The sequence below is a fragment of the Phaseolus vulgaris genome, chromosome 2, assembly GCF_000499845.2.
Source record: "Phaseolus vulgaris cultivar G19833 chromosome 2, P. vulgaris v2.0, whole genome shotgun sequence".
Classification (NCBI taxonomy): domain Eukaryota; kingdom Viridiplantae; phylum Streptophyta; class Magnoliopsida; order Fabales; family Fabaceae; genus Phaseolus; species Phaseolus vulgaris.
In genome coordinates this window covers 19,483,581-19,555,669 of record NC_023758.2, presented here as the reverse complement: position 1 = coordinate 19,555,669, position 72,089 = coordinate 19,483,581, and the positions used below count along the sequence as shown (strand labels likewise).

At 36.2% G+C, this 72,089-nt stretch overlaps 3 protein-coding genes, 1 long non-coding RNA gene and 1 other non-coding gene across 5 annotated transcripts; 4 read left to right on the top strand and 1 right to left on the bottom strand.

Moving 5' to 3' along the window:
- Window positions 1-1,359: 1,359 nt before the first annotated feature.
- On the top strand, window positions 1,360-1,441 carry TRNAS-UGA (transfer RNA serine (anticodon UGA)). The gene has a single exon. It is a non-coding gene; the product is annotated as a tRNA-Ser (tRNA).
- Window positions 1,442-22,577: 21,136 nt separating this feature from the next.
- Window positions 22,578-23,476, top strand: LOC137809162 (uncharacterized). Its single transcript, XM_068610299.1, has 2 exons — window positions 22,578-23,326; window positions 23,419-23,476. Exons 1-2 carry the CDS (start codon window positions 22,578-22,580, stop codon window positions 23,474-23,476), a joined length of 807 nt encoding a protein of 268 aa, XP_068466400.1.
- A 13,347-nt stretch (window positions 23,477-36,823) lies between these two features.
- LOC137810855 (uncharacterized) lies at window positions 36,824-56,707 on the top strand. The gene is made up of 16 exons (XM_068612321.1): window positions 36,824-37,026; window positions 43,457-43,501; window positions 43,809-43,849; window positions 43,965-44,046; window positions 45,617-45,661; window positions 46,019-46,075; window positions 51,997-52,056; window positions 52,145-52,272; window positions 52,701-52,968; window positions 53,060-53,126; window positions 53,790-53,860; window positions 53,931-54,020; window positions 54,649-54,757; window positions 55,176-55,267; window positions 55,825-55,930; window positions 56,391-56,707. Exons 1-16 carry the CDS (start codon window positions 36,901-36,903, stop codon window positions 56,501-56,503), a joined length of 1,500 nt encoding a protein of 499 aa, XP_068468422.1. The 5' UTR covers window positions 36,824-36,900; the 3' UTR covers window positions 56,504-56,707.
- On the top strand, window positions 40,514-41,197 carry LOC137809641 (uncharacterized). Its single transcript, XR_011080793.1, has 3 exons — window positions 40,514-40,707; window positions 40,783-40,878; window positions 40,956-41,197. It is a non-coding gene; the product is annotated as an uncharacterized lncRNA (long non-coding RNA).
- A 4,080-nt stretch (window positions 56,708-60,787) lies between the features above and the next one.
- On the bottom strand, window positions 60,788-66,630 carry LOC137809161 (uncharacterized). Its single transcript, XM_068610298.1, has 7 exons — window positions 66,596-66,630; window positions 66,411-66,498; window positions 66,177-66,258; window positions 61,916-62,624; window positions 61,397-61,704; window positions 61,017-61,318; window positions 60,788-60,925 (listed from the first exon to the last, which is right to left on the bottom strand). The coding sequence occupies exons 1-7, from the start codon at window positions 66,628-66,630 to the stop codon at window positions 60,788-60,790; spliced, it is 1,662 nt and encodes a 553-aa protein (XP_068466399.1).
- Between the last annotated feature and the right edge of the window lie 5,459 nt (window positions 66,631-72,089).

The following is a 72,089-nucleotide window of genomic DNA, read 5'->3' as shown; positions in this document are numbered from 1 at the left end:
AAGTGTGACTGAATTGTGATTCCTTGTTAGGACTGTCGTCGATGACCATTGAACCTGTGCTGGAGAGCAATGTGTCTACAGTGGAAGAGAGAATTTAAGAGGATCGTTAGAGATGTTGGAAAATGGGTTGAAGGTAATTTCAAACGACAAGTCATTTAAATTTTGAAACTCATGGTATTTTACGGAGGTTCTTAAACCCATTGTATTTAACAGAGGTTTTTTAAACCCATGGTATTTTATAGAGGTTTTGAAACTCGTGATATTTTACGGAGGTTCTTAAACCCATGATATTTAACAGGAGTTCTGAAAGACTTTTCCTGAGGTTTAAAAAAACCTCGGGAACATGTTCTCCATAGATGGTTTAGTGAGAGAAACTGCAACCCTGAGTAAATAATTTAATAGAGGTTTTAACCCTAAATAATATAAAAATAAACTCCATTAAACTCATTTTTCTTGTAGTGGTATAATATTAATTGTTATTGTTATTATAACTATTATTAATATTATCATTATTATTAAGACTAATAATAATAATTTATAACAATATATAATGAAGATTCTTCTCATTATTTTTTTATATACATAATATTTTCTCAATTTTAGTTCTGAAGAAATAATAAATAGTTTAATATGTTAGTTTAATAAAAAAAAATTCTAATTTTATACTTGAAAAAATATCAGAGAGTTATCAATTTAATGACTTCTTTTATCAGTTTAATAATTTATATCACTTCCAACATTTTGTTCAATGACGTATCTCAAACATAATTCTCTTTTCTCACATTTTTTTCTCTTTTTTTCTAGACACACTCTCATTCTCATTCTTTCCTTTCTCTTTATGAATATGCACACTTTATCATCATTTCTCCTTTTCTTTTTATGTTTTATTAATCTCTACAAAAGTTATTTCTTTAGTGAATCTAAATTCAATTTTTTTTTCTGATTTTTTTCAAATTCTTTCATCTTATTTATATGCATGGTGTTTTTTACACATGTTAAAATATTCTAATATAAATTTATAATATTATTTAAAAAATATGAATATACACATTTATGATAAAATTAAAAAATATAGATACATAGACGTGATAAACACCAAACACCTGTATTTCCAATAATAATAATATTAATAATTTTATTTAATAATAATAATAATGTTAATAATATTAATAATAACAATAATATTATTAGTATTAAAAATATTAATAATAATTAACAATATTTATATCTTTATTTATATAAATAATGTTATTATTAATTATGTTACTAATCAAATTATTTAATTAATATTTCTGTTTTAATATATATTAATATAACATAAAATGATTATTAATATCATTTCCACTTACAAACACATCTGTCGATATGTCCGAGTGGTTAAGGAGACAGACTTGAAATCTGTTGGGCTTCGCCCGCGCAGGTTCGAACCCTGCTGTCGACGGTTTTTTTCATTTCAAAATTATTAATTTTTTTATAATTAAAATGTGTGTGATATGTAAATAGTATGATGAATCAATTTGATGTTTATTATTATTAATTGATGTTTATTATTGTTAGGATACTAGACGGTCTAATCATCTTTAAATGGTCTAGTGTCTTACTAGATGGTCTTGTGTATATAAGTAAGTTTATGAGATTTTGATGATAACAAACACTATAAGATGTTAAATAATTACTAACAAATTATTTTTCATGTGTAATATTAAAAAACAACAGTCTTGTGTTTACGTTCAACGTATTAGACAGTCTTGTAGTCTTCAACGCGTTAGACAATCCTACTTTTTTTTAATGTGTTAGATGATTTATATAGTCATATAAGCAAGAAACTGCTTATTATTATTAAAATGATTATTAAGCATTAACGAACTTCGTATCAATCATCTTTAATTATATAAAATCAAAGCTTTTTCTCAACGACCAAATTATATTTGGAATGTTTTCAAAATTAACATTCACAAAAGTTATCTCATAAATAAGTTTTTCAAACATATGATTTTGATTATTTCTGATTGATTTTGATTTTATTATAGTTTATTTCAAATACGTTTAAATTTTTTCCATAAGTAAATTAAAGTTCAAGATGTCAAAATATATCATATCAGGAAGTTTTCTTTTAAAGCTTTTATAACAATAACTAAGAAGATATGAGAAGAGAAATCTACGCAACATCTTGGTGAAAGTTTTATAAAGGATTCAAAGACGAAGATGAAACATAGCAACAATTTGAAAGTTTCAACACATATACAAGAGTTTCATATTTGTTGCTTTAAGCGTCTAGTGCTTTAAGGTGTGTGAGCAAACTCTGTAATTCTTCATTTTGTGAAGTATACGTTATGAACTTAAATTTGGCTCTCTTTGAGAGTGTTTCTTGTATCTTAAGAGGTCTAAGTCTCGGGGGGAGATTGGAACCGGTAACCTAGAGAGGTTTGTGTACTCAAGATAACCTCGAGAGGTTTGTTTACTCATTATAATCATTGTTTTGATTAATGGAACCTCTTTAGCAGTTTTCTTGAGAGAGAATTGGATGTAACTCAAGTGTTAGAGTGAACCAGCTAAATATTCGTTGTATTGTGTTCTTCGTGTTCGTGTTAGACATTATGTTTGATCGTTTTTATATGCTATGAATTGAGTCTTGATCCAATTCAACCCCCTTTATGGAGCCAATTGTTTCTACAATTCTTTGAATATAGAGTATCACATGAAGTTTATTACCTATGCAATAAATGGACAAGATTAATAACGGTAAATTATAATTAAACATTGCATAATTTTTATTTGTTCTATATGATATGGCTAAACAAGAATTGTAACATGATATGGAAGGTTATATGGATGACATTAATGAAATGCATTTGGAAACACAAAATAATTTGATCTTTAGGATGGCAAAAGTGGATGGGGAGAAATTTTTTGGGAATGCATAGTTAAAAGCCCAGACTTGGATTAAAAACAAAAATGCACAAGTGATAAGTGTCATAATTCAATAATATTACATATAAAAAGATAGACACATATGGATTTTAATTGATAAAATAGTTATAATTCAACTCCTAATTTAGGAATTTGAACTTTTTTACTTATAAGATGAATGTGAGTGATTTATTCTCAAATTTGTGTTAATTTTACGATTCTAGGGGGAAATGGAGATAAAATGACTAAAGGAGAATGAACAAGTTAAAGATAAAGACGAAAAGAAAAAGTTGGAACATTGGAAACTCGCGCAAACTCACCCAAGCAAGATCACTCTAGAGAAACTCGCTCAAGGCTCGCCCAAGCGAGTTCACTCTAGCGAAGTTGGACATTTTTTCATCATACTCGCTTAAGCGAGATGTCACTTAGCCCAAACCCAATTAGGTTAAAGAGAAGGCGTGATGCATAACCCTAGACATCATTGGGATCATTAGGAGGAACCAAAGGAAGGAAACCCTAGAGGAGGTCGTTGTCAAGGAGAAACATCCTGAATCTTCTTTTCTTACTTTCCATGCTTTTAATGGCTAACATGAGTGACTAATTCTTCCCTTTGGGATTGAGAGTAATCTGTTCAAACTTTTATGTATTGAGGTGATATTTATTTATAATATTTTGTTCTTGATTGATGACTGGTATTGTCATTTTATAATTAAAGTTTGAACTTGATTCATGATTTTGATCCTTAGATTTGACTAGAAAGTACTTCTAATCATCTGACCTAAATGATAATGTTTAACATATTTGAATGTTATGAATAGATTTGAGATGTTAATTGCTTTATAACATTTGTTCGAAATGATAAGGAGTTTTTATAAATATGCAAGGAATCGATATTTACGAGTTTATCTTAATAATTTTGTATGCAAGAAATTGATATAAATGATTCTTATATGTGCATCAATGTCAATTTAGATGAAATGTTATATGTTTCTATTAATACAAATGAGTGAGAAGGATGAACTCCAATCCTAATTGACTCATATAAATCATTTACTTTGCTTTTATTTAATTTCTTACAAATGCATTATACAAACAAACTTTCCAACAAACTTTTACTTCTTTCCATATTTAGTGAATATTATACTTGAGATTTTAGAATTGTTCCTTGTGGGTTTGATATCCGTCCTTGGGAACAATTTATTACTTCTGACTCGGTCCACTTGTCGTAAAATAGTCATCAACAAGCAAACTTTTCTTACTTTGACGGGTGTATGTGCCTAAAAAGTTGCATTAAAAGAATACAAAAATAACCCTTAACCTTTTAAGGTCTATCAAAGGAAATTTAAAACATTGGGGGGAATTAGGTAATATGGATTTGAAAATATAAAATGTAGAATAATTAAACACACACTTGTAGAATGTATGATCATATAGGTATTCATATTGAATAGCTAGATAAGAAATAAACAACTATGTTAGGTTGGGATATCGAAAATCAATGGGATGTGGTAAATTTTAGAAATAACAGGCTTAGATGATGACCCGTGACACAATTAAAAGTATCATATTAAAATGATTGATACATTCAGATGATACTATAATATGCTGAATGATAACTAATTTTGAAAGAGAAACCTATACATTAGAAATAAACAACAAAAGTTAATAGAAAATTAGCATTTGAACAATGTTTTAGGAAGCATTGAAAGTCATATGTTGTTTCAATCCTTGCCTTTGTTTCTTATGACTCTAATGATGAGATGTAAACAAGTAGTTACTGTTAGTCCCTCGTCTTTATTTTTTTATAGGCAACCACCTATTGCAACAACATAAAGACTAAAACCTTCAACATGAAGATATTTTCCATGAGGAATGAAAGGGTGCATATGAGTTTAATGACAAAGAGCTACAAAGGCAATTATGTCCATATACAAGTTGCAATACTACTTTGTGTTAGAAAGTCTCTTTAACACTACTTTGAGATAAAAGGGCTTCAAAGTTTCATACAAAGTTGTAGATGAAATATGGGTAGCAAATTACCCACTTAAAGATAATGCAATGGCCATTAAGAGTCATCATCATATGTTGTTACTTTTAGCTACCTAGGACATGAGGTTCACATCTTTGTACCTTGTGATTGACTAACTTATGATGTATGAAATGATCTAGAATGGGAAAACTTAGAACATGAGTTTAACATATTTCTTTTTGTGGAATAGAAGTATAGTACCTATTGTGAAGGGAGGATTTTTGTGGGGAGTACTCATGGAAAATACCACCAGATGTAATGGTGGAACCTTGGAGGTTTTCAGGATTCTTGTTTTTATTATTATTTAATTACCTTATTTATCCCTACATTTAGGGCCAATATTCAATTTAGTACAATGGTTTTAAAAAAAATCAATTTGTTCCCTATGTTTTTTAAAATGTATCCAAAATGTGTTAGAATTAATGGCTTAAACAAAAGAGGGGTTGAATTGTTTGTCAAAAGATTTTCTAGAAGATTGGATGAGAATGAAGTTTTAACAACAATCACAGAAGAAGTAATCAAGAAAGCCAATCAAACAATGTAATTGAAATTGTTTGCAGAATTTCAATCGGTTGAAACTTCGTTTTAACCGATTGTTTATGGCAACAACAAAAACAAAATCAAATAAAACAGTTTATAAGGAGTGAGAGAGAGAAAGATTACACATCCAATTTATACTGGTTCACTCAACCCTGAGCTACATCCAGTTCCCAGAACAACCACTGGGTTTCCACTAGTAATCAATCACAGATTACACACACTCAAAGCCACAAAGAGGTGATCTTGATACCACAAGAACCACTCACCCTTTTTGCCTTCACACAACCTTAGTTAGAACACCCTCTGACCTTACAAGTTTACACACTTCACAATTACAGAAAAAGAAACTTTTACAAGAATCAGAAAGGAACAGATTACACCTGAATTTACAGGAATCACAAAGCTCCTAAGATCAGACCTTGAACCAATAGACAACTACTTAGCAATCTTGCAAAACTTTGATTTGAATCTCTTCTAAAAACAGTTTCAATCTCACTTTCTTGTGTATACTTGTTGTTTTTGAAATTCAAAGAGAAGCCATATTTATAGCTCTTAAAACTAGTCGTTCTAGGCAGTCAATCATGAGCCAAAACAGATCCAATAGGTTTTTGAAAAGCTGTTATGAAATGTGACAATCAACCAGTTGAAATGTCGTTTTAACCGATTGAATTGGTTAGACAGTTAGTTAACCAAGTCAAAAATAGTTTTGCAAACCTTCATCCAAGCTAAGTGACAAACAACCGATTATATCGTGGTTTCAACCGGTTGTTTTTCTCTTTGCTTAGAAAAACACTTTTCTCTTTTAAAATATATTGAACCAGCTTCTGCAAAGGACTAGGAATAATCTTTACAAGAATTCTAAATACCCTAGACTAAGCTCTTAACCAAAAGCAACACAACATCAACCTTCAACACAAATTTGGATCATCAAAGCTTCCATGTTCTACAAAATGGTCCTTTCCGTTAAGTCGCACGAAACGACGTTAAGTGGAGCACCACGTGAATCGCTCAAACCCTAATGCGTCTCATCGTGAAGCTGTAGTTTTCAAATCCTTTGTCGATATCCAACTGGAATTGAACCTGCACGATCAAATAATGTTCTCCACGTTCTTTGAGCTCTCCTTCATTGTTCTCGAGCCTGAAGACCTTCTCCTCTACGGTGATCTCAAATATTACGATCGTTTGTATGATCGCATCACCCTAAAAAATGAATGTCGTCTCGAGTGTTTCAAGAATTGGAACTTCTTCAAAGTCACCACCACCGACGACCCTGTTATACGCAGACTCGCGAACAAGGACAAAGCCACGGTGAAGGAGAAGTGGAACCAATTATCGACGGCGGAGCGAGCTTGAAAGCAGGCATGGTTGAAAGAGAAAGAGAAACCCATATCTCTCTGTCACATAAGCCCTTCTCTCTGCCACATAAATCCCTCTCTTTGCCACATAACCAACACTTGACGTAAACTGGAACTTAACGGAAAGGACCATTTTGGATACATTTTAAAAAACATAGGAACCAAATTGATTTTTTTAAAAATCATTGTACTAAATTGAATATTGACCCTAAATGTAAGGACAAATAAAGTAATTAAATCTTTTTTTTTCTTCCTTTGCATAATCTACACGAATATATACAAGTTGGAACTATTTTAATATATTTTTTTTTCCGATAAAAAAAATTAGTTCTTCTTGCAAACTTATAAAAAAACTTTGTTATGCTTACAACTCACTCTACAAACATTAGTCCCTTACACATTTTGTTTGGACAAACTTAGAATTTTTCTTTTGTATTCTCACTACAAGAAAATCATCAAATAGAAATCAATTTTTAGATACCAAAATAATTTAGTTGCAATAGTGATGGAGATCAAGCTCAAGTGGACATGGAGGCCAATCAACAAGATCAAGAAGAGTTAGAGGCACAAATAGAAGACGCCCATGGAGGTCAAAGTCCACCTCAAAGGCTTACAAGAAGCATGTTCAAAGCTTTAGGAGCTAGGGGACAATTATTTTCTCTTTTTTTAATTTCTTTGGTTGAAGGTGCTTAGAGGGAAACATTAGAAACCTCTATTGTTATAACATCTTTTAGGCTTTAGTTAGGAGCTTTAGGAGGGGGGGTGCGTTAGTAGATAGGTGTAGGAGTAGAATAGGAGGTGCCAAAGTGAAGGAAGAGGTCACACCTTCCTCATGCATTGTTTTTGGCGCCGATTCTAGAAGCTTTTTAGGAGGGAGTTTTTGAATTTGTGTAGCTTGCATTTCAGCACCTTAGGCTATAAATAGAGGTGCTCCCTTTGTAAAATTCAGATTGGAATTTAGAGTAAAGAAACTATACTCAAATTTTGAGTGAGCATTGGAGAGCTTTTGAGCCTTCTTCTCTAGTCTTATCTTGATGGATCCATGGTGTCCTCAAGTGGCGGCAACACACTAATCTTGGAGCAGCCATCCTCCAAGTGGCGTGATCAATCACCTACTCTTCCATCTCCATAAGTGTTCTATTCTCTACCTTTGTTTCTTCTTCATTTTCATGTCTAGCGTAATTGTTCTTGCCTTTTTTTGGTTCGGCTATTTCCATTTTCCAGCAAGTTATTCTTCCTTTGTTTGATTTGGTTCGGTGTGTTTAATTTCCAGCACTTCTATTTCAGTTTGCTTATCTTTTGTTCCATTCTTTTCGGTTCAATTTGATCATAATTGGAACTTCCAAATGAGTTTGGATTTGGTGCTAGGTTTGGTGAGTTCTTGACTTAGAACATTGATCCAATTCTAAGAAAAGTGCCTAACTATTGTCCAACTCAAGTTGATTCCTAAGAAGATCAAGAATCTTTCTCTTCTATGCTATTGGAATCACATCAAATAGTAACTAAATTAGAGACCATTTTAGAAACTAAAAAAAAATTGGTTTCTAAATTAGTTTTTATTATTGTTTAATAGTTTCTAAATTGGTATCTAATTAGCAACCAATGTTTTAACTACCAATTATTTAGATTCTAAATTTGGTAGCAAAAACCTTGGTTGCTAATTAGATACCAATTTAGAAACCATTTAACAATAATAGAAACTAATTTAGAAACCAAAAATTTATTTAGTCTCTAAAATGATCTCTAATTTAGTCACTATAGCAACTAATTATTTTTAGTTGCTAAAATTGATTTCTAGTTCATGATTTTCTTGCCGTGTCTCATTTAATTAAGTTAAATATAAATAATATACTTATTAACACTTTTTTGTAAGATGGTGATAAGAACTTTCACTTTATCCCTTCTTGGTTATTTTCCTTCCTTGCAAATAAATTATTTTGAGTGGAGATGTTTATATAGGCATTGATCTTGCAATTTATGACTATTGGAAAGCATTTCCTTCTCAATCAAATAATGCATATGCAATTGTATTTTAACTAGTTTCCTTTGTCTTATTTTTGTTAATTTTGAACTTTAATCTGTTTTAATTTTTTATCGCATATCAATATCAAGTATTATGTGTTAGAAGTAAGGAAGGATCAATCTATATTTTTAGTTTTGGGTTTTCTATGGCAAAACATGTATTGTGCATTATAGTATCTTAAAGTTTTTAAATTTTTTATCGTCTCCGAGAAGTGATTTCAATAAAAGTTTTTAGAAGCAATTGAATTAATCACATAGAAAGAAATGTTTTTTTGAACTTAAAACTAACCTTGAACATACTATAAAAATGGGTATTCGCTCATAAACACTTTTTAAAAATAAAGTATACAATAACATATATGATGGCAATCATTTACAAGAGTTTTTTTAAATACTCAAATAAATATCTTTGTTATAATTGATTATGATAAAATGGTAACTAATTACATAGTTAGTTTTTTAAATTGTAAAAAATTGAAAATGATTATTATAATGAATTACATAGTTTATAATATGCATTTTAAGTATTACTAAAAGAAATTAATAGAATAATCCAATCAATTACATCCATTAAAATGAACTTTTTGATAAAAGGGAGACGTCTCTATTATTTCAATAGCACAGTTGATTTGAAGTGACGAAATTGTGAAAGATACGAGAAAGTTAAAGGAAACTGTACCGGCAGGCACCGGACGAACAGATGTACCGACCGGCCAACCGAACTCATAATAAATGTGAGGGCGCAACAAGACTAAGGTAGTTAAGATACTCCGAAAAATAAGGAATACGCGTGTGAAGAAGATATTTTCCCCCGGGTATTCCGGAGCACGATTGGTAAAACCTATCCATAACCACCCTGAGCCCAAGAGGTAGAAAGCCCATTTAGCAATCCTATAAATACAGTGCTCAAGCCAGAGAAAGGTACGTTTTGATTCACTTACTAAACCTCACTTAGAATCTCATACTTACTTGAGCGTCGGAGTGCCTTCGCAGGTACCCTCCCCCGCCCGACCGAAGGAGACACCAAGAAGGAACGACCGACCGAAAGAGAAGAAGACCGACACATCAGCAACTACACTACATCAACTGACCGTGCCTGGGCCCCATCTCTCCACTCAGGTACAATTGGCGCCCACCGTGGGGCCGAGGCAAATCTTCAATTTTTGAAGCTATAATGGTTGCGACAAGAAACAACAACGACGCTATGGCAGAACAGATGACTATGATTCAAACCCTCCAAGCTCAGATGGAGGAACTGCGACAAAAGGGGATGGAAGACCATCGTCAACATGAAGAAGATAGACGCCGCCAAGAAGAAGATAGACGCCGCCAAGAAGAAGAAATCGCCTTATTAAGAGAGCAGAATGCACGACTCCAACAACAGGTCGATAATCCCGAACGAGAAGGCCAATCCCATATGGCCGACCGAACCGCCTCTCGCATACCTACACCTGCCAATACCAATCCTGCTTCCAAAGCTGAAACAGTCGAAAGAAAGTCAAGTAAAAGGGGTCATCCTTTTACAGACGAAATTATCACCACTCCACTTCCTGACAAATGGAGAGGTCTCGCTATTAAACTCTATGACGGCTCGACCGACCCGGACGAGCATTTAAATGTCTACAAGACGCAAATGACTTTGTATACCACAGATAATAATGTGTGGTGTAAAGTATTCCCCACGTCGCTCCAGGGAGAACCTCTTACTTGGTTTACAGAGCTGTCTCCGAATTCCATTGACGACTTCGACATCTTAGCCGTAAAATTCTCTACTCAGTATGCCACCAGCCGACCGCATCACATGTCCTCCATGTCTCTCCTAGCGGTACAACAAGAAAAAGGTGAATCTCTCAGAACCTTTTTAGATAGGTTCAACAAAGCATGCATGCACATCCGAGGACTCAAGCAGGAAGTTGCATTGCACCATTTGGTCTCGGCCATCCGGCCGAGCCGTTTTACTGAAAGTCTCATCAAGAAACCGCCTCAAGACATGGAAGACCTTCGAGCTCGAGCAACCAAATTCATGCAAATCGAAGAACACATCGATTACCACCAACGGTTCAAAACCGTCGGATCTGGAGTCCTCAAAGATCAAACCCCGAACAAAGAAAGAGAAGTCGAGACCGAACGCACCGCCCGAATCACTCCAAGATCCGACCGGAGTAGAGGAGGCCGAATGCCCAGGTTTAACAGTTATACCCCCTTAACTGTGCCGAGGGGACGAGCCCTAGATGAAGCACTACAAACAGACTTAATTCCGATATTGAAGCAATATCAAACGCCACCGAATGCAGACACCGCTAAGCATTGTCAATACCATCGAAACTTCGGCCATACGACCGAAGGATGTCAGGCGTTGAAGGACAAAATCGAAGAGCTCATTCAGGCTGGTCATTTGAGACAGTTCGTTAAAAGGGCAAGAAATTCAAGATCCCCACCACGGAGTACCGACCGTACATCTCGTGGTGCCGACCGGTCTTACCGTAACGATTATAAACGCCGAACCGACCATAACCAGGCTTCGCAGAAACGCAGTGAAAGCCCCGTTCGGCGTACACGCGCCCGCAGCATAAGTCCCGACCGAAACACCCGCCCTCGCCAACGAGTCCGCGAAGTCATCAACATGATTGCTGGACCCGTTAATTTGGGCGAACCGAACCACGAAGCTAATTATATAGCTGGAGGCTTTGCCGGTGGCTGGTGCTCAAATTCCGCCCGAAAGAAACATCTCCGAGACATCCAGTCCGCTCATGCTACCACAAGGAGGCGTCCACACATACCTCCGATCACCTTCACTGACGACGACTTTACAGCTATAGATCCAGCCCAGGACGACCCTATGGTAATCACTGTCGAAATTGACAAGTTCGCAATTGCCAAGACCTTGGTCGACCAAGGTAGCTCAGTCAACATATTATACTGGGAAATCTTCAAAAAAATGCGCATTCCAGAATCAGAAATTCAACCCTATAACGAACAAATTGTAGGGTTCTCAGGTGAACGGGTCGACACTAAGGGGTATATAGACTTGTATACAACCTTCGGTGAGGAAGATGGTCTCCACAAAACAATAAACGTACGATATCTGCTGGTTAACGCCCAGACTTCTTACAACATCCTGCTCGGCCGGCCGTCTATCAACAGATTAAAAGCCATTGTCTCCACCCCACACTTAGCCATGAAATTCCCTTCGGCCACTAACGACATTGCAACCATCCATGTCGATCAAAAAACCGCTAGGGAATGCTATGTCGCAAGTTTGAAAAGTGAGCCAACTCGACGACTCTATACAACCAATCCGGACGACCGAGTCCCGCAAAAACGAGGACGTTCCCCCACACGGCGTTCCGGACGATACATGTCCCGTCGTCAGATGATAGCCCTTGTTGACCTCGACCCTCGCATGGACGATTCCCGTATGGAAGCAGGAGAAGACTTGCATCCATTCCCGCTTCGCGATGATCGCCACACTACGCACATCGGTACTTCGCTGAAACCGGACGACCGAATAACCATCGGGACGACACTTGTTAAAAATTCCGATCTTTTCGCCTGGACGGCCGCTGATATGCCTGGCGTAGACCCACAGGTTATCACTCACCGATTATCACTGTATAGAGAAGCTAAGCCAATAGCTCAAAAGAAAAGACATCTAGGCGAGGAACGACGTCAAACCGCACGTGAGGAAGCCGACAAATTGTTACAGGCTGGATTCATTCGGAAGGCCCATTACACCACATGGCTAGCCAACGTGGTTATGGTGAAGAAAGCGAACGGAAAATGGCGTATGTGTGTTGACTACACAGACCTCAATAAAGCTTGCCCAAAAGACTCGTATCCTCTGCCTACCATTGATCGTCTCGTTGACGGTGCAGCCGGGCATCACATCCTCAGCTTCCTTGATGCCTACTCTGGCTATAATCAAATCCAAATGCACCCGGCCGACCGAAAGAAGACGGCCTTCATGACTGATTCCGGCAATTTCTACTATGAAGTGATGCCCTTCGGACTAAAAAATGCCGGAGCCACTTATCAAAGACTAATGGACCACGTATTCCACGACATGATTGGTAGGAATGTTGAAGTCTATGTCGATGACATCGTCGTCAAGTCCGACTCATGCAAACAACATATTGCCGACCTAAAAGAAGTTTTTCAGGCCCTCCGCCAACACCAGATGCGACTCAATCCGGACAAGTGTGCGTTCGGCGTCGAGGGGGGAAGTTCTTAGGTTTTATGCTAACTCATAGAGGCATAGAAGCTAACCCCGAGAAGTGCAGAGCTATCTCCGAAATGCGAAGTCCCAACTCCATTCAGGAAATTCAGAGACTTATCGGCCGACTCACCGCACTATCCAGATTTGTTCCTAAACTCGCCGAACGAACGAGGCCCATCGTCCGACTACTGAAAAAAGCATCCCGCTTCGAGTGGTCGACCGAATGTGAGGAAATTTTCCTCGATTTGAAAACTTTTTTATCAACCCCGCCGGTCATCCAGAAACCGGACGCACGAGAACCCATCATAGTCTACCTCGCCGTTTCACACGAAGCCGTCAGCTCAGTCTTAGTGCAAGAAATTAATTTTGAAGAACGACCGGTTTACTTCGTCAGCCGCGCCCTTCATGGCGCCGAAATTCGATACCAGACGATCGAAAAGGTAGCCATGGCCCTCATCATTACCGCCCGACGAATGCGTATGTATTTTCAGAATCATCGGATTATTGTTCGGACAAATTACCCTATTGTAAAGATCCTCACTAAGCCAGATTTAGCCGGACGAATGATCGGTTGGACGATCGAACTATCCGAATTCCATATTCAGTACCAACCACGCGGAGCGATCAAGTCGCAAGCTCTCGCCGACTTCGCAGCTGAACTCACTACTTCTTCAGCCGAGACCGAACATTCATCATGGATCTTATATGTTGACGGCTCCTCCAACGAGAGGTCGTGCGGCGCTAGAGTTGTTTTGGAAGGCCCCGGCGAGATTGTCATCGAGCAAGCCCTCAAATTCGACTTCAAAGCTTCAAACAATTAGGCCGAATATGAAGCCATATTAGCCGGTCTACGTCTCGCTCAAGAATTAGAAATCACTAAGTTAATTTGCAAAAGTGATTCCCGGCTTGTCATCGGTCAGCTTAACGACGAATATGAAGTCCGAGAAAGCTTTTTACAGCGATACTATCACTTAGTCAAACAGTCGATGAACACCTTTTCTGAAATTTCTATGCAGCACGTTCGACGCGATCACAATACCCGCGCGGACGCCTTGTCCCGGTTAGCAACCACGAAGTGTAAAGGAATGCATCGGTCGGTCATCCATGTTACGCTTGCACGCCCAAGCATCGACCTACAGGAATGCCTGACGACCGACACGGAATCTACTTGGATTACCCCAATCAAGCAATATTTACTCGACGGCACATGTAGTCCTCTCGGCAAAAAAACCATGAAGCTGCAGGCCGCCCGTTTTGTCTTAATCGGCGACGACCTTTATCGCCGAGGTTATACCCAACCACTCCTTAAATGTTTGACACCAGACCAAGCTTCCTATGTCATCCAAGAGTTGCACGAAGGAATTTGCGGAACTCACTCCGGCGCACGGACAATGGCTGCCAAAGTATTCCGGGTCGGATACTACTGGCCGACCGTCCAGGGTGACTGCACCAATTTCGTCCAAAAATGTCTTAAATGCCAAGAGTTTGGCACTTTGTCCCATCAAAAGCCTGAGGAACTCCATTTTATGTTATCACCTTGGCCGTTCGTCCAATGGGGTATGGACATCATTGGTCCTTTCGCCCCCGGTAAAGGCCAGTGTAAATTCTTACTAGTCGGCATTGATTACTTCACCAAGTGGATCGAAGCCGAGCCCCTGACTGCAATCACCGCCCGCAATGTTCAAAATTTCGTATGGAAAAATATCGTTTGCCGCTTCGGGTTTCCACAAATCATCATCACCGATAACGGTCGGCAATTCACCGACCGAACGTTAGCTGAATTTTACGAGAAGCTCCACATCAAACACATCGCTAGTTCAGTCGAACATCCGCAAACAAACGGACAGGCAGAAGCTGCAAACAAAGTTATTTTGAACGAACTGAAGAAACGTCTCGGCCCAGCAAAGGGCAACTGGACTGAAGAACTCTTAGAAGTCTTATGGGCATATCGCTGTACTCCTCAGACGACTACACAAGAAACGCCGTACAGCCTAATGTATGGCACCGAAGCTATGATCCCCGTCGAGATTGGCGAACCCTCTCTCCGCCGGCAAACCCTTGATCTTGATCTAAACAAGGAAAGCCTCTCGGTCGGTCTCGATCTCATCAACGAACTCCGGGACAAGTGTAGAATTAGAGAAGAAGAATGCAAAATTCGGGCGGCCAGACGATACAACTCCAAAGTTAAACCAAGATTGTTCCACAAAGGCGACTTAGTATGACGAATGCGGAGCAGCGCACGGAAGGAAGGAGGCAAGTTCTCCAGCAATTGGGAAGGACCTTTCCGCATAGCAGATACGGCAGTCGGTGGAGCCTATTATTTAGAATATTTATCTGGGAAGGAAATACCGAGAACGTGGAATGCCACACATCTCAAATTTTATTACAGTTGAACTTTAATAATAAAAGTGCACTCTTTCCTCGCTCGGTCGGTTTTTCCCTAAGGAGGGTTTACGACCGGGAAGGTTTTAACGAGGCACTAAATTAAAATCCAAATCTCCTAGTCCTTTACTCAATTCATATCTCGTTCGGTTTCATAGGTATTTAACGAAATCAGAATTATATATGCCTCGTTCGGCATCAGAATTATTACTTTTAACAGAAATATATATGCCTCGTTCGGCATCAGAATTATTACTTTAACGTAATCGGAATTATTTATGCCTCGTTCGGCATCAGAATTAATCGGATTTATATATGCCTCGTTCGGCATCAGAATTATTACTTTTAACGTAGTCAGAATTATATATGCCTCATTCGGCATCAGAATTATTACTTTTAACGTAATCAGAATTATATATGCCTCGCTCGGCATCAGAATTATTACTTTTAACGTAGTCAGAATTATATATGCCTCGTTCGGCATCAGAATTATTACTTTAACGTAATCGGAATTATTTATGCCTCGTTCGGCATCAGAATTTATCGGATTTATATATGCCTCGTTCGGCATCAGACTTATTACTTTAACAATCGGAATTATTTATGCCACGTTCGGCATCAAAATTATTCAATTATCTATGCCACGCTCGGCGTCAAAATTAATTTATTTATGCCTCGTTCGGCATCCGACTCATTTATGCCGAGTTCAGCATCAGAATTAACTTACTATAACGAAATCGCAATTATGTATTACTCGTTCGGCTTCGCATTGTTACTAACAGAATCAACTACACCCCGTTCGACATCCAAAATAAAAATCTACAGCATACAACGAAGGTTGGTCGGCACAAGCTTTCCATCCACCACTAACTTCTCAATATCATACCGGTCGTCCTCCAGGGGCGTACCGTGCAGACAAGCCACTTGTTGGATGCCTAGCCGGAAGTATTCTTCGCTAATGCGAAGCATAAAGTCCTGACACTTAGCCACTTCCGTCTTTAATGCCTCCTCCCGGTCGGCTCCTTGTTTCAGTTGCGCCTCAAGGTTCTTTGTAAGTTCCTCTTGCGCTTTTAAGGCTGTCTGCTTCTCCTCCAATTGAACCTTCAACCCCTCTGCCTTCTCGGTCGACATCTTAGCAGCTTGAGTGGCCTCGGTCACATCCTTCTTTAACCGAGGAATGGTAACGGTCGTCACTATCTCTAGCTCTTCAACCACCGTCCGGCTTGCCGTGAGCGCCCTACTTTGCAACTCTAATGTTTCCACCATCAATTTAGTTGTTGGGATGGTGGCAAAAACCTCACTCTCTTCGGCAGTCAGCTCCGCCTGCAAGTGAGCTGCTATATCTAGGCCGACCGCCAACACCGTTGGCTTCGAAGCCGTACGGGATGACCCAGCTCGGCCCTCACGACTTCCCTTCGGAGGCCGAACCCTTTTCTTTGCAGCAGCCGAAGCACCCGCCGCAGTAACCGTTGTGGCCGGCACAGCTGCCGATGGCCCGGCCGTACCGATAGAAGCGTCCACACGACTCATGATTTCTGCAAAACACAGGAATTAAACACTATTAATGAAGTTATTCAGTAAAACCGAATTTACAATTACATACCAATAAAATCCGCCCAGGGGTCGGACGACGCATATAATGAAATTATCTCCCTCGCAGGTAACTTGTGAGGGAGTTGGTCAAATACCACCATGACGGCCTTATCCAAATCCGACAGAGCCATACGAAAACTCGCGTTAAGCACAGTCGGATCCTGGGTCCAATGGAATGGAAACTTAGTAATACCATCATTATAAAAGTACTCTAGGCCGTCCGGCTCTACGAATATCTTGAAATATCGTTCCTTGAAATTCTTGTAGGACGTGGTGAAGGCCGCAAACCGCACACTTCCCGGACGGCTGGTCAATGACACCCAACTTACAGGGTTGGACGAATGTGTGTTATAATAAAATAAAAACACTCCCGCTCTGGGCGTCAAGTCAAAAAGTTGACACACCATTCGGAAGGCCTGCATGCACGCCCACGCGTTCGGATGAAGTTGGGTTGGTGCTATGTTGAGAAACCGTAGCACATCCATTGTGAACTCATCGAACGACAACGTTACTTTCAAATCAACGAATAACGTACTATAAACATAAAAGAAATCTACCGGAGCATTCTCCCTTCCATGGCAGACACGGCCGGTGTACCCACATATTTCAGCAATGAGAATATCTGAAGGTAAACCCGACCGCACTACGGGGGCCCTAGCTATCACTTTGTCAAGGTCGTCCGGTTTCTTAAAAACAGTGGGTGTGTTCCTAACACTCATATCTACCCAGTCATAGCTCGGACCCACAGATCCACTCGTACTTTCGTCACTTCCGGAAGATGACTCCCCACTCTCACCCGACTCTCTACTCCCTACCCTATTTGAAGAAAGTTGCGACATAACTAACCTTTCGTTCACAAATTAACACCTCGGTCGGCAACTATGGTTCGTACGGCGCAATAACTCGCAATGTAGACGCTGCAATCAGAGCAACTCGGATGCCGAACTCAACGAAACGTGATCTCTTTGCAACTGGGAACGCTATTTATAGCATTTCCCTCTCACCCCCATCCGTTAGATTCCCTCTCATCCTACGACCCATATCAGCCGGAATTCGAAACGTCATTTAATCCACACCGCCGGATTCATCTCCGCCGTCTTCGACCAAAAGCAAATGTCCCATCATACCGTTACATTTAATGCCTGACACCTCGAAAGAACAACCATTACGACTCTTCGGCCTTTGTTCACCTCGAGCCTGGGGGGCAAGTGTACCGGCAGGCACCGGACGAACAGATGTACCGACCGGCCGACCGAACTCATAATAAATGTGAGGGCGCAACAAGACTAAGGTAGTTAAGATACTCCGAAAAATAAGGAATACGCGTGTGAAGAAGATATTTTCCCCCGGGTATTCCGGAACACGATTGGTAAAACCTATCCATAACCACCCTGAGCCCAAGAGGTAGAAAGCCCATTTAGCAATCCTATAAATACAGTGCTCAAGCCAGAGAAAGGTACGTTTTTATTCACTTACTAAACCTCACTTAGAATCTTATACTTACTTGAGCGTCGGAGTGCCTTCGCAGGTACCCTCCCCCGCCCGACCGAAGGAGACCCCAAGAAGGAGCGACCGACCGAAAGAGAAGAAGACCGACACATCAGCAACTACACTACATCAACCGACCGTGCCTGGGCCCCATCTCTCCACTCAGGTACAGAAACATTAGTTCAATGTTAACAACCTTGGAAGCAATCAAATAGATCATTGAGCACCAATATTCAAGAAGGCTTAGTTATTCCAAACATTGATTATATCCTGTTATTTATTTTTTCCTATTTGTTTGGTCAATTCTTTTTTTTTTTTATATATATACTTTACTTTCAAGGACAGGGTTTATGATGAAAAAAAAAACACTTCAATAGATTTTCTATTTGAAGAAGTTCGTGAACTTCTATAGAATTTAGAAGTTTTCTTTAAAGTCTAAGTTTAATCATTTGACTAAGTTTTGTGTCAACTTTTTAATAGTTAAGCATGAATTATTAAATTTTGAAAAATCTAATCTAAATCTAAATATTTAGATGATATTAAATCTAAATTCATATTTTTATAAAAGTAATTTGGATTTTTTATTAATCCAAATTCAAATATTTGCATTAATCCAAATCAAATCACGTAAAAGCATAATGAAATGAAATAAAACGAAACAAATAAAACAAAGTAAAAATGAAATTAAATCGTTATTTTGGTGTTTGTGTATGTTTTATTCCTTTCTGATATAAAATGTTAAAAAATATCTCATGCGGAGACTCTTTGTACTTACTATTTAAAACAAATCATCAAATTCGCATGTGAAATACACTAAAATTTATATCTTTAATGAAATAATTTCTTAATAAAATGGAACAAGATAACATACATTTATACAAGGGGAGGCATACCAATCACTTCCCAAACAATATTCAAACGAATCGAAGCACAAACACACTAACACCCATTTCCAATCTAGTTCGAGTTCAAGCAGAATAAGGGACACTTATGCACCGTTCGACAAACCAATAAATAAAGGGGTTCATTTGGTTGCGGATGTTTTGAACAATCAAACAAAACAAGGCAACGAACCGGTCACAATTAATTCATCATCTACAACGGAAAGAAGAATTTTCTGGGTGGGCGAGTCAAGCAAAAACAGCAAGCGGGAAGAACGCAAGAATGTAAGGTCAGCTCTATCTCATATTAGTAATTTTGTTTCTGATATGGCAATAAATAACTGCAATCGTTTGTTCTGGTTAAAACATGGTAGTCTAGAAACGATTCGGGTATGGGAATTGGGTAAATAGTTAGGGGCTACAGGTGGGGATATAGGAAATGTCATGGTTAGTTTGGAAGAGTTGGAAAAAAGGGATAGGAGTCTAAAACTCCAAAGGGAAGTGAGGGAGGTTACGGGTTACCAATGAGAATTCTTACGTTAAATGTGAGAGGGTTTGGGAGTCTTGTGAAGTGGAGGTATATTAAAGACTTGATCAGAAAGGAAGATGTTAAAATGTTGTGCTTGCAAGAAGTAAGATTGTCAAACTTTAGTTTAAATAATTGTTGTCAGTTATGGGGAGATAATGATATTGATTATTTTTATAGCAATCCAACTAACGGGTCAGGGGGTATTCTTACGATTTGGCATAAAAAGTTTTTCCAGTGTTCTAACCACATCATCAATAGATGGTTCATAATGTTCTCGGGGTTTTTCAAGGAGAAAAATATTCCTGTTGTCATTGTAAACGTGTACTCCTCTTGTAATCTGCACGTGAAAATGCAAATGTGGACAAATTTATTAGAGATTAGGCAAAGGGAACCGTGTAACTCTTGGTGCATTTTGGGGGATTTCAACTCCATAAGAAATGAAAGGGAACGTAGGGGGATAAATAGTCCCAATGGTAATGGCAACAAGAGAGAACTGCAAGGTTTTAATAATTTCATTGATAATATGGAGTTGGTGGATATACCTTGTATTGGAAGAAAATATACTTGGTACAGACCTAATGGTAAAGCAAAGAGCAGGCTTGGTAGATTTTTAGTTTCCTTTGAATGGTTACAACAATGGACAGGGAGTAAGCAATATGTTATAGATAGACAAATATCTGACCACTGCGCTTTAGTGCTAAAATCAAATGTGGTAGATTGGGGTCCAAAACCTTTTAGGTTTCTTGACATATGGCAGGAGGATAAGGAGTTTGAAAATTCCATCAAAAGTAAATGGGAAAGTTACGTGGTTCAGGGCAATGAAATTATTGTGTTAAAAGAGAAACTGAAGATGTTAAAGAATGATCTGAAAGGATGGAATAAAGATGTCATTGGGCATATTTATAAGATCAAACTCGATATCTTGAGGAATATACAAAAGTTAGATATGAGAGATGATGTAGATGGTTTGGACGAAAACAAGATCAGGGAAAGAAGAGAACTCTTGAGCCAACTACAGGACATAAATGAGAGGAACGAATCCTTATTACAACAAAAGTCAAGAGCATTATGGATTAAACAGGGGGATTCCAACTCAAAATTCTTCCATGCTTCCATCAAATGGAGGAGGTTGAGAAATGAGATAAAAGGAGCACATTGTAATCTCTCCGGTATCTGGGTGGAAGAACCAAATAAGGTAAAGGAGGTGGTTAAAGACTTTTATAAGAATAAGATGTCGGCCATCGAAGATATTGGAGTTAGGTTGGATAATGTGGAATTTAAGGAGATTTCTGAATCTGATAATAGACTCTTGACAGACCCGTTCGATGAAAAGGAAATAAAGGAAGCCATTTGGAATTGTGATAGTCATAAAAGTCCAGGCCCTAACGGAGTAACTTTTAGTTTCATTAAAAATAACTGATGTTTACTAGAAAAGGATGTGTTGGGAGCAGTAAAATTCTTTCACAGAGAGGGGAAGATTCTGAAGGGCTATAATGCTTCATTCTTAACGTTGATTCCAAAGTCTGAGAACCCTCAATCCCTTGAAGAATACAGACCTATATCTCTCGTCGGTTGTCTATACAAGATTTTGACAAAAGTGTTGTCTAATAGGATTAAAAAAGTGATTGAGAAGGTAATTGATGGTTCGCATACGGCTTTTTTGTCCAATAGAGAATTGTTAGATAGTGTCCTTGTTGTGAATGAGGTTGTGGATGATTTGAAAAGAAGGAAGAAAAGGGGGGGTGATCGTGAAACTTGATTTTGAGAAGACATACGATTCGGTAAGTTGGGAGTTCTTATTTTACATGATGGGAAGACTAGGGTTTTGTGGGAAATGGGTTCAGTGGATTAGAGCTTGTCTTGAATCGGCTATTGTTTCGGTTTTGGTAAATGGGAGCCCGACAAAAGAATTCAAACCAACTAGAGGTCTTAGACAGGGGGATCCGATGGCACCGTTTTTGTTTCTAATTGTCGCACAAGGTTTATCAGGGCTCGTAAAACAAGCGACAATAAAAAACTTGCTATCGGGAATTAAAATAGGGGATAACAATGTGGAGGTGGATCTACTCCAATTTGCAGACGATACCCTTTTCTTATGCGAAACAAATGTGCAGAATATTAGGTGCATTAAGGCTATTTTAAGATGTTTTGAATTAAGCTTGGGCCTTAGGGTAAACTTTTTTAAGAGTAAGATAGGCACAATTGGAGTAGATAGTTATGAGGTGAAAATGTATTTAGAAATACTTCATTGCAACATAATGGAGATACCTTTCTCATACTTAGGTTTAACTATAGGTGGTAATCCATCTAGGTATTTTTTTTGGGAGCTTGTGGTATCGAAGATAAGGAAAAGACTGTCAGTATGGAAGGGGAGGAACTTGTCATTAGCAGGAAGAGTGTGCCTTATAAAATCTGTTATCAACGCTATACCACTATTTTACCTATCCTTTTTTAGAGCACCAATTGGAGTGTGTAAGGAGATTACTAAATTACAGAGAAAGTTCCTGTAGGGGTGGGGAACGGAAGGGAGGAAAATTGCTTGGACTAGTTGGGATAATATCTGTAAAGAGAAAGAGGAGGGAGGTCTTGGTATTAGGAGTATCGAGTTGTTCAATAAGGCACTCTTGGCAAAATGGCTATGGAGACTAGTTCCACTGAATATGGTCTTTGGAATGAGGTCTTAAAATCTAAGTATGGTTTGAGGTGGTTGTCAAACTCATATGTACCGAAACAAAACAGGTTTACATCTAGATGGTGGTTAGATTTATTCAAAGTTAGTTTTTCAGACCAAGGAGTTAATTGGTTTAATCAGAATATGGCTTGGGAAGTTGGATCAGGGGCAAAGGTTAAATTATGGGAAGATGAGTGGCTAACCATTGGGCAACTCAGAGTAAAATATGAAAGAATATACAATAACTCTGAGCCTAAAGACAAACCTATTGATAATTTTGGAAGTTGGAACGCAGATGGGTGGGAGTGGAAATTCAGTTGGAGAAGAGATTGGTTTGAATGGGAAAAGACTTTGGTAGAGGAGTTCCTGTCAATAATATCACAGGTGTCACTACAACCTGATAAAGAGGATTCAAGGACTTGGAACGATCCTCCATCTTATACCTTTTCGGTAAAATCTGCTTATAATAAGCTAGCTAACCAAGGGTTTGGGGGAGTATCAGTGTTTGGTTATCTTTGGAATTTAAAAGTTATGCCCTCAGCCATGTTTTACGTGTGGAGGGTCTTCTTGAATAGGATAGCGACAAAACAGAATCAGCACAAAAGGGGAGTGTCATTAGGTGATACTTTATGCGTTTTATGTGGAAGTGAAGAGGAGACCATTGCACACATCCTCCTCTCATGTAAGGTCTCAAGTAAAGTTCGGAACATGTGCTTTAGTTGGTTGGGAATCAGTTCAATGAACCATAATGAGTTGATTTATCATTTTGAACAATTCTCTTGTATGTGCTTTAACAAAGAAGGCAACAGGTTATGGAAAAGCCTTTGGGTCTCAATAGTATGGAGTATATGGAAGCATAGAAACAAGGTTATCTTTAACCAAGAAAAGATAGATGAAGAGGAGATTTTTACTATGACACAAGTACAATCTTGGGTATGGTTGAAACACAAAGAAAAAAAAGTTATCTTTTCCTTCTCTGATTGGATCTTATCACCATTAACCTGTGTTAATATGGTAACTAGGTAAGGGAATAAATGTTTTTTTCTCATATGTTGATGCATGTATATCACAGGAGCCATCTTAACCCTCTTTATATTCTGCATGATTGGTTGGGTGTTGTTATAAATAAGGCATAATTTTTTCAAGAGCAAGGTAATGGGTTAGTTTCTGCTTCTTTGAGTTAGTTTGAAAGGTGGAAAGGTTGAGCTATTGGTGCAGGTACAGCTGATGGGGAGCAGTGTGTTAATATTATAAAAGAAGAATGTAGCGTGAAAAGATGGTGGGTCGAAGAGGTTTTTTATTTGAAGATGGTGATGCTCAAAATCCTTATGGAGCTAGAGGAAACCAAGGCAATTCTTGGTGTCTCACGTTTGGTACCTTTGCTGCCAGTATTGGTGTTTTTCAAATAGGTGTTATGATAGGTATTGGTTATATTTGGAAAATTTGGATAATGTGTTCTGTTGTACAAAGCATGTCTTGCTGTAATGGAATTTGTAGGACCTTACAACTGCTTCAATGGTAAGAACTGAAAACCATATCCAAAACTTTCAATTTAAATGTCAGCATAGTTCAAAATATGGTATCTAGATAATGTTTCTACATTTTTCAATTTCATGCCTGTTGATTGGTTGCTGCAACAATTAGAAATTTAATTGATCAAGATCCAAGGGATTGATCTGTTTTGAATATCTAAGTTTTTGGTGAGGTGGGGAAGGTGTTTGTTTCTCTTTGGTGCATGAAAATTGGAAGGACATTAGCTAAATAACATCAGATATTACTATCATGTAGTGGTGAATGAAGAGTGAATGTTTTCTATCTTTACCAATTTTGCAAGTAGGGATGTTTGTAGCACATGGATATTTTAAATTAAATTGTCTAAGACCAACAGGATGAAACTGTTTTTCAATACCTATGTTACCGGGAAGGTGGGGAAGGTGTTTTCTTTTGGTGCAGGAAAAAGGGAGGACAACAGCTAATATCATCAGATATTATAGGATTATGGGGAGTGGAAGAGAGAAGATTGTTGATGGAAGGTGAGGCATAGGGAGAATTCTAGAGCTATGTCTCGTTCAAGCTGTTATCAATTCTAAATTGATGTATCCTGCGTGTGGTGTCCTGCTAAAGGAGCTAGATAATTGGGATGGCATTAGATGTTAGATGTTAGATGTTAGATTTTTGGAAACCAAATCTGGTTTGTGTAGCAGGCGAAGAGCCATTTTATGATGCATTGTAATGTCAGGATGTAGTAGTGGCTTTTGGGGTGTGCTTTTTATGTTGCTGTATGGTTTTAAGGTTGTGGGGTTACATAGATTATGTTAGTTTTGCTGTCAGGTTTTTTATAAGTTGCTGTAAGAGGGTAAGCTTTCTTTTGTTTGTTTTTTTCTTTCTTTTCTTAGCCCATTTTTAGTGGGTTTGTATAAGGGTTGGGACACCCCTAAAGTGTTCCTTTAATTTTTTAATTCTTTGCTAAAAAAAAATATAAATATTAAAAAAGGGTTAAATTATAATTTTGATATTTTATATTTTCAAGTGATTTCATTCCTTCATAATATAAAAAACTAATGAATTTTATCCTACTTTTAATTTCACATACATGCTATTATTTTATTTTGATTTAATTGAATTTTGGATCCAACATATATCTTCAAGATATAACAATAAAAAATTAATTAATTAAATATGAACAAATGTGTGTATATATTATTGAAAATTTGTCGTAGGGTTTAGTTATCATGGTTGTAAGTCGCAGGATTGTTTTGTAGCGAACTTCAATTAACTGTGATATTAAAATTCAAAGCCACTATGAGCGGAGCACGCTACGAAAGGAAGGGCGATCGGGGGTTTGGTAGGGATGGAGTTTTGCCTCAAGGAGATAACCATTCCTCTTTTTTCTTCTCCAACTTCCCTCACGGGTATGGAGAAATGGATATGGCTAAGCTCTTCCAAAAATGGGCTAGGGTGAAGGAGGTTTTTATCTCCCGGAGGCTTAATAAATGGGGAAGGAGATTTGGGTTCGTAAAACTCCTGGACGTAAAAAATGAGGCACGGCTGGAACGTGAACTTGACCAGATCTACATCGGCAACAGAAAGCTACACGTGAATATACCGAGGTTTCGGAGGTACCAGTCTGAACCAAGGAAGGTGGAGCACAAAACGCAGAGGACGCAACGTTTGGGTAGCCAAAAAGAAGCAAGGGCACGACTACCACTGGATGTAGGGTCTAAAGGTGAGCAGAGTAGCAAAGGGATATGGGTTGAAAGGAATAGGAATAGGACTTTTGCTGATGTTGTTAAAGGACCATCTCAGAAGTTGTGGAAGGGCCCTTCTGTGAAGACACAATATCATACGCCTCAGTGGATGAGTAGGAGTTTTGTAGGGAAACTTGGTGAAGGTATGGATTTCGAGAAGCTGGAAGAGGAACTTGTGAAAGGGGGTATGGCAACAGTGAGGGCGAGATGGTTGGGCGATAATTTGGTCATGCTCACTCCAAGAGAAGGGGAGGCTATGGAGGACTTATTGAAGATGAATAGAGGGTGGTTCGATAGTCTTTTCTCCAGTATAAGCCCATGGGCGTCCAACTGTGGTGCCAGCCATAGAAGTGTTTGGGTGAGGTGTTATGCGCTGCCTCTACCTGCGTGGAACAGGGATTGCTTCTCCAAAGTGATAGGAGAACTGTCTAGGGCGGCTACAGTGGAAGCTATTGATGAAGCAACCCTCAATTGGGAGGTTTTGGAATATGCAAGACTGAGAGTGCGGGTCCCGACCGCTGGAAGTGTTAGAATGGCGAGAAGGATGCAGATTAATGTCCAAATGTGTAATATTTTAATCGAGGAGGAACCCCATGGGTGTTCAGGTCAGGGGTACAATGAAAATTTGTCATGGGACATCTCATCCGATAGTGTTTCATCCTCAGAAACGTATGTTGAAGAATCTGCACTGTCTGTGAGGAGCGGTGAGGAGAAGGTTTGGTTCAAGCGTGATGTAGTTCGACGACCAGAAGGGGAGAACGAAGGTGGTGAAGAGGTAGAAGAAGGTGTAAAGTCTTTGCCAAGGTCAACCTTTCCTTTTTTGGGTTCTGCATTGAAAAGTAATGATAGTAGTGGGAAAGGTAGGGGTAATATCACGAAAGGTGTCAGTCTGGAAAATGATCCTGTCAAGTCCCTTTACCATGTCTACGAAGACGCGTGTCCCAATAACTCTATTCTGTCTGAGGCGGCTAAAGTAGTGATAGATGTTGAGTGCGTTAGTAACCAAAATTTGGCTCCAAAGGAAGTGGGTCGGGGGTGCATCTCTGAGGCCCGTTCTCACGAGTGTGAACCCAATGTTTTAACCCAGAAGGAAAGGAGCAGTGCGGGGCCTAGTCGCCTAAGTAAGGGAGAGGTTTTTGGGCCAAGAGGTACAGGAAGTAATGTGGTGGTCAGGAGAGATAACGAGCTCAGTGAAGGATCGAAGGGGAGGACTAGGCACAACAAGGTAGTCTCCCCAGTAAACAGGTCAGATGGAACCCAAACCTTGGGTAGTGGATTGTTACCTAAGCAGCTAATGCACAAAGGTCAACCTTCTCGTCTCACGGGACAGGTGGGTAGCGTTGACGATGAATGTCTAGGAGTTATGTCCCCCTTGTTAGTAGGCGTGGAAGAAGCAATGGAGAAAAGTAGGTCGAATTCTCCACCGCGACGGCGTAAGAAGAAAGGAATTGCGGAATTGAGTGACTCTTGTCCGTTTCCGAGGAGGTCGTTAAGATTAAGCGCGAAACAAAGCAAAGCGGTGTCGTTGGTGCATGATGGTGCAAGTTTGTCTTCTATCTCAATCTCTGATAGGGATATAAGAACCTGTAATCTCCGTTTGCGTGAACCCAATAACACGGACGAACCGGTTAGCTTGTGGGCAGTTGGGAAGCAAGCTGGGATACTCTGTCGGGGGGAAGAGGAAGAGGTGGTCTTGGAATATGGGCGGATGGAAGTAAGAGATTCAGAGGTGTTATTGTGCTTTAAGGAGGGAGATAAGAATGTTTCCTTATGATAGTAGTAAATCTGAATATTAGAGGTATGGGGGGGTGTATCAAATCAAGATATGTGAATAACATTATAGCATACGAAGGGGAAGAATTTGTGTGCTTGCAGGAGACTAAGTTAAAGGTTCTTACGGAGGCAAAATGTTTCTCTGTGTGGGGAAACAACAGAGTTGGGTGGTTACATAATGAAGGTGTCAATGGGTGTGGTAGCTTACTCTCTATGTGGAATCTAGACTCGTTTAGTTACGCGAGCCATGTGATGGGGAAAGGTTTCATTGCTGTTTTCAGAGACCATCTTAAGTCCAACCTCAGATGTGTAGTGGTGAATGTCTATGCCGCCTGCAATATGAATGATAAGAGGCTCCTATGGGGGGAGTTGTCAAATGTTAAAGTGGCATCACAAGATCATGTCTGGTGCTTTTGTGGAGACTTTAATGTTGTTAGAAGATGAAGTGAAAGGAAAGGGATAAGGGTGGGAGATGAGCACGCTAGTGAGATAGTAGGTTTTAACAGTTTCATTGATGCCAACTTGCTTGTTGAATTGCCTATTGTAGGGAAGAGATATACGTGGTTCTAGTCTAATGGGTCGGCAAAGAGCAGAATCGATAGAGTGCTAGTTTCTGAGGAATGGCTGGTAAGATGGCCCATGAGTAAACAGTATGTGCAGCGTAGGGAAGTGTCGGACCATTGTGCAATAGTGTTGAAGTCAGTGGACAAGGACTGGGGGCCTAAACCTTTCCGAACCATTGACGCTTGGCTCTCGGAAAAAGGTTTTTGGGAGATGGTAAAGGACAAATGGTTATCTTATCCTATGAAGGGGAACGCCCTTGTGAATATCAAGGAGAAGTTGAAGAGCTTGAAGGGGGATCTGAAGATATGGAATAGGGATGTGTTCGGCAATATTCACACTCAGAAGAAGGCGATTCTGCAGGAAATTGAGGAGTTGGATTGCAAAGACTGTGTGGATGATCTTAGGGATACTGATAGATTGAAGAGGTCGGAATTGGTGAGTCGGTTGCTGGAAACTGACAAAAAGTTAGAGTCTCTTACCTGTCAAAAAGCTAGAGCAAGCTAGTTCAAGAATGGGGACTCCAGTACAAAATTCTATCATTCGTCCTTGAGATGGAGAAGACTTAGAAATGAAGTAAAGGGGGTCGAGGTGGGGGGTTAGTGGTGTGAGGAACCTAGTACTGTGCGCCTTGAAGCGAAGAAACTCTTCGATAGTAGATTCAAAGCCACAAAAGATTTTGGTGTTAGACTTGATGAGGTAGAGTTTAAGCAACTAACAAAACAAGAGGATAATTTGAGGTTGACCAAGGCTTTCTCCGAGGAAGAAATAAGAGATGCAGTGTGGCTCTGTGATGGGTCGAAGTGCCCTAGACCTGATGGGTTTAACCTGAATTTCATTAAGGAGAGCTGGGAGATCATTAAAGATGAGGTTGTGGAAGCGATGGCCTTTTTTCATGAATCTGGATGCATTCCAAAAGGGTGCAATGCTTCTTTTGTTGCACTCGTCCCAAAAGTAAGGGATCCAACTTATCTAGAGCAATACAGGCCTATTTCCTTAGTGGGGGTGATGTATAAAGTAATCTCTAAGGTGTTGGCTGAAAGGATCAAGAAAGTGTTAGCTGCAATTATTGACGAGTGCCAATCAGCTTTCCTCAAGGACAGAGTGATTCTAGACAGTGTGTTAATGGCCAATGAGGTGATAAAGGAGCTTAGGAGACGTAGGACAAGCGGGTTGTGCTTTAAGGTGGACTTTGAAAAAGCTTATGACTCTGTTAGATGGGAGTTCCTTTATGATATGCTTCATAGGTTGGGATTCCATTGGAAGTGGATTGTGTGGGTTAAAGGATGTCTCACAAGTGCATCTGTGTCTGTGTTGGTTAATGGGAGTCCAACGGAGGAATTCTACCCGACAAGGGGGTTAAGGCAGGGTGACCCCCTTGCCCCCTTCCTCTTTATAGTGGTTGTCGAAGGGCTTGCCGGGCTAGTTAGGCAAGCTGTGAAAGCCAATCTATACTCTGGGCTAAGCATTGGTAGAAAAGAGGTTGAGTTGTGTATGCTCCAGTTTGCCGATGACACTTTGTTCTTATGCCAGGATGTCTACACCAATGTGTTTACTTTGAAGGCTATTCTTAAGGGGTTTGAGCTTGCTTCAGGTCTGAAGATTAATTTCCATAAGTCTAAGCTTGTGGGGATTAATGTCTGTACAAGCAATATGGATTGTTATACGAAGACCCTTAATTGCTCTCAGATGGAGGTTCCTTTTATCCATCTGGGCATAGAAGTGGGAGGTAACCCGAGGAAGGTAAAATTCTGGGAGCCTGTTCTGAGCAAGCTAAAGTCCAAGCTTAGTGTGTGGAAATGGCGGTTTCTTTCTATGGCAGGGAGACTGTGTCTTATTAAATCTGTTTTGGCGGCTGTTCCGTTGTACTACCTCTCCCTGTTCAAAGCTCCGGAGGCGGTTTACAAGAGCATAACTAGGATCCAACGGAGATTCTTGTGGGGGTGGAGTAAGGAGAAGAGGCCAATTTATTGGAGCAACTGGAAAGACATATGTAAATCGAAAGGGGAAGGTGGGTTGGGCATCAGAGACATCAAAATGTTCAATTATGCGTTACTGGCAAAGTGGAGGTGGAGGAGTTTCTATGTTGATAAAGGTAGATGGAAGGATGTGTTGGAGTCAAAGTATGGTCTGGATCCTTATACCGGTCATACACCCATGAAATATCAGTCCTGGTGGTGGAGAGACTTGATGAAGGTTTGCAAGGAGGGAGGAGGTGTAGGGTGGTTTCAAGAACAAGTTGGTTGGAAAATAGGGAGTGGTGAGAAAGTTAGATTTTGGGAGGATGTGTGGGTTGGTTGTTCTAACCTAAAAACCTTGTTCCCAAGGTTATTTTCGTTGTCATTGATTCAGGGACAGAAGGTGGAAGAGGTAGGAGTATGGGATGATATAGAGTGGAGGTGGACCTTATCTTGGAGGAGAAGCAGATTTGAATGGGAATCTCTGTTGGTCAATGAGCTGGTTAGTCACATTTCTAGGGCCAATGTTAGGAAGGATGTGGAGGATACCCTGGTATGGAAAAGCGATGAATCCGGTGTTTTCTCGGTAAGCTCAGCGTATGAGTGCCTAGCTAAGTCGGAGAGGGGTCCTCAACAGGAGGTGTTTAACCAACTCTGGAAGGTGAAGACGTTCCCCAATGTGATGCTTACAGCATGGAGGGTGCTTTTGGGCAGAATTCCAACTAGTCTCAGCTTGAGTAGGAGAGGGGTTGTGCTGACCTCTACTATGTGTGCGCTGTGTAAGTCTGAGGAGGAGTCATGCCAACACCTTTTTCTGGAATGTAAACATGCATGGCGGGTATGGACCTTGTGCTTTAAGTGGATTGGTATCTTGTTTGTCCAACATAATGACATTGTGACTCATTTTGTGAGCTGCTATATGGTGAATGGTAGCCGTAAACAAAACTTTGTTTGGAAAGGGGTGTGGACGTCTATCTTTCGGTGTTTGTGGGAGCATAGAAATGCAGTGGTTTTCAATGATGGTGTAGTGGATGAGGTGGAGGTGTTACATAAGGCCCAACTCAAATCATGGTTGTGGTTAAAACATAAGAGTCATAATTTTTCCTACTCCTTTTCTGACTGGATGTTGAACCCCTGGATCTGTATTAGTAGCTTTAAATAGTAGAGCATAGTTGAAGCTTGGTTCTGTGTGCGTGCCTTTAAGATACTACAAGAAAGGATAGCAGGCAGAGGGCGTTACTGGGTTCTGGTTTTTGGTCTGTTGTGCAGTGCTGGATGTAAATGGAATGGCAGTGCTTGGTTGGAAGTAGAGGTTGACGGGGTTGATGATTTCCAGTGTGGTGAATTTCCTGGTGCAGTCGCTGATGGCTATTCCTTGTCTTTGCTGCCTCTGCATACTATGTGTGTACGTGTGCCATGGGGAGCAGCTGTGTGCCTAGAGGTTGGGTGTATGCGGAAGTGAGAAAAGTGAGGAGGTCCCTGGGAGTAGAGAGTGAAGAAAGGTGTGGGTCCTATGGGTTCTAGATGTTAGGTTAATACATGGATGGATTTTCTGGCGCATGGAATCCTTGTACCTATTCTCCCTCTATCTTGGTGCATTCCCAAAATGTTGGTTTATGGGGTTCTTTTATGTAGGTTTATGCTCCAGTATTACTGTACTTTATAGTTGGAAGTAATTTTGCTTTATGTGTATTTTTGGGTGTTGTAAGGTAGACCCTGTATTTCGCTTTCTTTGTAATAGCTATCACAATCCTTTTTTTTCTGGTTGTTATGTTTTATGTATAAGTTGTGGTAGTTGGTATAAGGGTTGAGACACCTCTAAAGTGTCCCGTTTTAATTTATTTTATTTATTGCTGATAAAAAAGAAAAATTGAAAATTTGTCGTGATGAATTAAAGGGTACATTGTGATTTAGCCTAAAAATAAAACAAACTAAAAATTAAAGGGAAGTGAAAATACAATGAACATAAACAATTCAGATAATGGTTTGGAAAAATGAAACTCGCAACCAATAATGTAACTAGTGCGTTAGAGACTAACGCCTATGGTATTTATCGTTGTGCGCATCTTAAAAATTTTATGATTGGAAATTCAATTATTTTATTTTAAAAAATGGTATAAACAAAATGAAAATATATCTAAAAACAATATAAAATATGCATTAAAATAAATATTACATTTTAATAAATGAATTTTTAATGAGTCAAAACAATATTAAAATGGAAAAGTTTGTCTCAACTATATTTTTTTCCACCTTAATAATAGTAGTGAATTTCACATTTAAGGCGATATAGTAAAAACTAAATGTAACTTTTGGTGAATTAAATCGGCATAAATTTATTTATGTGAAGCTTTCTTATTTTTTTCATGTATATCTATAATCTTCTATCTTTTATAGAACATGCATTAAACATCTTGTTTCCCTAAAAAATAAAACGCTAGTATTGTTCTTACATTTTTAATCAATTTATCCAAAGAAATATAATTGGATAAACTGTTAAAGAACAATCCATTTGAATGTTATTAAACTTGGTTTGGTTGTTGCAAGATGACAAATTCTCTCTACACTTATATATTTTCTCTTTACACCTTAATAATTTTTTTAAAAAATTCTAATCCTATTTTTTGAGCATATGTTAGAATATTCTGTTATATATATATGATTGTAAAGTCTGTAACACCTTCTTACTATAATATGTATGTTAGATTGTACAATCCAAAAGATAATTTTGAATAAAAAATATCTTTCAAATTGTACAATCCATAATATATTTTAAAATTATATTTTAGATTGTATAATTCAAAATGTGTTTTTGATTCAGAAATACCTTTTGGACAATACAATTTGAAATACATATTATAATAAAGAGGTGTTACTTGTAGAATTCGAAAGATATTTTTAGATTTGTAAATATTTTATAGATTATAGAATTTGAGAGGTGCAAATAATAATAAAATAATAGTAGAATCCATAAGTATTTTTTAAGGATAAAATAGTCCTTTTACCTGATGTATGAGATGCAATAATTAATCTTAACTATTTGATTGCCTAAAATTGTCAAAACCCACTACGATGTGATCAAACTATTTTTTTGAGTAGATTTAGCTAATGTAACTCTCACTGGATCAATTTTTGTATTCAATGTTAGTGGTATCTATTGCGGTATACATAAGGCTTAAGGCGTCTTCAACTTGTTACACATAGTTTAAGTTCCCATGATTCAAAGCATTGCACTATTGTAACTATGCTTACTAATTGCTCTTGTTCTATTTTAATTAGGATAAAAAAGTACTTAGGATTAAACTTGAGTCGAAATAGTTAGTAACAAAATTCTTTGCCAATAAGCTAATAAAAGATTTACGAGTATAAAACTTTACACAGATTTAAATAACTTTAGTTAATAACTCATTTTGTTAAATCACCAAAAATTCTCGATAATTTGATAATAAGTTTAGTTTTAATAACAACAATCTATAAGAGCCTATGATATTTCTTTTAAGTACAAACAATTCGACCGTTTATTTGGTTTATTATATTTATAATATTTAATGTTTCTTTTTTTCAATATAGTTAACTTAATTGAATTTTAAATTTATGATAATAGATGTTTAATGGTTTTATTATGATATGTTTAGTAGTCACACATTGTTCAGTAGTCGAAGTCAAATATAATTTGAATATATATTTATTTCTTAACTTTTCAAGACGTCTTTTAAGGACAAAACTGTGATGAAACTATGAGTTCTAAAGTGAAATACCTCAGATGCAGTGATTAACCATTATAATCCTATCTCAAAAGACGTGAGGTCAGAACATTGACACCGTCTATAGAAATGAAAAAGTGCTTACAAAGATGAACTCTCGTTTCCCTTAGCCTTCGAATGGGGAATAGTCCCACATTTCTTAGGACAAGTCCAAGAGTAATTTAAATCATCTTCCTTCCTTAATCCCTTTAAGGCACCTTGTAAGGAAAAAACCATGATTGAACTCAAAGTTCCAAAACGAACAATATCTCAAATGTAGTGATTGATCCTAAATATGTTATTTCAATAGACTTAAGGATTTTTTTCATCTTTTAGAGGTCTTGTTAACATTCATTTTAGTTGTCAACAAATTTTATTTTTGGAGGATTTACATACTACCAATTTTTTTCTTTATGCTTCATCACATTATCATAAAAACATTTGTAGCTCAAGTTTTGAAGACTTAAATTTTACTTCTTTATGGTTAGTTGTCATTGAAACATGTTTTTAGAAAAAAATTGCTTCAACAATGATTACTTGTGAAACTATCAAAGAGATACATGGAACACCATAAAAATGAGTCATAATGGGACTAACCATGTTAAGGATTCCAAGATCAACATCTTGACTAATAAATATATGTTATTCAAGATAAAAGAGCATAAATACATTAAAGAAATGTTGGTCCAGTTATCTTAACTTCAACAGCAAATGACAGCTAATCATAGGGCTAACTCTGCTATATTTGAGAGCTTTTACAAATTCAATATACATCAACATCAACATCATTTTTAACCTTTTCATTCCAAGTCTCCTACCCAATTTTAACAGCTTGTGGCATGGTCTAAGGACATTCCTTTCTTCTCAAGTGGGCCAGTGCAACTAATTTGGAGAAGCATCACTTGCTGAAGGTGCAACAGCTACAACATCAAAAGCAGGTCAAACTAAAACTCAACATACAAAAACTAGTCAAGTTGATGAAAAAGTTGAAATCTCTCCACTTGAACAACAAAATAAGGAGATTGATTCCTTTGAAACTAAAAGATAAGAATTCTTTGACAAAGTGATCCGGTTCAAAAATCAGAGGAGGATTCACATGAGGAGGAAGAAGAAGATTGAAACAAAGAGTTTTCCCTTTAATTTTTGTCATTAAATTCCATTTTAATCTATTAAATGTTAGCTATTAAGTTACTACATATTAATTTTGGTGGAAAGTGAACTATTTTGAACATAACAGGAGTGATATTTTATGAATATACAATGACAAATAGGATTGTACATATCTTTTTAGGGGATACTTGGAATAATTTTTCTAGAACTTGATGTTGGAACAAGAACTAAGAACTAAGAGCTTAAAGCAACCTAAAACTTAGTGTAAATAAATTGTAGACTTTACAAAAAATCAAGAAAAATAGTCATTCCTACCGTTGAAAATGTAGGATGCAATTATATAGATTCACACAATCTAAGAATTAGTACCTGGGGAGAATCAACCCAATGAGAAGAGAGAACCAAATCAAACATTGAGGTGAGAAGAGTGAGGGACTTGTGCTAAGTCTTTTCAATTTGTTTTGTGTCAAGTTTTTTTTTTATTGTTGTTAAGCATAGAAAACATGAAAAAGGATCCAGGCATTTTTTTTTAAAAGCTGAAATCTAGAGCCAAAAAAGCCAACCTAACATGAGAAATAATGAGGTTTGTTGTTGTTCCTTAACTATACTCTATACACATACCCTGAACTTAATTGTTTAAATTCTATCATTTCACACCAAAAAGGAGAAAGAACAATTTAGGTTATACTTGTATATGAAGGCTTGAGAAAAACAAGTGATGTGTAACACATAAAAAAGAAATATTGCAGTAAAAATGTTGAGTGAAAAAGTTAACATCACTTGGGTGAAAAAGCTTAAACACAAAAACAAGACTGGAAAAGAAAGGACAAGAAGGATAAATTGAAGAAAAATTCAAATTGTATGCATACTCTTATATCCTTCCTTAATGAGTGAGTAATTTGTAATATAGAAAAACCAAGCTTCTTGAAATCAAAAGACTTAAATATTTTAAAATAAAAAAAAGTTTTTCATTTTTTATCTATTAAAGAATAAAACTGTTCAATTAAAAGATGAGATAAGAAGAAGAAGAGTGTATCCTTATTTATATAATGATATAGATGGTACACATTTTAGGCTACCAATTAAACAAAATTAAGTTAAATTCTATTTATAATAACATCAAATTTAATATAAATCAATTTAATCTTACTCTAAAGATATATTCTATCCACTCAAAATTACCAGATAATAATATAAGTATTATTAATTTATTTCATTAATTAAAAGTATAAAATTTTCACATATTAAATAATACAGTTTATTTTTTTTTTAAATATTCTAAAAAGTAATTTTTTTTTTGAAATTTCTAAATTTAATAAAATGAATTATTTAAAATCTCTCACTCAATTTATCAAATTCAATTTAGCCTAATGAAGACTGGATGAATTAGGTTGGAGTAATTATAAATAAATAAAAATACAGAAACTTTCATACCAGTGTTAGATTCTTTTTTTAAGTATACGATGAATTTGTCCAATCTAACTTATTTACCTTCTTAATAAATTTTTTATTAAATAATATTAACAAAATTAAATATTTTTTCACCTAAAAAAATTAAAACTAATGCTAAAACATAACTTGGTTTGTTTTTATTAGATAAAATTAAACATTCATCATAGTAACCTGCATTAGATTGAATAAAATAAAACTCATTGTCCACCGCGTAAATTGGATTTTTGAATCCAACACGTAATTGGGCAATGGACCCATACAATGACCCGACCAGAATAACTTTACCCGATGACGTGTACCCTAGTTCCTTCCAGCGTCTTCCCCAGCACAAAACAGGCTAATAGAACTCGGCATTCTACTTCTTTTGCATCGGTTCAGAAACTGTAGTCACTCTGGTTGAAATTGAAGGTTCTCACAGTAAAACTTGTTGAATTGAGTAATGGAAGGGAATGCGAAAAGCGACCAAATCGTGGATGTAGGATCGGTAGTGGAGGCCGTTTCAGTCGATGACGGTGATGCTCCTCTCTACAGCCTCGAAAGTCTTTGCATGCGATGTGGTGAAAACGTAAGCTTCTCCCCATTCTCCGCCACCTTTTCCTTTTCCTTTGGCTTTTCAATGAATTCACTTTCTACTTTTTCGCGCACCTTTTGCGTGGTTAACTCAGGGATTAAATTCTCCATTCTTTTACTCTCACTAGTGCAGAAATGTAAAACAACGACCCTTTATTTAGTGCGGCTTTGCGTTTAAACGCATTTGTAAAAAACGCGGTGGCATTTTTGTAATTAAATTGATTTACAAATGCGGTTCTAGGGTAAGACCGCATTTGTAAATCAATTAAAATGAATTACAACTGCTTTGCATTGTAAGTTTCAGCTCTCTCTGCTTCAACGTTTGTTTTCGTTTTCGTTTTTGTCATTGTCATTATTCACTTCCTTGGCATTGTCATTTCGTTTTCTGCATATAGGTGGTTACTGTTCTATTGGTTCTCTGGTTTTTTCTGCTCCGCCACCGCCACTGCTTTCGTCACCGCCACTGCTTCCGCCTACGCCTTCGTCTTCGTCTCCGATCACCATCAACCTAAAGGTTGGTGTTGTATTTATTTAATATTTTGAATTTATATTTAAAATTTTGAATTCATATTTAATATTTTGAATTTTTATTTTTCTGTATTATAATATATATTTAATTAATAACTAATATAACTTGAAATGTATAACTAATAACTAATAATTTATATATTTGTGTGTATTTTGAATTTTTGTATTATATAATTTCTATTTTCTTAAATTTATATTATATATAAATTCTATTTTTGTAATTATTTTTATTTTTTGCACTTTCTCTTTGCATATCTTTCTTTTTTTCCCTGGCATCATTTATTTTTTATAATTGTCACTTTAAACTACTTTTACTTAAATAAAAATGAATATGATATTAATCTTTATGGAATTATAATTCTATAGTGTATTAAACTTTGTTCTAGAATTTTAATTTTAGAAGTGAAATATTTAGTTAGTTGTTAATTACATTTTAATAAAAGTTTTATGTTATGTTAGTTATTGTTACTTTTAGAATAGAAATATCGTGTTTGGATTGAGTCCGGGGGTGTTTGACCCTCGGCAAATGTGTGAGATTGAAGAGAATACTAATTATTAGAAAATCCTAACTATATTCCAGAATATATAATGGATCGAAGTTGGATTAATGCTGTTCGTATAAATGATGAGTACGAAAGGGGAGTAGAGGAATTTATACAATTTGCGCAGCGTAACGCGATTATTAGTGGTCATGATGGAGCAAAGATCAGGTGTCCGTGCGTTAACTGTTTGAATGGAAGGATACTGGATGTGAATATCATGAGGGAACACCTGCTATGTGATGGGTTTCTTCGATCTTATACAACTTGGACATGGCATGGTGAATTATTAAATTTACCACGTGTTTCCGTAACTGAAGAATATGTGGGTTCTACCATGGATGAAGCAGTACACGATGATGGAGATGATGATCGATTGGAGGACATGATTCGTGATGTGGGAGCTGAGTGTTTTGAAAAAGCGCATGGATATGAAAGTATGTCAAAAGATGCAGAGACTCCTTTGTATCCTGGATCAACTAACTTCACACGGTTGTCGGCGGTGTTAAGATTGATGAATTTGAAGGCAATAAACGGATGGACTGATAAAAGCTTCACGGAATTGCTCCAGCTGTTGAAGGATATGCTTCCAGAGGGAAATAGTCTACCTAATCGTAATTACGAGGCAAAAAAGATTCTTTGTCCAATGGGTATGGAGTACAAAAAGATACATGCATGTCCTAATGATTGTATATTATACCGGAAAGATTTTGAATTGTTGAAAAGTTGTCCGAGGTGTGGGTTATCACGTTATAAGTTGAAACAAAAAGATGATGATTCTATTGATGACATGGAAAAGCATGGACCCCCAATGAAGGTTATGTGGTATCTTCCCATCATTCCAAGGATGAAGCGTTTGTTTGCAAACCCAGACGATGCTAAGAATCTTAGATGGCATGCAGATGAGAGGAAATGCGATGGCATGTACCGACATCCAGCTGATTCTATTCAATGGAAGAAATTTGATGATGACTTTCCAGAATTTGGTAAAGAATCAAGAAATATCCGACTTGGTTTAGCTACAGACGGAATGAATCCGTTTGGTAATATGAGTACAAATCACAGTTCCTTGGAATCCGACGGTACATTTGTTGCTGAAGGTTGTCACGATATCCTGGTTGAAGCAATTGGACGACCTGAACACTCTGGTCGTGTTCGTGCCGCTGGACAAGGGGTCGGAATTAAACTTTATTTTGGAGTTTCAGAACGACAGCCATCCTCCTCCTCCAAGAAGGAAACTCAAATGAAGACTAAGTTACGTGAAGAAATAATGGAGGAGATGAGAAAGGAGACTGATTTGATGTGGCTGGAGATGAAAAAGGAGAATGATCGAATGCGACAAGAGTTTCTATCGCAACAAGTTTGTGCTGAGCCGATTGAACCCCTTGTTAGTCCCACTCCCAAGAGCACAAAGGGGAGTTGTGCGGCTCCTCCAACATCAGGGGATGATATCAATGGGCAGACGGAGGATTGTGAGCTACTGGTAGTGGGCGGCAAACTTCCTCGGGTGGTGGCACTTGGAAAAGTCTATAAAAACGCCACCACCTTACATAACGTTCCTCTCTCCCCTGATGTGGCGAAGGTAACTGTTGAAAAAGTACGATTTCCTGATGCTCGTGTTCCACTACCTTCAGATGAGGTAACCACTGTGGCCGATGCATTTCAGACATTCGTTGCCTGGCCCAGAGAGCTCATTCGATCTATGCCCGAACCTCATGTAATAATTTCGTTTCATTATATTATTTTTTATTTATATTTATATATTACATATAATTTAATACAAATGTTGTTTATCTTGTAGGAACCTTTTCAGCCACCAACTCCGAAAAAGAAGCGTGAGGTTCCAGTTGACGATCCTATGGCTTCCCTACGTCTCATTGCTAGTCAGATTGGCAATGATCCTTTTCCAGTTCCGTGGGATAATACATTTTTTCAAATCAACACTGAACTGCCACTGATGATTTACAACACAGATTTATCAGAATTTATATCTGGGAACCAGGAGCTCAATATAAGTATAATTCAATTTTTATGATGTAAGTATCTTTACCTATTATTCAATTTACTTTATGTTAAATTATTATTGATTATGCTTTAACTAAAAACTTGTAGGTTTTTGCATAGAGTCTGTATCACTGAGGGGAAGGAAAATATGTATGGATTCGTAGATCCTGCATATACTAATCCCGTTGGACCAAACTCAACTGAGACTCAAGCATACATCACTAACATCCTGGAAAAAGAGGGAAAACAAATTTATTTATGCCCTTACATTAATGAGTAAGTTTAATTATATGTCAACAATTATTATTATTTCATGTTTTAAATATTTACTAACTCTTTTCAATGATCATATAGGCATCATTGGCAGTTACTTGTCTTATCAATGGTTGATAAGACTACTGTGTGGTTCTGTTCCCTACACAAGAAGATGCCCACAAAATTTAAGGATATCATTGATACGTAAGTATAGTATAAACTTAACTTTGTATATGTTACTAATTAACCATCTACTAACGAGGTTTTTTGTATTAACCAGTTCATGGCGTGGATATAACATCCTAAAAGGTCGATCCAGTTCAAATAATTTGAACTACATAAGAGTAAAGGTTTGTAATTTTTTCTTTCTCTATTATCATTGTTTATCAATATACTAACATATTACTTTTTATTGAATTATATAGTGTAATAAACAACCATGAAGCTATGAGTGTGGCTATTACATTATGCAATGGATGATTACCATTATAAGACTAGGTGTTAAAACTGGTTGGAAGGAGGTATATGTTAAATCATTTTTATAATTCTTGAACATATATATATCTAGAAACTAATTTATGTCAACTTTGCAATGCAGTTATTCACAGAAGAAACCCCAATGAGTGAGGAAGGCATTTCATATGTTAGAGATTCTTGGTCCACATACTTCATTAATTTTTATAACTCTAGCATAAGTAAACAACATTAGTGGTTTTATTATATGTAATTTGATCACTTGTAAATGTACATTTTGATGATTTCAATTGGTTACTACATTTTTGTATTTGTCTGGCTGGGTTTAATCATTATGCAGGTTATTTAAATATATGGTTTCTGCACAAAACAGGATGTACCAAAAAAAAAAAAAAAACACTATTTACAAATGCGGTCATTTACCAAGACCGCATTTGTAAATAGTGAATTCGCATTTACAAATGCGGTCTTAGTAAATGACCGCATTTGTAAATAGTGATTTATGACTGCGGTTTTTACCAAGACCGCATTCATAAATCCTAAACCCCAAACCCACTCCCTAATTCAGAATAATATACAAATGCGGTTACCTAAAATGACCGCATTTGTAAATGTGATTTATGAATGCGGTCATAGGACCGCATTTGTAAATTCCAGATTTACAAATGCGTGTTGATCAAATGCGGTTCTATGACCGCATTTGTAAATTTAAAATAGCCGCATTTGTTTAACTTATCTGCACTAGTGTCTTTTTCTTCTTTCGGTGGACGTTGCGAAGTTAGCGCTTTGTTTTCTTCCGTTGCATCAATGCGTTCAACTTGTATTCAATAATCGATTACTTTTACTCCTTCTTTTCCGTCCCTCGTAATTTCTCGGGTGAACGTTAGATGTTTATGACATGCTCATGTGTTTTTTCTTCTTCTCTGCGTCATTGCTTTTAATAGTCTATGAACAATGCTCGATTTCTTTTACTTTTTTTTTCTCTTCCCTCGTATTTAATCGGTGAACGTTGGCGAAGTTTAAACAATGCACCTTGTTTTTTTTTTTCTTTCCCCGCTTCACTGCGTTTAATTTGTATTCAATACACCATTTTTTTGCCCTTTTCCCTTCCCTCTGAATTAGTTGGTGAACTTTGTCATGTTCTAAACAACGCACCTTGTTTTTCCCTCCTCCTGCTTGATGCGTTTAATTTATGAGCCGGTGGTGTGTTTACTTTACTTTATCCATCAATGCGTTTAGTTGGGGTTTGGGGATTGTGGGGGTGGTAGTGAACACCGCTTTGAACTCACAACTCCTTGAACTCACAACTCCTTGAACTCAGGTCATATAGTTTTTATTTCGCTCAAGTTTGTGAAAGTGACTTGTAATAGTACTATTTGTTTAGCATAAGTTTTTAGGAGAAATTTATCAATATAAGCCATTTTCTAGTTTATTATAATAATCAAATTTATGATTTTAAGTTTCATGTAATGGGAACTTAATTAAGCTCTTAATTAAATTGTTTGCGTGTATGAGTTGGGAACTAAGGATACGTTTAGTTCATATTGAAGTATAGCACTTTGCCCAACCAACCAAGTCACAAGGAAATCTTTTTGCTTTTTGTCTATTGTATCAGGGTCGGTACACTGCACAAGTGGAATAGGCTAGCACTTGGCACTAACAAAACTGTTGTCTGTTACAATTAGGTGATGCACTGCACTCCTAGAATAGTTTAGCACTCACTACTTAAACATTTTGCTTTCTCTATTGTGTTGGATCAATGCACTGCACATGTAGAATAGGTTTACAGTCGGCACAAGCAAAACTTTTTGGTTTTGTCTATTGCATCGGTTTGATGCACTACACATGTAGTATTGGTTCGTATTAGTGCAGGCAAAACTTTTTTGTTTTGTCTATTGTATCAGGTCGACAGACAACATCTGCAGAATTGGTTTGCAGTTGGCACAAGCAAAAATTTTGTTTTTGTCTATTCATCAGGTTGATGCACTGCACTTTTACATTAGGTTTGTACAGGGCACAATCAAATTTTTTTGTTTGTTTATTGTATATGGCCAATGCACTGCACATGTTGAATTGGTAGTACTTATTGTCTTTGTATTAGGTTGGTGCACTGCACATTTAGAATAGTTAGCACTTAGCACCAGGGTTGATGAGTTGCACAAGCATTTTGGAGGTGAGCAGGCGTTGATGGTTATTCTTTAGCGGTATTAATGAGACTTTGGGTATATCTGACTAGTTGAAGGGTATATCTGACTTTGGGTGGTCTTGTGCATGGAAGTAGAAGTTGCCTGCGTTTAGTTCAACTTTTTTTTTTTTGAAGAAATAATAATTTATTTTTGTTAGAGTACTAATCGAATAGTTAGGATAAAGGAGCAATAATGTCATGGTACTAATTTATTTACAAGCAAAGCAACATTATTACCCGAGTAATTGAGTAATGAATATTTACATTTTTTGTGTGTTTCGTCTTTTGTGTTGTTCTATTCAGGGCCATGTTAAAAATCAAGGAAACAATTATTTATCACTCAACAAATGAGTCAAATTCACCCTAAGTCTTAATATTGTATCTTCATCCAAAATATTTTAATTTTATCATCTGACTTGAATTTTTGTCATGTTTGTCAGGGGATTACAAGATTTTTATTGACTTTAATTCCCCACTTCAGAAAGGTATGTCTTGTCTATTGCTCCATTTGCTCTTGTGATTGGCAAGTGGTTACTGTTGGTAGGTATTGGGATATATCATATATGTAGTTAAATTTCATCTTTATTTCTGTCTTTCCTTATGTTTAGGCCTCATTCACTTTTCTCCCTGATGTTATTTGTTACATATTTCAATTAAATGAATTAGCATTATTGATTCACAAATTACATAATGGATCATAATACATGTTATTTTTATCTGCTGTTTCTTTTGTTTTGTCTGTCCATTAGTTTTCTGAAATATAACTCATTGTCACATTTACCTTTCCTGCAGATTTTGTTATCAGCTTTTGAATGTCCACATTGTGGTGAGAGGTAAACGGCCCTTTAGTCTATGCCCTCTCCGTGTGCGTTGAACATAATTAGTTCCTTTCATCTTCCTCAAAAGTTAATTTTTCTGTCTTTTATAATTATTGATTTTATCTGTTAGGAACAATGAAGTACAGTTTGCTGGTGAAATTCAACCACGTGGTTGTTGTTACACTTTGAAGATTCCATCAGGCGAGCAAAAGGTTGGTTTGTTCAAATTTCAATTCCCCATCCCCAAATGATTATTATATATAACATAAGAAAACATATATGGCGCCTAGATGAATTTTAAAACATGTTGTAGTAGTCAGGGTACATACAATACTTACCTGAGTGGAGGTACTCCAATGCCTTTATTAGCTATCTTCTTCCCATTCAGTTAACATCCATGCTGAGGTTCTTGACACTAGTGACTGCCGTAGTTTGAAGGATGTTTTTTCATACTTTTGCATCCATGTTTAGCTAGAAGACCATTGTTGTTGTTGAAATCAATATTTACCTTGTAGGATCATACTATGCTATGAGTTGAACACACCCTGGAAAATCCCTTTCTTCTTATTTATGAAGCCCTTCCCAATCCATTCGTGATCTTCTCCATCTTGAACTGTTCAACCTTTTCTGTCATTCCATTGTTGCCTTAGAGTATTACCACCTATAACTTTTATTATTGCACCTTCCTTTGGCTGTAGCAACATTTTCAGTTTAGTAATCCTTACCATAGAAGTTAATTTTGTGGGATTGAGCTTGACCCTAAGCTCAAACTCTATGATGGTAACAAAGGCAATCCTAAATCAATTGTTGGGTCACCTACATTGGCCAATTCCAGACTTATAGTCCTTGGTAAAGGGGGTGTTGGTTCAAATGTATATTAATTAAGGACAATCCTCGCCCACCATAATTTGCAGCCACGTGCACCTTCATTATGGTAGGTGAGTGGGTAAGTATAAATCCCGCATAAAACTTGGAAAATTGTGTGGTTAGGTTAAATCCTAAACCTAAATACTAAGAAAGTTCAACAACATAATTTTCTAGTCAACTAATAAATAAATAGAATTAAGAATTTCTTTCTCACATTTCTGATTATACTATTTGGATACCTGACTTACTATAGTTATAACTTTTAAATCTAATTTTGTTTTAATGTAGTGATTTTGGAGGTTATTTTCTTTGTTTATGATATTCTTATGCATATGCACTATATATGTATAGTTTTGCATTTTATGTAAAACCATAGGATCTTACCATCCAAGTTAAGATCCCCGATTTACGAGTTTTTAATCTCCTTATCCTAGGTAGAATATTGAGTTTAGCATTGTAAAGGACATCTATCATGTAATGATATAAAACTATTTGAAGCAAAATGCATGCAATCAAGATTGTAAAACTTGAGAGTTCATAGAAACTTGTGAAGGCTTTTGTAAACTTGACTCAAACTTGTAAGAGTTTACTTACCATAAAAAATATTAACAATAAATAACATAGTAATTATACATTTGAACTCCATAATAAAACAATTGTTAAAACAAAAACTTGGCAATAAAACAATACAGTCAACTACAAAAGTAAAGCATCTCGGTTTGTCAATAATACATTTCTACTAAATAAGTTTAAACTACATCAAATAATTAAGAAATAAAATATTATCTCTAATACTTGTTATGGTGAATGTATGATTACTTGGGATTATCTTATTTTGATTTGTAAGCTTGTCTTTGTGGTTTGCCGTTATGATGATTTGTTTATACAAGTGTCTAACAAGTTTAATGAATGTAGATGCTAAATCGTCAAGTGGTTAAATCAGAATCTGCTACCATTAAGGTACTCAAATTTGTTTTGTTTATTTTCTTTATATTTATTTAAACTTGTGTACCCTATTTCCTATTTAGATTGTAATCTTCAAAATTCTTTAGTTCATTAACACCTTGGTTCTTGTCTCTTTGAAGTCTAAGGCTAAGCCACATAGTCTTAGTTGAGCTGATATTATCTACCTACATACCTATTTATCTGTATGTCTATTTGTTTACATAGATAGAAAGATAGATATTTTTATGAAAGAAGTAATTTAAGATGTTGCTTCTAAATTTTAATGACTAATCTGGTTCTATTATTCAAAATTTATAGTCTGCTTTGTAATAAATTTATTCAAAAGGCAACCTTATATGTATGATTGTGCAGATACCTGAACTGGATTTTGAGATTCCACCAGAGGCTCAACGTGGTAGTTTGTCAACGGTACTTCTAATACATATTTCAATTTACTTTGTTGTTTCCCATTCCTAGCAATGTCAAGTTTGCTTGTTCAATTTCTTTTTCTGGGTAGGGCAGGGGGTTACCCATTATTTCATTTGTCAGTGAAAATCTCGAGTCTCAACATTGTGTATTTCTATTTAAGATGGCTAAATTTACTCTGCATGTGTATAATCATCTAGTGAGTAAACATGTCAGTGTCCTTTCTGTTTGGTCGAAACAATTGTTGAATTAAAAAGAAGAGATTGCTATCCTTTTTGTCTATTTTTTGTTTGTTTGATTTAGTGTAGATTTTTTAAGCTTTTGGTTCGACTCTTGATCATATCATAGGTTTGGCAATTTCTATATGCACCCTTTATTTAGTAGCCAGGAAGATTTTTATTCAATTAAATTAATTGAAACAGGACATCAACTTCTATATATAGAGAACTATAACCCTAAAGTAATTATTACAAAGAGATCTCTAGAATCTTCTATAGCTTCTAACAACTTCTAGTAGTACATTTATATCCTACTAACAACACTCCCCCTCAAGCTGGTGAATGGATATCTATCATTCCCAGTTTGCATGTGAGATCATGAAATTGTTAAGTGGGAAGACCTTTTGTAAACAAGTATGCTAACAAGATGGCACATAAGAAGTAATGATAAGGCCACTATCTAGTTTCTCTTTAAGAAAGTGTCGATCTATCTCTATATGTTTGGTCCTATCATGCTGAATTGGATTGTGAGCAATGCTAATAGCTGACTTATTATCACAATAAAGAATCATAGACTCTTCACATGCCACTTTAAGATCTTTTAGAATAATTCTCAATCATAATAATTCACATTCCCCTTGTGCCATAACTCAGAATTTAGCCTTTATAGTAGACCTTGCAACAACATTTTGTTTCTTCTACTCACCAAATTTCTAGCCAAAAACATGCAATATCCTAAGGTGGATTTCCTATTTGTGACACCCTTCAAAATTTACATTAGTATACACTTCCATTCTTAATTTTCCATTCCTTTTGAACAATAATCCCCTTCCTGGATTGTCTTCAAATATTGAGGGATTCTATTCACAACTTGTAAATGTCTCTCACTTGGATTAGGCTTAAACTGACTAACTACACTTACAACATAGGCTATGTCAGGTCTAGTGTGACCTAAGTAAATGAGCTTCCCCACAAGTCTTTAATATTGACCTTTATTCACAGTAGTTCTGCCTTCATCATTTCTAATTTACGGCTTTGTTCTATAGGAACTCTAGTGGTCTTGCAATCTATCTTACTTGTTTATTTTAGAAGATTAAGAACATACTTTCTTTGGGAGACAAAGATCCTTTTCTTCGAGTAAGCTCAATGTTGTTAAACTCGAGGATCGAAAAAGAGATAAAATATTGTAACTCGACTCGTAAAGGGTCAGTGGTATATGAAAAATAATATTGAATATATAAAATAATTAAACATATATAGTATAAATCGCAAGATTAATGCATAAAATAATTAATAAATTAATAAATATTTAATACAAATAAACTGTCTACGTTAGGTCTTTATATTAGTAAACTGTCGTGCCTTGCTTCCACATTAGGTTTGTGTTTATATTAGTAAACAACGGTGCCTTTAACAAGGCAAGGGAGTAGAAGAAAGGGAAAATAAAGAAGGAACAAAACATGCCTATATAAAAGGCAGTGGGGAGAGGGGGAGGCGCAACGACGGAGAGGTGCGACAACGGAAAGGTGCGACAACGGAGAGGTGAACAACGGAGGAGCGCGTGATGGAGGGGTGAGTGGCAGAGAGGCGCGGTAACGGAGATGCGAGTTTGATATTAGGGTTTTTTAGGGTTCCTTTTGGACCTCATTCTTGGGCATCATTTTCAGAGTTTTTTTTTTCAATAGGCCGAGCCGTGACTCCTTGATTCTTTGATCCGGCTACTGAATCGTCGGATCGCTCCGATCCATTTAGGTAGTGATCCATCGTGCGATCCGGCACGATTTCTTCTAAAAAATTGCAAGATTGTACAATCTTACGATCTAGATCATGATTTTAACAACATTGAGTAAGCTACTTCTATCCCAAGGAAGTACTTTAATTTCTTAGATCCTTCATTTCAAACTGAGTAGCAATCTTTTCTTTTCAAGATTTGTTTCTCATGTTCATCATCTTTTTAAAGGCATAAATATATTGCTCAATTTTGGTATCAAGCAAGCTTGTCATTTAATCTTGTAAGATTGAAGAGTTTTCAAGATATGATTGCTGCTATAGGTGCTTATGGACCTAATTTGCCAGCTCCTACCTACCATGAGATTAGAGTTCCACTCCTCAATAAGGAAATTGAGTACACTGAAGAATTGTTGAAAGATCATAAATTGCACTGGACCAAGCATGGTTGTTTTATCATGTCAGATGCATGGATTGATTGGAAGCAATGATGTTTGATTAACTTTTTGGTGAGCTCTCTTGTAGGGACAATGTTTGCCAAGTCGATTGATGATTCTAAATTTGTGAAGACAGGAGAAAAACTCTCTGAGATGCTTGATGCCCTTTTGGAGGAGATTTTTAAAAGAAAATGTGGTTGAAGTTATCATAGATAATGGTATTAATTATGTCTTGGTTGGTAAATTATTGGAAGAAAAAAGACATAATCTTTATTGGACTCCTTGCTGCCTATTGTATAGATTTGATGCTTGAAGACATTGGAAAACTTCCTTTGTAGTTCCTTGAGTTTATTGAGATAATTTACAAATAAGAGGGAATTGGTAAGACATGCAGTTACAAGGTTTGCTACCTCTTATTTATCATGACAAAAGTTGTATCAAAAGAAGGGAAATTTGAGAAAGATGTTCACTTTAAATGAATGGAGCAAGAACAAGCTGTCTAAGGAAGCTAAGGGTAAAGAACTTACACAAATTGTTCTTATGCCTTCATTTTGGAATCATGTTATATTTACTGCCAAAGTCATGACTCCTCTTCTTCATGTACTTTGTTTGATTGATAGAGAGAGAAAAGCAACTATGTGTTATAAATATGAAGCAATGGAGAAAGTCAAGGAAACAGTAATGAAGTCATTCAATAACCATGAAAGTAAATACAAGGATGTATTTACAATCATTGATAATAGATGGACATGCCAATTTCATCGCCCCTTGCATGCAATTGGTCACTTTTTGAATCCAAAGTTCTATTGTTCTAACCCAAAAATGGAATATGATTTGGAAGATACAAATGGATTGTATGCTTGCATTAAGAGGCTGGTGCCAAGTAAAGATGTGCAACAAAAATATTTATTTGACTTGCCTCTTTATAAAAGTTGAAGTGGACTTTGCCAAAGAATCAAGGAAGACCACAACCCCAGGTGAGACAGTTAAACGCTATCTAAATTGGGTTAAGATGTAAATTATATCATATAATGGTTACATTGTAAGTTTTTTTACTTTTATAGCTCAATGGTGGAAGAATTATGGGCACGTAGCTCCCAACTTATAAAAGCTAGCAATTACGATTTTAAGTTTGATATGTAGTTCATCGAAATGTGAGCGCAATTGGAGTTTATTTGAGGAAGTAATAATTATTTCTCTTAACATGACTCATTTCATTATTATTTTGTAGAATGTAGAAATAAATTAATTCACATTATACTTGTAGATTCATTGAAAAAAAGGAATAGGCTGTACAAAATGTTGCATGATTTGGTTTACGTAATCAACAACTTGCTCAAAGATACAATATTAGAGATAAAATAGACCCTATTGTACTCAATGACATTGATGAGTGCAATGAGTGTCAGTGTTATCACTTTTCGGTTATGGCGGTGCCATGGCGGAAGACGGTGGTGGATTTTCCGACCACCGCCACAACAAGGCGGTGGTGATGCGGTTTTCCATGAAGGTCGCTTTTGGCATCTCAGAAAGCTAACGAAAAACGAAAATATCGGAAAAGGCAGAGAAAAACACTGTGACAACGACGACGAAAGTAACAGCGGCAGCGCACGCTGCGACGATGGCAAAAAATGAAGAAGGGACCTTCGGCGCATGAAGAAGATAAAACACCTAAACCTAATTTTGAAAAAACCCTAATAAGATTGGGCGTTTGACCCATTCCAACTTTTAACTAATAAAACCCTAAAATCCTCATTATTAAAATAAAATTTGAATGTGCTGCAGCTGCATCAGTTATTTAACCTAATTAAGAGTTCAAAACCTACTTAAATTAAGTTTGGGCCTTTGGCCCATTCCAACTGTTAACTATTAAAACCTTAATTATTCAAATAAAATTTGAATGTGTTGCGGCTACATGAGCTGTTAAACCTAATTAAGAGTTCAAAACCTACTTAAAATTAGTTTTTTTTGGGCCTATTTTTGACCTATTTAAAACATTATACTTATTGCAATCCACAATACATTTTTTTATCTCCGCCACAACACCTTCCGCCATAACCTGTTATGGTTTCCGTTATAACTTTATAAAGGATTTATGGGGTCTCCGATATGATCCGTTATTCAATATTGATAACATTGATGAGTGGTTAGTGGGGCAAGTAGATGATGATGATGATAATGATAATGAAGAGGGGGAAAATGAGTTGGTTTTTTATGATGCTTCCACTCTAAATTAGGCAACTGCTTATGAAGCTTCAGATGTTGGAGAACTACTAATTTACACAAGAAGACAAGTAACCAGTAAAAGAAAGAAACCATCAAGTGGTGGTGGTATTGTCATTGGATCTTCTCATGCTTCTTAGAAAGGTCTAGCTGCAACTCCATCCCCAACAAGGAGGGGCAAAGAGAAGATTCAAATCGGGGTTGGGAATGAATTGCATGATAGCTTTGATTTTGAGTTTGAATAATTACTTAACTTTGACTAGAGTTTCTCTGAAGGGGAAGACGATGGATATGCCCCATTGGATAATATTGAAGAAGAGTCAGATAGTTAGAAACATAAGATAAATATTACCATGTCCAACTATTGGGATACGAGTCCCATTGGCAAGAGTAATGTAATTACCAGGAAAAGAAACACATGACATTAAAAGAGATGAGTGAGGTGTCATATGGTCTGTCGTACCAAAGTCTAGAACTCAAGAGTCCTTGCATAAATTTTAAGAAACATCAAAAGAGGAATTAGAGTTCTTACCAGTCATGGTTACGAAGCAAGTACCACAAGGTGGCTTACTGATAGACTCCATGAGAGATTTTAAACGTTCAATTTCAGCATGTAATGCAGGCATTCCATTGTCAATTGAAGAGGATGAAGGAAGATCATCATTACTTAGTAGAGTTGCCGTGATAAGATAAATAGTAAAAATTTCTTAGTCTCCCTTGTAAGTATAATGAAACATTAACACAAAAAACTTCAGTGACAGTGAAAGGTCGTAGAAATAGGCCCCAACATTGTGAGCTCTAATACTAACTTAAATGAAATAATATGAATGAAAGAAGATTTTTATTCAATTATATTAATTGAAACAAGACATCAACAATTATATATAGAAAACTTTAACCCTAGAGTAATTATTAAAAAGAGATATCTAGAATCTTCTACAACTTCTAACAACTTATAGTAGTACATTAATATCCTACTAACTTAAATGAAATAATATGAATGAAAGAAGATTTTTATTCAATTATATTAATTGAAATAAGACATCAACAATTATATATAGAAAACTTTAACCCTAGAGTAATTATTAAAAAGAGATATCTAGAATCTTCTACAACTTCTAACAACTTATAGTAGTACATTAATATCCTACTAACATGAAGCTTCTACTAGTACATTTAATATCCTACTAACAACAAGGAATGTAAATCGCGGGCATCAGAGAACTCTTAACTTTCTTTTGTGAAAATTCATGAACATTGAACAGTTGAAAATTTGTAATCAAATGATTCAACAATATCTTTTGTTGTGTAATTATAGGTGGAAGGGATACTTATGAGAGCAACCGATGAACTTCAAGCCCTTCAAGAGGAACGCAAAGTACTATTTGTTTCTGCGCTATATTTTTATTTGATGCATGCATTCCTCTTTAAATAACTTAATTAATGTTATGCTTTCTACCCTTTAGAAAGTGGCTCCGGAGACAGCTGAAGCAATCGATCAGTTCTTGGTGAAACTGCGAGCCTGTGCAACAGGAGAATCATGCATCACATTTATTCTTGATGATCCTGTCGGAAACAGCTTTATTGAAAATCCGTAAGAGATTATACCTTGTAGAAGTATTTTTTTTAAATGAGTAAAAGTATTTTTATTAGAGAAGAGATTATAACAATAGAGGCTAAGGTATCCTCACTTACAAGTAAATGACCAAAGGTATTCAGTGATAGCATATGAATTAGCAACCTCCTGGATTTGTTGCTCAAGAGTGGAGTGTGGTTTAGTATGTAAAGTGCTGATCTCTGTATGGGCTAAAATTTAGTCACATTGTGCTTGTGCTTGACTTTGGATTGGATACATTCTTTTATGAATCACACCATATTGTACCTTTTAACTTATTTTAAATTGGTCAAGACAAACATGTATTTGTTGGTGAGGCAAACTTGTACCTTCATTTGGTACTTGGTAATATTAGTCCAATGTTTTAGCTGGTACTATTTTAACTAAATGCAGAACACATTGAATAGGTTTGCACCATCATCTGATCCATCGTTGACGATCAAGTTTTATGAGAGAACTCCTGAGCAGCAAGCATCATTGGGATACCTTGTTGATTCTGCACAGGCTGAAGGAACTCATGTTGATGCCCCGGGAGGCAGAGAAGCTGTGACTACTGATCAAGTGAGGAGAGAACCACATGGATCAGTAGGGGCAACAGCTGGCCATCGAGCCATTGCACAGAGTAACAGTGCAGAAATTGCTGAAGCCTTGTTTCGATATACTGCACCAGAAGAGGTACAATTGCTGAACTATATAGTTCTGTGTACTGAGCTTTGGCCTTATGTGTTTGTTTATTCAGTGTCAAGTTGCTGCCTTTTTTTGACAGGTGATGACTTTCCCTTCTACTTGTGGTGCCTGTGCTGCTAGTTGTGAGACTCGAATGTTTGTCACCAGTATCCTCTTAGCACTTTTCATACTTCCCTTGGGATATTGTTTGATTATGTTACATTTCCTTAGAAGGATTCTGTCATTTTAAGCTCGATGTAAAATTTATTGGGTTAAAGAAGATTTATATTTTGTGTATGCAAGGGTACATAGCTTTGTGGGGTAAAATAAAATTATATAAACTATTGGGGCTTATTTTTTTTATTCCATGTTTGTATTTCAGTTGAAATTTGGAGCTTTAGCACCTTTTTGATCTGCAAAAAGTGAAATTACATAAAATAGGGGATAGCTTTTCTTTATTTCAACTTCCGTTGTGATTCTATGTTTCTGTATTTCAGTTGAAACTTGAAGCTTAGTGTCATCTACTTGGTGCTGAATAGTTTTTGGATAACCATGTGTTCTATTAAAAATCCTGAACATGATCTACTTTCAAATTTCAGAAACTTGACTATGGATTTATGCTACACAACATTAATTTCAAATGAAACATCTGTCTACAGTGTTGCATGTATTCTGATTGCTGATAGGGTAAAAACTAGATAACATTTATTTGCTTGCTTGATAACGGTCATACTCTTCAAAATATGCCATGTGCCAATTTTATATTCTATATTATTGCTTAACAATTTCCGGCATTTCTTCCACAAGCTGTTGATCTTAACAATGGACAGATATTCCTTACTTCCAAGAAGTAATTGTTATGGCATCCACATGTGATGCTTGTGGCTACCGCAACTCTGAGGTATGCTGATTTCTTGAGTGTAGCTCTGTCTTTTTAGGGCTGGAATAAACATTAATTTTCCATATTGCAGTTGAAACCTGGTGGACGAATTCCTGAAAAAGGAAAAATAATTACTCTTTCTGTGAAAAATGTCAATGACCTGAGCCGTGATGTAATAAAGGTCTGTAATTCTTTGTGATCTTAACTAATTTCAACCCATCAGTTTCTTAATTTGTATATGTTTAGTGATGAATCACGGATCTTGTAGTTTATCCTTGCATTTAGAGAGCATATATTTTTTCTTGTTTCTAGTATGTAATTACTACAAATTGGGATCAGTAAAAGAAATCTCATTAGAAAAGAAGGTACTTTGGACTTTGGTTATTGAGCTACTCAAATGTAGGGAAAAATGTAAGCTTCCAAACCTGTTTTGCAGAAAGTGTAAAGTAACTAAGGATAAAAACTAATCATGAGTACTCTTTCAGTGCCACTTTAAAGTTTTGCAATTTATTTTGACATCTCCCTTGCATGAAGCTATAGCATTTTAAGGAATCAAATTCGCATTTTGGGGTTTTTAGAAGCCTGAAATGATTTTTTCATCAAGAGATAACCTAGAAACGTTAACACCAACATGTACTGTTTTCAATGATATATCAAAAGTTGTAATGATACACATACAGTCTTGCTAAGTTAACCTGTGAAATATGTCATGATGGTACCCATATAGGCCTGACCATTTAAACATTATTTTATGCAATCTGAGATCTATACATATTATATTTATTGACTGAGTAGTTTGGTTTGATTAGTCTGATACTGCAAGTGTAAAAGTTCCGGAAGTTGACTTGGAGCTGGCAAGCGGAACCCTTGGAGGAATAGTTACAACTGTTGAAGGTTTAATTACAAGAATTAGTGAAAGTAAGTATCCTTCTATCAGTCACACAAACTATATAGGCAGCTTCCTAATGAGACAGGAGGATTAGGAGTCATCTTTGTGAAAAGGAAAGGACATCGTAGTACCCATACACTTTGTTCAGCTTCAATTGTAACAAAATGATGAAAACATTTTTCTTTTCAACAGATCTTTCAATTTTCAACCACTTGAGCATCATTATTTATTTCTTTCACTCCAAATAATCTATCTCAAATATGTTTTAAAAGTCTTCTAAATGCCAAATTTGTATCTGTTTTGGATGCATGGAGTTTAAACTGTTCTCTTTTGTCATGTTTATGATGTTCCTGATCCCGTTGTGTGATTTAATTTTTAATATAATCTATTTATTTTTGCTAGAATGTATCAATGTAGAATATAATTTTATGTGATTTGCATGTACAGGCCTTGAGAGGGTCCATGGCTTTACTTTTGGAGATAGTCTTGATGAAAATAGTAGAAGCAAGTGGATAGACTTTAAAGCAAGGCTAAACAAGGTAACACGTGACTATTTTATGAGAGTTGGTTTCAATTTCTCCAATATGTTTACTATATAATTCTATTTATCAGGTTATTATTGCAATTTTTTATATTTATTCTTTACACAATGTTTTGTGGCTGACTGGGAAAAGAGGGAAGAGGAGCAATACATAACTTCAGGCATTGTATATTCTTTTGTATTTCTAAAATAATCTTGTCTTTATTTCTTGTTCTCTTTTAGGAGGATATGTTGTCCCCTTTTGTACCTCTTTCGACACCTCACTTTGAAAAATTTAGTAAAAAAGAAATGGACGACAAAGAGAATAGGGTCCACGGAATTTTAACCAAATGCATTGTAACAAGAAGGGTCACTTTGAGCAACAAAAACCTGTGGTCATATTCCATTCTACTTTTGGGTTACATTATGCCTCTTTAATACCAGCAACTAATAGACTGCATCGGTCTTTGTGTCTTTGAATTTTGAAGGCTTTGATTTGACTTAACCTATTTAAACTTATTGGTTCAAGGTCTTGGATCCCACTTTTTTTTATCTGCATTCTTTCATTGTATGCAGCTTCTTAGCTTGGAAGAACCTTGGACTCTAATTCTTGATGATGCATTAGCCAATTCTTTTGTAGCACCTGCAACTGATGATCTGAAAGAGGACAATCAATTAGCTTGTAAGTTTTCCAACTCAGACATCAAGCTATACTTTGAGCAGATAAAGTTCACATTTTCTGAGTTGAAATTCTGAATTCCATTTCCATGATGCCAATTCTTTTTCTATACATATGGAAAGTTGAAACATCAATTTTTTGTTCCTTAAAATATCTTATTCGATTCAACTATCGGAGTTGCTGGGGATCCCGAGTCCAGACCATCATGTAGATAAACAAACAAACAGAAGTAGGTTCATTTCAGACATTTCCCCTTGTTAGGGACTCGTGTTTCAACCTTTTGCTTTACAGTGTGCCCTGAGTAGCCTGCATAACTGGATTTATGTGATGAATCGGTCTAATGTGCTGTATGTGTAAATATGATTCTGATTGTTTAATGCTGTGTTTAAATATGGTGCATAGTTTTTCAGGTAAATATATTCATGTTTTGTGGTTTTCTGTTTTGCAATTGGTATTTCTCCAGTTGAGGACTACGAGAGGTCATGGGAACAAAATGAAGAATTAGGTCTGAATGATATGGACACCTCTTCTGCCGAAGTTGGTGATGCACCAACCAATACTTCTAAAACTGAGTGAACATCATGTAGTTTCCTCTCCTCACGCCCCAACCAAAACAAATGGAAGTATTTTTGTGATAGTTTGATATCATCGAGAGAATGGAAAAGTCTGTTGTCTTGAGCCTCATTTCATTGGCTTATTGATATATTTTAATGTAAGCCCATTAACTTGTATCATCCGTTAGAATAGTTGTCTGAAAAATGTAACTTCGTGAGTTAGTAAGTTAGTAAGTTAATTGCTTTTTATTTTTATTTTTCTGGTTTTGTGGCCACCTGATATTATTTCTTAGAGCAATTTTTTTCTTTCCCCTTTTTAGCACAGCGGCGATAATTATCAAAGGTTGTTATCAGTGAATGTGAATATTAGTATCAACAAAGTATTTCGATTAAGGATTAGTAGGATATTGAAAATATTCATGGTTACTAATAAGAAAAGGAAGATAAAGAAAAACAGTAAATTAATTATCAACGAGTATTCTCAAAGGTGATGAAAGAGACTTGGTTTATTAATTTTAAATAACCTGGCACAAATATTTTATCGAGAACATGGAACAAATGACTCACCTATTTTTTAATGAAACGGGTACTTTATCTTCATAAAAAATTCAAAATATTTTATGATAAAATGTTATTTAGATAGAAATTGTTGAAAGATTAAAAATTTATAGAAGTAATTTTATTTCTTAAAATTAGATTACTTTTAATTATACCTAAAAGCTCTCATGGTTTATTTAATTAATTTTTAAGTTTGTATAAGTTAATCTTAAATTAAGAAGTTGATTTCATTTTTGTATCTATATTTTTCTTTCTTAAATTTTGTATGAAAAAATTTATGAAAATAAATTTATTATTTTGTTATAAAAATTATGGATTCAAATTTTATCTATAACTTTCGTTTGCTCTTAAGTAGTAGAGGAAAATTACCATAAAAGATAAATAATAATTTCCCTAAGGTATTTAATTTTTTTTTTTTTCCTGCAAAAGTTTTTTCTCTCTCTTTTCACTCATACCTATCTACTCATGATTGGTTGAAATTAATGTTCTATTTTTTTTTAATACTTTTAATGAAAAGTGATTTAAACCAAATATAATGTTTTTCACGTAGGAGTAAAATATTTCCATTATTTAAATCTATAATTATAACTTTTGTTTTGTAATAATTGTCATTCAAAATGTAATAGTTGTCATTTGGTATTGTGAGAAAAATAACTGACAAAAAACTAATCCATAAATTCCGGCTCTGTAAGAAAATTATCCAGTACTCGTAAAAGAGTAGTTATAAACATTATAACCATAGTAATATATAAGTCCAGTCTTAGCAAGGTTATGCAGAGCGTGGAATGTATGGTATCTCGATTTAGTCTTTTACCAGCAAATTCTTCACGCCCCCACATTATCAATGCATGTATATGGAGCTTAATGGTCTTCTCCTTCCAGTTGCTGATAGTTTGTACAATAATATTTGCTGGATCTATTTTCCAAAATGTATTATTTTCAGTTCAGAATTTTCGTTTCCAAAATGAAAGATATTTTCAGAAATATAAATGCAAGTTCAAAAAGAGACAGCTTCTTCCTGCACCTCCATAGCTTCTTCTCCACCCTATTCTAAAAGCACATTTACTAATATACACTTTAGTAAAAATATTAAAAAATTAAAATAATATTTTAATGTATTTTTAACATTTAACCTAAACTTCACTGTCACCTTCACAGTGCCTCTTCTTTCTGTTCCCTTCCAGCAGGGCCGCACCACCCCCTCCCATTCCAAGGTTTCTTTCTCTTCATCTCTCAAATTTTTCTAAACCCTACATTCCTTATCACTCACACATCTACAGTGCCCTCTTCACAGGTTAGTATGTTTAATTTTACTGATTTTGCATTGCTTTCGAAACCTGAGTTTGTGTTGCTGTGTAATCCGGTATTCACTGTGTAATCCGTTTGTGCCGCTGTGTAATCCGGTACTTACTGTGTAATCCGTTTGAAACCTGCGTTTTTTCGTAATAGGCACCAGATTATGTAATCCAGTACAATTGAGAATGTAAAGTAATACCAGATTACGTAATCCGGTTTAGGTTATTTAAGTAATTCCGAATAGGTAATCCGGTTTAGGTATTTAAGTAATTCCGGATTACGTAATTCGGTTTAAGTTTATATTGTGTGCTTAGTGTTTCGGATTATGTAATCCGGTAGTGTTCTTACAAAGTTGCGATTTTTGTGTTTTTGCGTTTTTATTATGTATTTAGTTTCCAACCCACTTGGTAAAAAGTTTTTTAAATTTTATATTATGCACACAAATTCATGATTATATTATTTATTATTTGTAAATAATTGAAATTCAAATTGTGTTGTGGATAGATATGGTTAAAACTAGAGGTGGTGGATCTTAGGATCATGATCGCAGAAGACCGACGACATCCGTCTGTAGAAGAGACCGAGGTGGTGTCGAGGAAAGGATTGGTGATGATGCTCATATTGATATGGCAATGAACAAGGATTACAGAATGATGACCAAGTAGACCAAGGAGAAGGGTTTCCTGAAGGACCTTCTGATATGTCTTTACTGGTAAATTTTGCTGACCATGTTGCTGTTAAGCTTTGGGAGGGTGAGGTAAGAACGAAAAAACCTTCAATTAAATTGTCTTTATTAATTATTGTTTAAATTTATTTAATTATATTTAATATATACAAAATTTATATTAGGACCGGGGAGAACTTAAATTAGTATCCCACGGTAGGAAATTACATAAATTTGGGATGCCTCATGCTAATATAGAGCTACTTGTACACAATTCTGGATTGTTTAGTTTGTGCAATATAAGTTATGAAGTGGGTGACAAGGGATTAATTTCAACCTTTGTCGAAAGGTGGCATCGGGAGACAAACTCCTTCCACCTTCCCGTAGGTGAGATGACCATCACACTTGATGATGTGTCATCTCTTTTACACCTCCCCATTTTGGGTAAATTCCCAACATATGTGCCCTTAGAGTACAACGGAGCTGCAACAATTTTAGCTGAGTTACTAGGGGTGGATGAGGCTCGGGGGAAGGCTGAGATGTAGCAGTGTCGAGGCGTCCACGTACGATTGAGTTGACTTCGAGATATATATGAGGAATGTTGCGCTCAGGAGGCTTGGGAGTGTGCTGCCAGGGCTTACTTGTTGCATATGCTTGGATGCACTATTTTTACAGATAAAAGTGTCACCTCTATATCTATATCGTACTTATTGTTATTCAGCAATCTACATATGTGTCATGGATATGGGGAGCAACAACACTTACATATCTATATGAGTAGTTGGGGGATGCATCTTATTTTAACACGAAGCAGTTGGCCAGTTATGCGACACTGGTTCAGGTATGAAACCATACAAATAATTAGCAATCACATGTTACATTCCATAATGTTTTGTATTAAATATTTTATAATTAATATGATTGAATTACATAGGCATGAATTTATGAGCACTTCTCGGGCATGGGAAGAAGGGATATTAATCCCTCATATGACGAGATACACCCGCGGGCAACACGGTATATTGTTGCCCATCAGATTTGCACAGCTGGTGATGTGCGGGTGCAATTGGATGGGGGGTCACACACGATGACATCATCAGGACTCCGTATGAGGACCATAGATTGAGCAGACCATTTGAGACCATTTATTTATTCTCGGGTCACTTGCGATTGGGCAGCTTATCACAGAGACATATGCCCGAGCGTGTCTTGCGCCAATTTGGGTACGAGCAGAGCATTCCACCATCACTGATGGCGGTTGAGGCTCCTGGTGCACATGTCATTGATCAAAGGTGGTTGCAGTTTGATCACCACGTGGTGACAGGTTTGAGAGTTGCTTCTAGTCCATCTGCATGTGTTCCTGAGTACATGTCTTGGTTTAAGACGATATCACACCCATACATTCGCAGATGTGAACTTGGAGATCGACCCAGTGTTGTACCACGTCATCGTTTTCGTAGTCCAAATGCTGAGCAGGCAGGTCATTCGTTTCAAGATGAGCGTGCACAGGTGGTAAGTTTTTTTTTTATTGTTATGTGATTAAACAATATATTTGACAAGATAATTTATTTTGAAATTGGTGCAGGGTATATTTCGGCGCATTGTCAGTATCCTCCAGCGCATGATAGATTGTCGTCAGGTCACTGAAGGCATTGACGCATATGAGAGTACGGAGGCAGCATTGACGCATATGAGAGTACGGAGGCAGCACTGACGCATATGCACTTACCACTGACAACTCATCCACTAGTAAGGACCTCTTGATATCTTCTACTCGTTGATGACCACCTAACAATGTTGCGTATTCTTCACGCCACTGAGATATTTCTTTGAATAAATCCATTCTGATGAGTGGCCATGACTCTTCACCCATCCCCAACAATGAGGCAATAACACGAAATCCACAATGTCCATCAACTTTAACATCTATTACATCCAAAATATAAGGGTGACATTTAAGAGGAAATTGATCAAGCATGGGAATTGCATTGGTGTTGGTCGTCACCTTAACCTTTACCTTACGAGTCTTCAAAGATGATGAACTATCATTTACAAAATGGATGTGATCTACATGCTCAAAATATGAAGGGGTGCGTTTTGTAGACCTCTGAAATTTATTTGCTTGACTCTTTTGTGATCCTTTTGTCTTAACTACATTAAGTGGTGCACATAATGTTGTCATGTCCGGATAAGCAATTTCATGCAACTTGTTTTTAATTGTCACTTTGCCACAAATATCAACCTCATCGAACCAGGATAGAATCACATCCCATTCTTGTTGAATTGACAATCGAGATGATGAATCACATTCAGATAAACCTGAAAAACTTAGTCTCGTCCACATAACATGAACTTCATTAAGAGGAATGACACCCATAACATACCTGGCTAACTAACAAGCACATGGTAATCCGTGAGTCTGTCTAAGTACACATCCACATCGTTCACTATCAAACCCCACATCATTGACCCGATCAAACTCTTCAGCAATGAGAATCAAAACATGTTTATATATAAAGCCAACCAACATTTTATACAATTGCACATTGAATGTGTGTCCTATCACATGTAGACTCATTTGAAATGATGCCTTGATCTCGTTATGTTGAAGTATAATAACATGCTTGATAGCATCCCAACACGAGCACAAGTCTCCCATGCTATTTTGTAATAGTCGTTTCAAAGACCAATGAGCTGATTCAACCCTGTATAAGTATAAAACATAATAAAACAATTACACGTTCTAAACAAAGTAAAGGAATTCTTATACCTGTTTGATGTTGTATTTCCCAAATGCATTAATAAATTTGTTCAACACTTGACAAACTTTCTTTGTGCGGAATAATCCAGGTGTTCTTCACATATTCAAAAAGTAATGGCCACGGTGAACAAATAGTTTCAAATTTTTTCACAAACTCATCAAATTTAGCAATCTCTGTACCGTTAATGATAGTCTTCCATGAATCCATCACAACTTCCCAAGCCTCGACAGAATGTACCAACATTTTACACTTTGCTTTAACATTCTTATTGATGTGAAATCGACAAAGAAGATTTCTTGTTTTAGGAAACACAATATTGATGGCATTCATCAAAGCAAGATCTCTATCACAAACAATGACTTTAGGCCCCACATGCGATGTCAAAAGTGACCCTCTAAATTTTTGTAGTGCCCATATGAAGTTCTTTTCTTTCTCGCTATATAAGAATACAAAACCAGCAGAAAAGGACAAACCTGTACAAGTTACACTAACAATCTCAAGCAAAGGCAGTCGATATTTGTTTGTTTTGTAAGTTGTATCCATTAAGAGTACAATGTTAAATGCATTCAAGAGTTTCACAGCATCAGGATGAGTCCAAAAAATATCACTAACAATATTGGAAGACTCTTGACACGTACTCCAGTGAAGATAGTTGTCACGGTCTAACAACATCATTAACTGTTGTAATTCTATTCTTGGTCCTCTAACTGATCTCTTGTACGAGTATCTTGCATTGTATACTTGCTTTATTGTTGTCATATTATCCTCATTATTCTCCTTCAAAGTACATAGAATGTTACCTGGCTTAACCATGCTTTTAGTCATATCAACAAGCATTGAATGTTCATTCGTTTTTAATCTGCCTGCATATGAATGACCAACTAATGTATCATACAAATCATGATTATGAGTACCACATATTACCTTAAGTACCCAACCTTGACCCTTTCCAACAGGTTTACCTCACAATTTAAAGGGACATTCACATTTTCGAGTACCAGTTACACTAACCTCCAAACCATTCACTTTCGAAGATTTTGTTATTGACAACTTAAACATGACTTCCGGATTGTATAATCCATAAGTCAAATTTTAACAGCATAATAAATTTCGGATTATGTAATCTATAAGTCATTTAAGTGACTTCTGGATTGTGTAATCCATAAGTCAAAATTTTCACAGCAAAATGACTCCCAGATTATGTAATCCGTAAGTCATGTTTGATGTTCCAAATGTCTTTCGAATTGCGTAATGCGTAATTGAAATTCATATAGCAAAATGAGTACCAGATTACGTAATACGTAAGGCATATTGAAGGTTCTAAAATCACTTTCAGATTGCGTAATCCATAGTTCATTTGGTACCGGATTACACAATCTGGAAGTATGATTTTGGCAGGTTCTGGATCCGGTATGCACAGGAGTTATCTGATCCGGAACGCTTTACTTAGGCACCAGATTGTGTGATCCGTGGATCCACTGGATTAACTAATGCGGAAATAATTATTTAAGGCAGAAGAATGAGAATGAGAACTTACGAGAGTATGAGAATGACGACCTCACCAACGGTGACAATGCCAGCACCACCGTGCACCACCTTCTCAAGCACCACCTCCAGCACCACTTCAAGGACCACCACCACTTGAGCTCAAGCGTTGCACCCCACCACACGAAGTAACTTTTTTTTTCACTAGTAGACAAACAACATTTTCATTTTTATCCTTTTACTGAAGGATAATTTTGGTATTTTAAAACTTTATGGAGGTGCCCGAAGAAATCATGGAGGTGCATGAAGAAGTTGTCCAAAAAGACTGGGTGTAGAAAGAATTTGACAAAGTTTTTATGCCCCGTTGTCAAACTTAAACAAACCCTTGTTGAACAATTTAGATTTCATTACATTTGAGGTTGTAAGCCCATGCAAGACATCCCTACTTCTTCTGGAAAAAATTGATCAAAATAGTGTAATTCATTTTGAAAATTACACAAATAAACAAATACAAAAATTTATGAAAATGGATATTTCTGAATCAAAGTTGTTAATGGTATAGATAACATTAATGAAATTCATTAATCTGTCACTTATTTTTTTTTTAAAAATTAAAGTTACCAACCAAATTAGCTTCTTTAGTTTATATAAAATATGAGAAAATTGTACATTGGGTTGACAACTCTAATATTTTACTTAAATTGTTGGCAATTTCAGTTGATTTTTTTTTAAAATTAATATTTTTTAAAATAAATAAATATAATAATAATTTATAAATTATTTAAAATTACATGAATTGGACAACAACGTTGTGAAACTAAATTTTGTTTTGACAAAAAACAAAGTTGTCTTAAGTCAAGTTGGGTTAACAATAGGTTGTGCAATAAATACAAAATATTTAACACTTTTTAAATATTGTTAAAATTAAACATATTTTTGTTGTTTTAAAAAATTAAAATTATGTTCGCGAAGTAGCATTTATGATTTATATAATTATAAATAAAAGGGGTAGCGTTTAAAAAATATTTATAAAATGATAAATAAGTACAATTTATACATGATTAGAAAATAGAAATGTAGGAAAAGTTGTCATTTATGAGAAGCTGTGCCACAGGGTGGTCTTCTTCGTTGTCCTCCTTGTGGTTGTTGTTCGGATGGAACGGTAGGAAGGAGCGGAGGTGGAATGTCATCGTTAGTGTCTTCGACTTCATTGTCCTCACTTTGATAATATTGCATGAATGACATTGGATTGTAGGTAGATGGAGGGGTCATGGTAGAGGTTGCAAAGGAATTTGATGGACCAACATAAAAATGTTGTTGAGATGAAAATATTGGGTAGTTGAAAGGTGGTTGATGGAATCATGATTGGAATGACATGTGAAATTGATCCCTATCTTCGAATAACTGGGATAGGTGAACACTTGACGAACGAAAATATTGTTGTTGAAACAATTCAACTTGAGAAGAAGACTCGACATGATGTTCATAGTGAGGTTGTGTAGTCTATCATACTGTTTTGAAAATATGTGTTAATTTTGGATGAGTCAATGAAGAATAATAAATGATTTTGTAATTGAACTTACATCGTCATCAGACGGTGACTGTATAAACGAGATGTAGCGGATAGTGTGATTGATGTATCATTGCATGTATGTTGACTTGTTATGCAAATGATCATTTTCGTTACACTGATTTCCCTGCATTAGATGATTATGATAGTCATTCCACATAGCTATCCATGCGGCATAATATTGTGGCCAGTATCGATCAGTTTGTCCTCTCATATCCTCTTTGTGAAGTTGATCAAGGTGTTGAATAAGATGCTTTGATGTCTCCAAATCGAAGTGGAAAGCTTGAAGATCTTGTTGTTGTGTGCGTGTGTTGTCTAGTTGTTTGAAACTTGTTAATTCACTCCTTAAGATGATCTAAGTTCATTTGAATCTTTAACCTTTTGAAAAGATGGGTTTTCTAAAAGGAAGTGAAATTTCAACAGGTTGAAATTTCGAATCAACAGGTTGTTTGACACTTAGTGGATTTTAAAATGATTTGGAAAAGCTTTGCCTTTGCCTTTGCTGTCAAACAAAAATCAATCGATTGTTTCAATAAATCAATCGATTGTTTTTTCTGAAAACCTTAACAAAATCTTGTTAAGTGATTTTTCTGTTTTAAATGATTCCAACAGTTTTTGGTTTTTTGTTTTAACTGTTTTAACCACTTGATTGGAAAATAAAAAGGTTGTTTTACGCTCCTATGCATTAACTAAGTGAGAGAGATCAATCAAAAATAGTTTTCAAGTTTTCAAAGAGCTTTTGGATCATCTCAAGTGTGGAATAGGATTGAGTCTTGTATTCTGAACTTTGATATTGTGATTTACCCATATGTATTTTATTCCATTCTTCCTTGATAATTGTATTTCTATACTTGTTTGCCAAGAAGTGTTGTGTGTTCTTGAGGGGATCAAGATCAACATTCTTGGTGTGTTTTTTGCCAAGGAGTGGTGTGTGTTCTTGAGGGGTTCAAGATCATCACTTTGGGTGTGTGTAGCTTGTAATCTAGGGTTGATTACATAGTGAATTCTCAGTGGTTTCTCAGTGGTTTCTGAGGACTGGATGTAACTCTTGGTTAAGAGTGAAACAGTATAAACATTGTGTGTGAATCTCTCTATCCTTACATTCTTTAAACTGTTTTAACTTTGTTTTTATAAATCGCTGATAAAAACAATCGTTTGTTTCGTAAAAACAACAGGTTGATTTTCTACAATCATATTGAAAACATTTTTCTAATTAGCTAAACAGTTTTCTAATTGATTAATTCTCCATTGTCTTTCACTCTACCTTCAAAGTTTGCGAAAATATTTCATAAACAATTCACCCTCCTCTTGTTTGAGGCCTATAATTCTAACATAAGGTTCAATGGGTCACTTAGAATACTTTGTCGAAATCCAAACTGATGCATAACCTTATCAACCTGATGAAATTCAACCGTTGCAAAACATATGAAAGGAATTACCACCTGTGCAATTGGGAAAACCTCAACAGTGATCAAGCGCCTAACATAATCAACTTGATATGGAGTCCAAAAAAAACTGTAAATAAATGTTTGAAACATCAGTAATATGAAAATTTTAGTTAAAATGGTATGTTAGTTTATATATTGTTTACAACCTCTTTAGCTTTAATGCCATCAAACATTGCTCGTATTTGGGGAACATTGGTTCCTCCTGTGTGCATCCTATGCATCCTCCGAGTCCACCTAACATAAACAAAGGAATATAAAGAAATTTACAACTAAGTTAACTTGAGTTGAACTTTTTTTTCTTGTCTCGATAATTAATACAAAAATAACATACCTTTTCTTATGTGAGTTGATTTTAGATTGTTCCATTTTAGATGACATTTGACTTAGGATTGAGATTTTAGCAATCATGGTGAAACCTAGGGAAGATCCCACTGGACACGAATTTAACCAAGTGGTTACATAAGTGTGAAGGTTCACTTCCAAAGGCAAAGATAAAAATCAATATAAGGTGACATGGATGATTCATTGCTGAAATTGAAAGATATGGAAGAAAGCAGTGAAACAATGCATAGCCGAATTGAAATGAAGGAAGAACAACACATAAAAAACAATGGAAAAACCGAATGGAAACAAGTGAAGAACACAAAATAAAGTGGTGGAAATGGAAATGAAGGAAAAGGATGGAAAAAGAAAGCTTATGTGGTGGATTGAGAATGGATCATGCAACTTGGAGTGTGGTTTTCCTCCAAGATAAGTGTTGATGGCCGCCACTTGAGAGCTCTTCAATCACTCAAGATGAGACCTAATGCTAAAAGGAAACAAGCCTCACAAACACCTCACACAATTTGTGCAGAGTAAATTTTCTATTCAAATTCAGCATGTAAAATAGAAGGAGTATGACACCCTATTTATAGGAGATGGTGCCTTGAAAACAAGAAGCAATGGTAGGATGGGAAACCTAAAAATGGGGCTGCCTTTAGGGTTTGACAAACCCACACCTTAGGCTTGTTCTTCTAGAAACTAGGTAAAAAAACAAGCTAAAGTGATAAACACACCTCTCCTATTATGCTATATGAACCTACTCTAGCCTATCTTGCTATTTGGACCCCTAGAGTAAACCCAATTTATTTACAACTTGTTTAATTCTTAAGAAGACCAGCAAAAAGAACATTTGATGTTCAGTTCTTTGCCCATTTCTTCTTCTGGTGAGGTCGGCTAGATCTTTGATGGGATCTTCACTTGAAAGTTGAGATGACTTCTCATAGTGTGAATGGTCATGTGAGTCCTTGGTCATCTCCTTGTTGGCTTGGATTGTATCATTTTCCCGAGTGGGAAACCAACTCCTTGTTCAACTTCTTCATCAGTCAGTTGAAGTTGAGGAGAAATCCGTGTTAGGTGTTCCCATTGCCAACATTGTAAAAGCAGCGTGTAACCTCCAATACTATCCTGATTAAAGTCTACTCCGTGATCGAGCGCACGGTACAGAGAAGCCAATACAACTGACCCCCAACTATAATTCCTAACGTTGTTCAAATCAGGCAACAATAATAGGTACATTAAATGTACCTTACTAGCTGAAGAATCAGACATCAATAGGCTTCCAATAAGTGTTAATATGTGGGTTGGAACATGTTGAGCAATAACATCGTCAGTTGCATGATGTGGCAGTTCTTGAAAGTTTTGTTAAGCCAAGAAAAATTAATTGCATTTCCTTTCACCGATGTAGCGGGTGGTATAAATTCGAGCAACTGCTCACACAAAGATACCAAATCACTACTAGTAATCTCGGTAACAACCTTTCCATCAACAGGTAGACCCAATACTAATTCCACATCTTCCAATGTAATAGTTGTTTCACCTAGATGAAAGTGAAAGGTATGAGCCTCTGTTCACCACCTTTCCACTAATGTTGTAAACAGTAAGTGGTTGAAGTCAATGTTCTTAAATTTTAACAGATGTCCAAAACCAGAATGATCAATTAAGTGTTTGACTCGCTGGTCAAGTATATCCTCATGCTTTAGTATCCAGATTACATGTCTTATGGGTCTTAATAATCTTTCATTACCATCCCATAGATCTTTAGTACCATGTTCCCTTGGAGCCGCAATAGGAACATATTCATGGGAAGGCGATAAGATACCATGAAATTCTAATAACATGAATCCTAAAAATTATAATCACAATATTGGCCAAAATATTCATATATAATAATATAATATATAAATATCCATTAAAAAATCATATTATATAATATGAAAATATTCATAAGTAATAATATAATATAAAAATATTCATATATAGTATAATGTAAAAGTATGGATAAGACCGAAAAGAATATTGAAATGTAATAATATAATATAAAAATATTTATATATAATATCATACCAAAAATATTCATAAGACTAAAAAAGAAATATTAGAAAAATATTCAAAAGATCTTAAAAAATATTTATATATAATATGATATAAAAATATTCATAAGTAATAATATAATATAAAAACACTCATATATAATCTAATATAAAAATACTAGACAAAAAAAATTTAATATGTGGTAATATAATATAAAAATATTCATAAGATCTTAAAAAAAATATTCATATATAATATAATATAAAATTAAATGGCAATATCATACCAAATATGTAAAGAGAGAAATGACATTTGAAGGTAAATGGACAGAGCTAAGAACTTCAATAAATTTTGACACAACTAAAGAAACATTTTAGCGTGGTTCAATGTGAGGGGAGTAGGGGTTTATTTAAATAGGAATTGTGAATATATTGTGAATGTAAAGCTGCAACCTCCACCCACACAAATGAATATTAAGTTTGAATTCAAACTTAGTGTGATAGAGAGTCTCTGAGTATTCTTATTCAATTGTTGTACCCATATCCCCAAAGTAAGAATTGTTGTAGCCATGTCAGGAAAAAAATCAGAGTAAAATAACAATTGTTGTAGGCATGTGAGGAAATAAAAGGGGGTATACACAGTCTCAATAGAAGTTGTCAACGGTGTGTGAAACTTCTTCATTTGGTGTCTCGATGGACCTCTAAAAAACATTAAGTATCAAAATAAACCTTTTTTAAAAAGAACAAAAATACTTGAAGACTTAAAAAATTATGTTAACGGACACGTCAACCAATTCTATTAATTTATTTAAAAATTTAGTTGAAAAATCAAAATACAAATTTATACTGGGCAGAAGCTCGATCCTCGGCTTTGGACCAACTACTACTCGGTTCTCGGGTATGGTAGAAGTCAGCTCGACCATGGCCCTGGAGTCAAGGTAGCGGTGTTGGGCCTGTTTGGTTAATGGGCCTAATTTTCTAATTATGTGTTATGATTTAAATTCAAGTTGTATGTGCTTAAAGATAAAATATAAAGAGATATTTTATAAAGAGATATTTTATCTGTTTGCTGCACGTAAAATACCTGTTGATAGATGTTGCTAACCCCAAAAATATAGAGAGGTGTATGTATAACATAATGTGGCTTGTAGTTTAACACCTAAAGGTCATTGGTGCACGTGGCAAGTGGTTTTCTATTAGAGATATAAGGTAATGTGCTTATTTTCAGTTAATATTTGCTTATCTCAAGTGCAATTGTTGCATGTGCGGTTATAAAAAGGGGCTGAAACCTTAGGTGAAGGTATGCTGTTTTTACACACTACACTGAGAATTACTGTTGCTTTTGTGAGCCCTTACTGACTTGATCGTCGGAGTGCGATCGATCGTTAGGGCGCCCTATGTATTAATAGGAACAACATCTAGATATTAAGGAAAGCACGAGTTCCACCACAAGGCAGACGAAGTCCAAGTTCGCCTGCAAAAGTTTATCGGCAACCAAGTCAACCGGCAAGAACATTTGGTGCCCACCGTGGGGCCCGATAAAACTAGGTCCTACCCACAATCGTGATCAGAGCTATCAGGCGATATGAGGAATACGAGACAAGGGATATCTGGACAGCAAGAAAGCGACAACATTACCATGTAGCAAGAACTAAAATATTATAGTTAAATATCACCTAAATATATAAGAGTTTGAAAAGTTTACTCACAATCCTAAAGAAAAGAATTAGCTACTCATGGTGGCTATTACAAACATGGACAACACGAAAAGAAGATCCAAAGCATTTCTCCTTAACGACTGTCTCCTTTAGGATTTCCTTCCTTTGGTTCCTCCCCAATGATCTCAATAATGTCTAGGGTTATGTCTCACACCTTCTATTTAACCTACTTGAGCTTGGGCTAAGTGAAGTATTTATTCATAATATATTTTTTTGCTTCATCTCTCCTCAAATTCTCGAAAATAACACAAAATTGGGAATAAATCGTTCTTATTCATCTCATAATCCAAAATTATGAAAAAAGGTTAAAATTCCTAGGTTGAATTATGAATATTTTATCAATTAAAGTTCATAAGTACCTATCTTTTTGTATGAAATATTACTGAATTATGACATTTATCAGAATCACTACCCTAACACGGGAGAACAAAGCAATGAGAAAGAGACTACGGGAGGGAAACCATATAAGGATGGAAGTGCGGGCCAATCCGACCCACATTTAACCTGTAAAATGCGGGTGAGATTGTCCAATCTTGCGTAAAAAATGTGAGCCAACCTGCATAAGAAATATATTTTTGTTTTAAATTAATGAAAATAATTTTTTAAATAAAAAAATTGAATTAATTTACGTTTCTTTATTAAGTTGATTTTTTTTCTTACTTAGATTAATTTGGTAAATGATCTCACAATATTATTCTCATGACACATGCGTAATAAGATATGGGTAAAACATTATAATGATGCTTTGATTTTCAATGAAATTTGAATTTCAATCGTAATAATAAATAAAATATTTCATTAAATATATACACTTTTTTTTATGGTAATACATGTATACATGATTACTATTCTAATTTGAAAAATAATATAAAATATTATATATAATAATACTGTATTTAAATTTTATTATAAAAAAGACTAAGGTATGACTAATACTATTCCTGCCGGTTGACTCGCTTCGTCGGTTGACTCCAAGAGCTGCTTTGGCCCTTCTATCTCCGCCTGAGAATCGAACGTCCTTGATCAAGAAACCTCTCACCTGCAAAGACAAAGGGGCGCCCTAACGGTCATTTGCACTTCGACGCTCAAGTCAGTATTAGGGCAAAGAAACACCAAAAGTGTATATTAGCTTCAGTCATAGAAATTGTGTACCTTGCTAGGGTTCTTGGCACCCTTTATATAGGTTGAAACTAGGGTTTACCTTGGTGTTGTTGCTCTCATCTAGGGTTCCTTAGGAAACGTCCTTGCGCCGCTATTTGCATAATCGTAGTGTATCTGGCACATGAACTTCCCTTAACTGGAGTGCAATGAATAACAGAGTGGTCGCTTGGGTACCAACTTGTGCACCTGATCTCTAGCGTCATCTGCTTTGTGGGTGCCCTAAGTATTCACGTGCCATGCATGCAACTTTTCTTGAAAACCCTAACCCTAATGGGCCTTAGCACCTCCCAGGATTATTCATACGTGTTGCGCCTTCATGCGCTATACACATCACGTGCATGGATCCTTCGTGACTTAGGCTTCCCACATATCTCATGTCTTAACTATTAACTTATCATAACTCTAGGGCCCACCTTACGTGGCCCTCTACAACGTTCACACCACCGATGTCCGATCTTCTCCCTCTGCTGGCGAGGTCCGATGTCGATCTCCGACATCGGGGTCTATGATACCAATGTCTGAAGACTAACCAATCCCCTGGTAGGTGCGTCTGGGGCCTCCCTTATGTGGCCTCCTTCCATTACCAAGCATCTGT

Bases quoted from the DNA above. Each gene is read 5' to 3' on its own strand.
- LOC137809161 (XM_068610298.1), bottom strand. From the start codon at position 66,630: ATGGAACAATCTAAAATCAACTCACATAAGAAAAG. The intron at 66,499-66,595 runs GTATGTTATTTT...TGTTTATGTTAG, and splicing joins ATCAACTCACATAAGAAAAG to GTGGACTCGGAGGATGCATA. The intron at 66,259-66,410 runs GTTGTAAACAAT...CCAATTGCACAG, and splicing joins ATGGCATTAAAGCTAAAGAG to GTGGTAATTCCTTTCATATG.
- LOC137809162 (XM_068610299.1), top strand. From the start codon at position 22,578: ATGGCTATGGAGACTAGTTCCACTGAATATGGTCTTTGGAATGAGGTC. The intron at 23,327-23,418 runs GTGCTTTAGTTG...TTAACAAAGAAG, and splicing joins TCAAGTAAAGTTCGGAACAT to GCAACAGGTTATGGAAAAGC.
- LOC137810855 (XM_068612321.1), top strand. From the start codon at position 36,901: ATGGAAGGGAATGCGAAAAGCGACCAAATCGTGGATGTAGGATCGGTA. The intron at 52,273-52,700 runs GTAAGAGATTAT...CACATTGAATAG, and splicing joins AACAGCTTTATTGAAAATCC to GTTTGCACCATCATCTGATC. The intron at 55,931-56,390 runs GTAAGTTTTCCA...GTATTTCTCCAG, and splicing joins AGAGGACAATCAATTAGCTT to TTGAGGACTACGAGAGGTCA.